Here is a 68539-nt window from a genome sequence, read left to right as displayed (position 1 = left end):
GTTATGGTATTTTTCAATCCGCAAACTCGAATGGCCTATGCTTTTAAAATTTCGCTCACTGTTAATATATGATTCAAAAAGCCAATCAAAACAATGAATTCATAATGTGAAAATCCACGTTTATTTCAGGTCTTAAAACGTGATACTATCTAGCAATGAATACATTAGGATGTATATGTGGCAATTTTATCAATTGTTTTCATAGCTTGTACATCTTTTTATATCTAAATAATTAATATGCTGTTTTAGGATGTTATACATTTGTACGAACTTCACTTCCAAAAATCACTTTATCCACACGTTTGTTGTGTCCAATTATTTTCAATTAGTCGAGTAAGCAAATTTTCTGTCTTGTGGATGCGTTATGGTTTTGACTGTTGCCATTATGAGGATATATTAAACATAAAAAACAGATAAAACAAATCATCATCGTCATCATCATCATCATCATCATCATCATCATCATCATCATCATCATCATCATCATCATCATCATCAACAACAACAAAATCATCATCATCTTCTTCTTCATCATTCTCATCATCGTCATCTTCATCGCCATCATCAGCATCATCATCATCATCATCATCATCATCATCATCATCATCATCATCATCATCATCATCATCATCATCATCATCATCATCACCACCATCATCATCATCATCATCATCATCATCATCATCATCATCATCATCATCATCATCATCATCATTATCATCATCATATTCTTCTTCATTTTATTCATCATCATCATCATCATCATTGTTAGTTTTACCAATTTGTTAATGTAAATATTCAATGAAATCTTAATTCGGAATAGTGTTTGTATTTTATAGAGTGTTCTACGCTTCCGTGCAAAGGAAACTACTTTGCCGATCTTTTGCGTACGTATATGTTTTGACATCCTCCATTAGTAATGGAACCTGATCAGGTTAAGGTCTCATTCCACATTAAACTGTCTTTGAACTGAAACAAACAAACTTGAAACTTTATTGAAAATAAATTAATAAGTTAACGTGTATGATAAGTTAATCAAACGAAATCTGGTGTGTAATGCTCCAAGACAGGAAGGGGCATATATCCGACGCCTTTTCCGTCCGTCCGAACACTAATTTTGATGGAATTGAGTTTGCATGGGTGTGAAACAAAGTTAACCGCCCTCGTTTTTTTATTCCTAAAAAATATAAAATCTGAAGCTTTCAAATGTATAAACTAGAGTTGAAATAAGGAGACACATGATGTATATGTTCATCAAACTGAACGTTTATCAAACTGAACATGCCTCATCACATTTCGCAAAACGCTGTACGCCATACGATGGCATAACATGGAACCAATGTGTGCGTTATTTGTTTTCAAGAAAGCTTTGCACTTATTCCAAATGAGACATATCAAAGATTTATAAAACACAATGTTCAAATCATATTCTTTTCTCATTATTATTTCAAGCACCGCAAATGACATAAGGCTTTATTATATAATTCCTGTAATCGATACTTTCATTTCAAATTTGCATCTTAAACACAAGAGACGAAATAGTTTATATTCTCTGACTTGAACAAGAAGTAGAACACTAATTACACAAAGGTCACATTTAGATTCATGGACGACCTTTCTTGGCTTCGACATTATAAATATGCCGTTCGACGAAAAGAAAGCCGAGACTGAGACTTAAACGGGATTTCTACGTAAGACCCTTGTTGCGGCCTAAATAATCTTAAAACTGCAACTAAAAATCTCTTTTACTTGTTCATGGGGCAAAGTCATTAGCCAACTGTTCGAAATTATCAAATGGCTTTGGAAAAAGTAAGAAGGTAGGGTTTTACCGTGTAAATAGTGCAAAATAAATTATATGTCAATCGTCATTCCATATTGCGGTTTTAAACAGTTTATGTGTTAATTTAAACAGTATGCAATTTGCATATTCTACATTTTCTCTATTTCTGAGAAAACACTCTCTGTTGTAAGATCTTTCTCACGGAAACTGCAATTTTATTCAAAAACGTCAATTTAGAATTTAAAAACCTACATCAAATATACAGTTTATACATTCGTTATAATCGTTTCCTCATAAAAAAAAACCAAGTGAAAAGACGAAAAAATGCACACAAAAAAACGAAGACTACGCGCATTCACAAATTCGTTTGGAAATCAAATAAGTGTTCACTCAAATTTCAAAATTTTTAAAAAGCAAACCATTTTTATCATTTAAAAGGAAATGTTTTATAAAAAATATTCGATCATTGACAAGAGCATGCATGTATATAAAATATTAATATCATTATCGAAATGAATGAATCACAAATCTACTTTATATTATGATACTGTAAGAAAGCACTTGGTTTGTTGTGAACTCTCGTATTTGTTTTAAGGCATCACTAGCATGTGTAGAAATTTAACAATCTTTAATTGGTACCGCGTTTGTTTCGGCCGATTGAACGGAATTGATTTTTTGTCGGATTTTCGTAAGGCGTCACTTCTTTGCGCTTTCAGCAAAATACCCCATACTACGGTGTGGACTGATTCCAACAGAATACCCTATACCACGTCGTTGACTGATTTCATCAGAATACCTTATAAAATGTTGTGGACTGATTTCAGCACAGAGTGCCTTATAAAACGTTGTGGATTGATTTTATCAGAATAACCAATAACACGTTGTGAACTGATTTTATCAGAATAACCAAAAAAACGTTGTGGACTAATTTCATCAGAATATATAATAGAACGTTGTGAACTGATTTCAGAAGAATACCTTATAAAACGATGTGGACTGATTATAGCAGAACACCATATAAAACGATGTGGACTGATTAAGGCAGAATACCTTATGAAACGCTGTGGACTGATTTCAGCAGAATAACTTATAAAACGTTGTGGACTGATTAAAGCAGAATACCTTATAAAACATGTTGGACAGATTTCAGCTGAATACCATATTAAACGTTGTGTGCGGATTTTATCAGAAATACCAATAAAAAATTGTGTACTGATTTCAGAAGAATACCCTATAACACGTCGTTGACTGATTTCATCAGAATACCTTATCAAACGTTGTAGACTGATTTCAGTAGAATACCCTATAAAACATTGTGGACTGATTTCAGTAGAATACCCTTTAATACTGTGTGGATTGATTTCAGCAGGATACATTATAATACGTTGTGGACTGATTTCAGTAGAATACCTTATAAAACGTGTTGGATTTATTTCAGCAGAATACCTGATAAACCGTTTTGTACTGATTTCAGCAGAATATCCTATAAAAGATTGTGGACTGATTTTAGCAGAATACCCTATAAAACGTTGCAGGGCTGATTTCAAAAGAATACTCTATAAAACATTGTGAATTAATTTCAGCAGAATACCCTTTAAAACGTTCTGGACTGATTCCAGAAAAATACCCTTTAATACGGTGTGGATTGATTTCAGAAGAATATCCCTTTTATACGTTGTGGACTGATTTCAGCAGAATAAACAATACAACAATGTTGATTGATTCTAGCAGAATACCCTTTAATACGATGTTGACTGATATCATTAGTATACCCTATAATACATCCTGGACTGATTTCAGCAGAATTACCAGTAAAACATTGTGGACTGATTTCTGCAAATTACCCTATCAAACGTTGATGTCTGATTTCAACAGAATACCATATAAAACGTTTTGGACTGATTTCAGCAGAATACCCTGTAACACGCTGTGGACTGATTTCAGCAGAATACCCTGTAACACGCTGTGGACTGATTTCAGCAGAATACCCTGTAACACGCTGTGGACTGATTTCAGCAGAATACCCTGTAACACGCTGTGGACTGATTTCAGCAGAATACCCTGTAACACGCGGTGGACTGATTTCAGCAGAATACCCTGTAACACGCTGTGGACTGATTTCAGCAGAATACCATGTAACACGCTGTGGACTTATTTCAGCAGAATACCCTGTAACACGCTGTGGACTGATTTCAGCAGAATACCCTCTAACACGCTGTGGACTGATTTCAGCAGAATACCTTGTAACACGCTGTGGATTGATTTCAGCAGAATACCCTGTAACACGCTGTGGACTGATTTTAGCAGAATACCCTGTAACACGCGGTGGACTGATTTCAGCAGAATACCCTGTAACACGCGGTGAACTGATTTTAGCAGAATACCCTGTAACACGCTATGGACTGATTTTAGCAGAATACCCTGTAACACGCGGTGGACTGATTTTATCAGAATACCCTGTAACACGCTATGGACTGATTTCAGCAGAATACCCTGTAACACGGTGTGGACTTATTTCAGCAGAATACCCAATAAATAGATAATAATTAGATTAAAACGTTGTTTTTGAATCATGTTGTAGAAATATCGCGGTAAATTTAATTGAATAATAAAAAAGAAGTTCTTTCATATGGTCATTTACGTCTATGAGATTCAACTAGAGTTTTATTTGTTATAACATGTGTAGAACCAAAATAAAGAGAAGATGCAAAGGTAAATTAAATGCTGATTGGAATATAAACAAAAAGAAATGTATAATTTATACTGATCGTATAGCTTAAAAGTTAATAAAAAGTAAATATTTCTTTCTTTAGTGATACCATTTGCATGAGTTTGTTCTTTAGACAGGTAAACGTTGATTAGTTTTTACAGTATCAGTGTTCTTTAGCCTTTATAGTGGGGATAAATTTTGCACATTTGGACAATAGACGGCGCAATGCAACTCTCAGCAACCCTTTGGGTTATAAGGCTGGGAGTTGAACTATTGCAACTACGTGCGGCTTTGTTCTTTGAGGTAAGAAAACAGGTGTTTCACGAAGTACCTCGTCTTATAGTGGCAAACATTAAGCCAAAATATTTAATGATAATCAACATCTAGCAATGTATGCCTAAAATAAGACCATTTTTAGGCCAAGTGTTACATTTGACTTCAAAACATTACCTTAACTTTGAGGTAGGGATACTGAAATTGTGTGCAAAGTTATTTATAAATCGATCAATGAATGAAAAAGCAATGGCATAGACAAGAATTCTCAAGCTGTTCTTTGCCAAACATGAATGAACAGCTTGTTCTCTTGGTGTGGCATTGACCTTTGGGGAAAGGGATGTGTTGTACACCCGTCACCCGTCTTATTATTGAGGTGCAGATCTCTGCAAAGTTGTTTAAAAAACATCAATATATCCCAAAGCTACGGCTGATACATGAGATTCGGAGACTCGTACAAACGGACAGTGCGACTGCAACATGCCTTCTTCGATGACTGCTTAATACAAATTTCAATCGTACAAATATTTCTGTCATGTCTGTCAATCGAATTTAATCACCATCAGATTGTCTTGTTCGAATTACCAATGTTGTATTTTGACTCTAGGTAAAAATAAAAAGATATCGTTTATGGTGATTGAAATTAGATCGAGCATAAGTAACATGAACGCCGAACGTATTTATTGTATTGACTCGTGCCAATAAAGATCAGCAATGTGGGAAGAAAAAATGAAAATTCAATATGGAAATAATGAAACTCTAGGAACATAATGAGTATGAACATTATTTTTATCATGATCGAGTCCTTTCTTATGGCTAGTGACACATTTCCAATATAGGAAAATTATTGTTAGCATGAACAAGTTCTTTATTGAAAGCAAGTGTCACATTGCCAAAACAGAGCGGGGCGAGGAAAACAGACACAATAAACACTTTAACATACATAGCAATCATTCAAGCCTGGCTCATCGCATAGAACCGGAAATTGCAACCGGACTTAAATCAGTTCACGGCGCGCCGAACCTTTTAATAAACCAAGATTTAATCTCTTAGAACACGCGCTTGAACAAAATAAACCCTAATAGCACTGCAATAGCTTAACAGCTTGAGATGCGAGCAGCTTTCGCTTTAAAATTGCATTTTTATCAAAGGCTTGAAAGATATGGCATCTTATAATTAGTCATATAATCGGCCTGCAAGATCAAGAAGCAATCGCATTAATTGTTTTAAAGCCAACTTTTGCGTAGTTTAGGTCTGAATGTTTTTTTTAGTTCCAAATTTACGTTTACGATTGGCTTACATAACCGCTAATAAAAAAGCAAATCGATTCTATTCTACGATAATAACAACAAATGCAAAATTCCAAAATAAAGACAAAAGAACACGACATTCTTACTGTATAATACACACGTCTTACCCATTTGTTAATACAGGTTTGCTGTTGACGCATATGACGCTTCAGTAAGTGTTTTCTTGCAGCCTGTATAAGTACCGATGACAGCCGAAAAGAATATTGCATCGCACCCATTTGTTACACTAAAGACACAAGGACACGAAATTGAGTTCAAAACTCCAACTCAAGTAAATAAGCGATCGTTTCCGGCACACAATCCACAAAAACTTCGCCTTTTAGAAACGTGTCAGAGTTTCCCACCGCTGTTACATCATTAACAGCCATTATAAACAAAATGCGTTAAGGTAGACTTTACAATTTATTTTACAAAGATTACGAAATATATGTTCAAGCTAAAAGACATTCTTCTTCTAAACTATTTTATGTTCTTTAAGTGTTTTAGTTACGTATGAAACTGTCGACGATATAAGGCGTTGTATATCTTGACTTATCAGTGTTAAACGAAATTTGGAAATGTCCCTACCATTTTTATTTCAAGGACAAACTGCATTCACTGAGGCGTGTGAGCATCGAGGAGAAACTTAAAGTATTCAAGCTTCAAGAGTAGAAAGATAAATTTATTTCAACATAAAATGCATAGATTTACATGGCAGCATGTTATATACACACAATAAGTAATAAAAACAACCTGCATGTATAAACAAAGCCATGTCAATCAACATTATACGTTAAGGATTGCACAATAAAGGGTTTGCAATTAAACCCTTATTTCCATTGTGGTCCTTTAGTTATAATATTGTATGACATAGGAGACAACGTTTTATATCACAGTATATAGTAATATCACAGTAAATAATAATGAAAGACATAAATAATAATGAAAGACATATGACATATTTAAGTTACACTAACCTAAATGCATAGAATATATTATGATAAGTTCTAGACTAGACATTATTAAGAAGTTATCACAATTTAAGTGTTTAAAAATTAACATAAAATTATTTGCCATGCTAAAGCATAATCATACAGCAACTAGATAAGACACAATAAATCTATCAATATTAACATTCAAATTAAATCAACAGTAATAAATCTTAAAGAGATGCATATTAAAAATCTATCTGGCTTAAAAAAATGCTCCCTAACACTGGGTTTAAAAGATGAAATACTTTTGGCATCTCTGATATGCTGAGGAAGAGAGTGCCAGAGAGTACACCCATTGAAAGCAAATGACTTTTTGCCAGAACCCTTGACCCTTGAAATACCTATTGCAATCATGCATGTTAAGATCGTAATTAGGTAAGTCTGACTGTGTTCTAACTCTGAACCTAGCATTCTAATTGTGAATATTACTGACTGGAGTAAAAGTATCTCCCATATATAGCGGAGCCAACTTAGAGCTAATTTTAAAAACATGACAAAGTGTGATCTGGTTTACTCGACTTTCAATAGGCAACCAGTTAAGTCTAGTAAAGTGTTCTTTACCTATGTGAGATCTAGGATGTAAATTTAATATGAACCTGATAAGTTTATTTTGGGTGACCTGTAACTTGTATTTTAACATTTGAGTTAAACCAGTGTACCAAACAGAGCAACTGAAGTCAAAGTGGCACTGAATTAAAGACATGACTAGAAGCCTTCTAGTATCTGTGGATTCGCAATACGAAGGTCCGTTAATAATAACGGTTGAATGGGGTGTGCAATATCGTTCGTCTCTTCTTTATTTTAAAAGGTACAGATTTCAAACATATTCCACAAAACCACTTCAATTTCAATAAATATATTTAACTATTCATTGAAATAACATTGAGCTGTTTTTAAGACATGGCTGTCAGTTTTTATTGATAGCCCGTACATGGCTCTTATGGCTACGTTTGCAATCGTTCGTTTAGACATGTCTAGCAGTTATTAGAAATACGTTTGTTCTTTGGGTACTTTATTATTCAAAATCATGATTCATGTATGGGAAATTACAATCACATGTGACTATAACATCAACTTTTGCAAATGTCTGTGTATCATTGTATCAGCAACTGATTCCTGAATTAAATGTTTATCTAAATTGTATCCCCCCTCCCCCTCCCCCCCCCCCCCACCCCGCAACACACACACAACCTTCCGGATATACATATACGAGCATATAATCGCGGAAAACGAACAATAATCTTACTTTTGTATACATGTTACTGACGTCACATAAACCAGTCACGAGGCTTGCGGGATCTGTGGGGGGAAAGGGGAGGTGCAGAGAAGCGCATTTGTCGCCAGCTGTAAACATGGATTAATATGCTTACTTTTTTCATTATAATTTATTTGAAATACACAATAATCAAAGACCTCGTTACAATTTTAACCAAACTGCAAATACGGCAGTATCCTATACCAAATATCACCTTTAAAATATGCCTTTCTCTAGACTTCAGAAAAAACGTTTATGATAGCATATTTGAATAAAACCTAATACTTCGTTGTCTCTTCGCGACACTCTGAGACCATTAAGAGTCTGCTGTTTAACCATGTTTAAACCTTAAACCTTCGGTGTTTGATCGGAACTGAACAAAGTTCGGCGTAAATTTGTGTTTTCAAATTTAAACCAAGAGAGTTAGATGGGTTGTCGGGAAAATCGGAAACCGTTCGGAATATTCTAAAACCCGTCGGTTATGTCTCGTTAACTTCTGAAAGCCTTTTTCAATGTACCTTAATGGTTTATCCAACCTAGGCAGATCCTGCAAAATTCTCAATGACAGCTGAAAGCTCCACGAAGTCGACCAGTAGAATAGTGGGTGAAACATAAAGACGATACCGAGACATTTGCACAAACAAGAAAGAAAATATTTGTCAAGTGTCATTGAAAAATATCAAACTTAATGTCATCATACTTAAAAGTAAAAAGTTAATTAATATGAGAAGTCTAAAGCGACACAAAAATCATGTCTGGATAATGTTTTTTTTTAAACTTGCACGGGTTTTTATCCTCCATGGCTCAACACTCATATCGAATCTCTGTATTTACTATATTCGTGTTTTATTAATAATATGTCGAGAACATGTTTTTCAAACAACATAACACGAAAAAGAAATAATACACCTTAAAGACCAGTATAGCTGTTAGTTTTAAGTGTTTTCCAACGAGTGTCTATAAAACAAACCACACTTCCACGGGACCTCGCAGTATCTACGCCCTATAGTAAACTCTGCCAATACCGGACACTCCGAATACCGGAAATCTCCCGATTACGAACGGTCGGGCCAGTACCGTATTTTGTCCTTCTATTTCTTTGTTAAAAATAACGAGTAATACTTTGAGTTTACATGAAATTTACGCTAAACATAACACGGTTAATAAAATGCACATTTTACACCACTTTTTGGGAAATTAAAGAATCTTTTTCACAGGCGTTTTCGCCCTTCGGTTTTTAAAGAACACCATCCGATGGCTCAGCTTATATATTTACAGAAAATAAACCATTAGATGAAGAATAGCCAGAACACGATATCAAATACAGAAAGAAGTTGACCCACCGTGTCGTCTGTATTTATAAGCTTACTCCACAATCACTCACGATAGGCTAGATACTTAGTTATTAATATGTAAGTTCACTACTCTCTAACTGCAATTAACAGACGAGAAATATTGACACACTCACAATTATTATATCGTTTCCAATTATAACAGCTTCTTTTTAAATTTAACTGATAATTATTCATTTAAAAACGGTAATTTAATAATTTTTCCCATGTCCTATTAAGTTAAGGGCAAGAATCTTTCGGCACTATTCCTTTTTGGCAATATGTTACTAAATATCAGAAATTAAAATAAGAATTTTGCAAAATTAATATTGTCCGTTTTGGATCAATAATGGAGTGAATATCTCCTTCCCGCAGCCACGTACTATACACATAAACTAATTCAGTGTATCTAAGCATCTATTCAGTGACTAATAATATGTATCACTTCATACGAATACAAAAGGATAAAGAAATGCATTTAGATATGAAATTTAATATATTGCAATTCTTATTGTTTTATAGTGTGACTTCACAATTATATTATTATCAGTTATCGTGTTTTACTATCAATATTGTTTTTTTTTTCGCTGTGCAGGAAATTAAAATGCGTGATAAGACAACTAAAGATTTTGAAATTCACTTATTGAACGTGCTGAACATATTCTTAAGCTATACTCGCTGTAAGCTTATCCGGGTATTTTAAAGATACTTTGGGTAATGAAACTTTCACTGATCTGGTATTCATATTCGTAAAACGATATGTCATACTGTCAAAGCAGATTTAGTATACACACATTTCTTTTATGCAGCTTTCATTGAAGATCTGAAGAAAGCCTAGTATACATGCGGGTCGGGTAAGTTTATTGAAATAGAATGAATATTATAATAAAAAAGACAATACATGTCAAAAGTTATGTCCTACAAAAAATCTTTTAGTAAATTACGTTCTTTTTATAACTAAATTAAAACAGTGTGTGTACACATGATCTGATGCAAATGCCAAATCGTACATTTAATACAAAAGTCCGAACATGTTCAATAAACAGTGATTAAATATTTGCAATATACAGTAAATCTTTAAAAATTATTCCATCAATAAAATTGTATTTTACAATCCTTTTTTAGTTTTTCGAGGAAATGCTTAAAGGGGCCTTTTCACAGATTTTGCCTATTTTGAAGTTTGTCATTAAATGCTTTATATTGATAAATATAAACATTGGATCTGAAAAGCTCCAGTAAAAAATCAAGAATAAAATTAAAAAAGGAAAAAAGTAGCCGGCTCGAACCAGTGACCCCCGGAGTCCTGGAAATAGTCTGAAGTAAAATCGCACTAGCCCTCTCGGCTATTCCGTCAGGTATATACGCGTCTAGTATTTTATACCTTATATAAGCAATCTTCGTAGTTTCGTAAATTTAAACGATAACAACAGAACTCTCCAAATTATTCAATCGTTTCGCGTTGCAACGCGTTATAATTTTTACGTTTTCAAATCGTCAAAAGATGCATCTAATGGCTATATAGGACTATGGTTAATGTTCAGTAATACTGTTCCATCACAAATATCATAAGTACTAAAACGAAAATTTGCGAATCTGAAACAACTTTTTTCAATTTTGTCAATTTACCAAACCGTGAAAAGATCACTTTAATATGTCAACTGATTACATCGTTTCTGAAATATATTTATTACAGTCAATTTATGTTTATTTGAAATTTCTTTGACTACTATGCTAAGCAGATTGGTGGCCTCTTCGAACATTTCAAGACAGAAACTTGAAAACGTTGGTAAGGAAATAGAAAGGGTGAGACGTTCTGTGAAAAGTGAATAGAATTTTCTACATTTAAATTAAAGATACAGTTAAAGCACGATTTGTCCCATTTATTTAAATAAGTCAACTAAGTATGGTACATTTTATCCGCTTTTTATTACTCTGCTCGTTCTAACAAAGTTGGGTCCTTTTCAAGTCGAAATCGTTTTTATCTGGGGCCGTTTGTACCTTCCGACGTGAAATAATCTCTAACCCGAAAATGAAAGTTGGGTAACGTTTCACTAATGATTGTGTATTTATTTTGCGCGTTTTCTGTTTTGTGTGCTTTAGTTTTATCTTTTATTTATAACAACGCTGGTTATATTCTAATTTGTGTCGGTTTTATTATAATCTATGTGTGTACAGATAAGGTCACAAGAACCGAACAGTGTGAAAGTGACAAGTTTTCGCGACGTCATTTAAATCGCAATATTTTGAAGCACAAAAATAACGCGAAAGCGTCAAGTGAAGAATCGCTAAGAAAGTCAGATCAAAGGAAAAGTCAGAAAAGCTATGAGCGTTATTTAGACTTTAAAGCTGGGTTACTGTCATTCTCTGAAAAAATGTGGAGCAGCCCAAATTCCAAACCCCGACCAAAGCCACGATTTTCGGGTAATAATCCACTGAACTCTTCCATGCCAATGCATTTGTCATCACCTTTAACGACAAGACAAAGAATTTTAGAAAATGGGAGCCTTGACAGATCTGTGTTAAATTCATCTGTGGTCAATGGACTTGGCACACAAAATGGGCATTCTGGAGCATCCAGCCCTTTGTTTTCTTCTCCCTTTATGCCTCAGATAAAGAGGGCACTCGGATTGGAGCCAACAGGACAAAATAAATATAGGTTAGTTATGTGTCTGATAATTTTTTTAATAGATTTGTATGCCAGAAAATAGGTAATGTTGCTCATTTTACTTGGATTCCAGGTGTCAGTAGTTTCCTTGAAAGATCTTGTTAGTTTAAACCTATTTATTTTAGCTCGATTGCATCAAAAGCCTTAGGCTTATTGAAATGCTTTCGAGTCCGTTTCCTGGGCCTAGAACCAATACTTGGTATCTTTGGGAGAGATCTGAAGAAGGCTCTCACAGATGGGATCGAACCCTTGTCTTACCGGTCACTAGGCAGACACCATATCCATTACACCATGGCGACCATTGATCTTGTTACATGTACCAGTTGCTACTCCTAGCGACATGAAGGGTCAATAGCTGGGATATGGATTATTGCAAGTTGTAAAACAAGCAACATTTACTATTTTCTGGCATTTATAAACAAACACATTATACATTTCTCCTAACTGCTCAAATTAAAACAACTAACTTGATGCGATGTGCTACATGTAGATAAATAATGATATTAATCCAAATTTCAAACATGTCAGCGCCCTCACACTACTTTGGGGGAAGGGGTCCGCAGCCCTTAGGAGGGGGAATTTTCGCAGCGTTTCCCTTTTTGGGGGATTTTTTACTTACTCTCTCATTATTACATTTGTACATGTTTGCACTAAATTCATTGCATTTTTCATAATTAGTATGTTTGAAAAGATTAAATTGAAATAGAATTGAGATATAATAATCATGAGATGAGACACATCTTTCTATTAAAAAAAAAATGTTTAGGGGGAATTTTCCCCCACCCCAAAAGGGGGAAAAAGTATACTTTTCAGGTGGGGGACTGCCGCCGAAACTCGGCGGCAGATTTGATAGATTGAGCGCCCTGCATGTCAACTGTTTATGAAAATGTTGAGGTTTTTGCAATGGAAAATTTCAAGTGTTCTGAATTTGGAAAAATGCTTATTTATACTTGTACGCCGGAATCTTGGAGTCACGTCAGGGTTTTTTTTTACTAAGAAAGTGACGCCGATATTCGGCGTCTTCCCCTACCAGAATTTTTCCCCTAAAAATACCATTTCCCCTCCAAAAATATAATTTTTCACCAAGATATAATATTTTACCCTCAAAGAAATGTTTTTTTTTCTTTTGGGAAGTTGACACTTATCCAATTTGTACCATGTACAACGATCTCGCTCTCTCTCTCTCTCTCTCTCCCGACGAACACTCAAATCTGGGAATACCAGTGATTCTATATATATAGCTCTTAAATTACGTCATGGAAACCGGGCAACTAATCGTATTAATCATGTGACTATTTTACTGGATTCCGGTCTTGCGCGAGAAGGGTGTTTCGTCAATTAATTACCGGAAACCAGTCGAATTTTCATCCGGGTAATGTGAAAGCCAAGATATAAACGTTAAAACAGAAAAAAGTCTCACAATTGGCGTTCATACACGAACAAAATAAAACGTTCAGACTCGGAAAATATTAATTGCGTTGTCGCATTTTTTAAGAATGAATCATCAAAAACCGTTGAAACCCAGCAGGATTCGGAGGTACATGTAATCAACATCGATTAATACTGTCGGATTATTGTGAAAGTGTAAGTAGACAATCGGCAGCTGTCTCACCTTTCCCTTCCAATACTGTAGCAGATTTAAATCGTCAACTCATTCATCATGAAATTGAAATCACAATATTGACATCGTTCCCCGGCCCCAGTTGAAAACATTTCCCATTATTTGATCTACCCCTGCAACTTTATTTTAGGACTTTGACTTTAATATCATACTTGTTCATGTGTTTAAGAACAAAAAGGTCAGAGACATGCCTCTTTTTAAAAAAAAAAAACCTGAAGTCTGTAGGTGAGTTATAGACATTGAAATGAACAGTTTTTATTTTTTCCCCAAATATGTCTCTTTTGCGCTCATTTTTCCCCTTTTACCCAGCGTCCAGCGTCTTCCCCTTTTTCTAAAAAAAACCCTGACTTGTACGCCGGAATCTTGGTGTCACGTGTTTGACCTTAGTGTGTTTTATTACCATTTTGGAAATGGGACAAGGTCCCTTTTGATTACGACATATTGTTGTGTTTTTACAAAAAATTGGAAAATGAGTGTTGTTGCTGTTATGGTAAAAAAAGCTTCAAAATTGAGGATTAAAGTGTTTTCAGTATTTGATTTGTAAAGGTTGAACTTAATAACTGGATTGGATGTGAACAAAATGTTAAGATCTAACACATTTTTTTTAAAACTTTCAATTGTGCAGTTTTAGGTCCCATTTGGGAAAAAGCATATACTTTTTTATGCACCCGGATTGAAAGATCGGGGGATATTGTTTTTGGCCTGTCTGTCATTGTATGTGTGTGTCCCAAAACTTTAAGTTTGGTCATACTTTTTGCAATATTCAAGATACAACTGTAGCAACTTGATATTTGGCATGCATGTGTATCTATCTCATTGAGCTCTACATTTTGAGCGGTGAAAGGTCAAGGTCATCCTTCAAGGTCAAAGGTCAAAAAAACAAATTCAAAAACTTTAACTAAAACTTTAACCTTCTTCATAACTTTTGCAATTTTGAAGATAGCAACTTGATATTTGGCATGCATGTGTATCTCATGGAGCTGCAAATTTTGAGTGGTGAAAGGTCAAGGTCATCCTTCAAGTTCAAAGGTCAAATTGTGTTTCTGACAAACACATCTCTTGTTGTTTCCATTGGTAATGGGGCAGAATACCTCACCCAATTTTGAACGAGATGAACAATGCTGTACACATGTATGTGCAATGAAACAAAATATTATACAGTCGGACTACTTTTTAAACCAATAGTTAAGTCTGAGTAACAACTCGAGAAGCTCCGTTAACATTTTCCGAATGTATGTATGCTGAATTGTGCTACTGACCGTTGTTACAAAAATTTGACGAAGAATGATCTTTTTATTTCCGAAAATATCATAAACCAGTGTTTTTTTTCACCTATAGGGGAATGGCGGCGGGGCCCGTCCAAAGGGGCAAAACGCGTTGTTTTTTAGGAAAAGGAGAAATTAAAAAATTCACTCTTTTATATGTAATGATATTTATTATATGAATACACATGTATGTATGAATGTAATATTCACAGCTGAATGTCTCTGTCCTTTTTCATATATATATATCAATGATTTTTTCAACATTAGTTTCAGACTGTTCAGCCTTTATGCACACTGAGTCTCAGTTTTCCTAGCCATTTTGAGTCTAATTGGGATTTTTTAAATCAATACATTGGAAAAATTCAGCATTTTTTATCAATAAAATGGATCAAATTGGAATGTTTTTTATCAACAAATATTTACACAATATAGATTCATCAGACCTTTTCCTGATCATTTTGGGAAAACAATGCAATTCATGTGAAAAGTCCACTGATTTGGGAAAAACGAATTTAATATAACTCTTTATAATAATTCAAAATCATTTTTATTTTAGTTATATACTTTGTTAGTTGTTAATGATATAAATTTGAGATATATTTATCATTAGAAAGTTCTTTCTAAAAAAAAAATAATATTTTTTTTTTAATTCTGGAGGGGATTTTTTCTACAAAATTGGGGAAAAATATATACTCTTTTTTTAGGGGAATGGGGCCAAATATTGGCCCCGAAATTGCCATAAAAAACACTGTAAACAGACAACCACAAAATAATGTTGTTGTGAAAACTGCAAGTGTGTAGCATAATTTTGACTAAAAAATTATTTGACAGTAAGTCCAATTATCACGCATTTTACTGTCAGCAATCACCATGCCTGTCGCTGATGTTAAATAAGACAGTGTGTTTAACCAATCAGGTACCTGTCTTGTTGCTTTAATATCGGGCAAAAAAACATGGAAGCATGTAATAATGTCATAATAAATTGATCCAAATCCTGTATAAATTAATAGATCATCATCAACTTCGAGTTTTAAAGACATGGTTTTCAACCCTTGGTTAGATACTGATGAGCTGCAAACAGCATAAAACCTGAACCAGGTTTTTTTTCTGATTTTGGGGAAAGGGCCCGGCCTTTTTTGAGGGGAAAAAAATCGCGCGAAATGCCGGATTTTGGGGGGGAAAATCATGCGAAACGCTGGATTTTGGGGAAAATAAGGAAAGTCTTAAATAATCAATTCAACATATTTTGCTGTTTTTAAAACAAATTTAAGGCAACAGATAATTTAATTATGCAACATGTTATATTTTCTACACTGGATCAGGTTAACTTATGTATTTAAAGTTTAAAAAAAAAGAAAAAAAATTTAGGGAAAAAATGAAGTATGGGGTATTTACCTGCTGAGGGAGAAAAAAAATCCGAAGGGGGAAGGGCCGATTTTCGGTGGGTCCCAAAGAAGGAAAAAAGCCCTGTGAACGGAATACAAGTCACTCGCAGGCTGTTCTGGTTTTATGCTGTTTGCACATATATAGCCATTTTCACTTTGCTTTGTATGGGGGAAAGGGTTAAAAAAAAACACAACCCAACATCTTTAGTGATTTTGATCGTTGCTTTCAGAGAACCAAGACGCCATAGTTATGGAATCAGTGCAGGGGGGACAACACTTGACTCTTCAAAAGTGACTGGTATTCTTCCCCATGTGAAACTCACACCGACCCGCAGACTCTCCCTGACTGAACGCAATTCTACAATGCTCAACAGAGGCAGTACAGTGAAAATAGCGCCTCCTGTGGCTGGAAAACCTCTGAACTCCAGGTAAAAGACACATTCCCAATGTGTTTTTTTTTGCTTTTGCTCCTGGCTACTATAGAATCTGGAATTTAACATTTTATGAAAATACTTGTTTTCAAACGTTAGCAGACAATAGATGAAAGAGATAAACACCTTAAATCAATTTTGTTATATGCAATTCATATTTAACCTCATATTTAACCTCATATTCCAAATTGTTTGTTTTTGTTTTTTTTTTTAATAGAAAGATGTGTCTCATGATTATTATATCTCAACTCTATTTCAATTTAATCTTTGCAAACATACTAAATTATGAAAAATGCAATGAATATAGTGCAATCATGTACAAATGTAATAATGAGAGAGTAAGCAAAAAAATCTCCCAAAAAGGGTAACGCCGCGAAAATTCCCCCTCCTAAGGGCTGCGGACCCCTACCCCCAAAGTAGTGTGAGGGCGCTGTATTCGGCAAACAGTTTTGGAATTCGCCACATATTGTACAGGATCTTTCTACTTAACTTCAGAACAAGAGCAGTCAGAGCTCCAGATAAAAATTTGGTCAAATTCTTATTTACTCCCTTTTTTAAAAATTATTTCTTATTTAACCCCCTATTTATAAAATTAATTCTTAACAATATATTACCAAATAATTTGTAATTCATTGTTTCTGACACATCAACAATTCAACATTTTGATTTATAGTCTTGGAAATGTTTTTTTTTGCCTTCTACGCTTCGATACACCGCTTCGGTCGGCCATTTTGATTTTTTATGTAAAATAGTCACTGATACTTCGGCTTAGGTCATAATGGCCTTTTGGTGGCCGTTAAAGTCATATCAAAAACTATATTGAACATTTAATTTTAATGACATTTTGAATAGGTATACAGTATATAACTTGTGAATAAAAATTACGATCAGTGTAATTAAAAAGGTACAATAAACAGTAATGACTTGCCTGCAATACTAGGAGAACAGAATCGAGACCCTTTGGCCTTTCGACCGTTCTTAGGTGTGGCTCTTCTTCACAGCAAACGCTTGAGTGATTGACTTAAAGTTGTAGTTTTAATTGAGCGCCTAGACGAGTCAGAACCGGAATGAAATGTTTACCGTATTTAATTTGCTACTGGAAGTTTTACGCACGTTCGAAAAATTTCGAATAAGTGTTTTATTTTTTCAATGCGTAACTTTACGCAAAGATTTTAAATCTAAATTGTTATTTAAGAAATTTTATTCGTTTTTACGCCTTTACGCATGTTATCTGGAGCACTGACAGCAGTAATGGCGTGATTTGGATGGGAATTATGGACAACATTTTTGGGGTTAATATGTACTTTTGCTGTTGTAAATAAAGACACCTATTTAAATATTAATTAAAAAACGAATTAAATGTCATTGATGATCTGCGGAAGTTAAAATTTAAAATATAATTGCTCCAGACATTAAAAAAGTAAAAAAAAAATCCTGAAGGCATTATGTCATAAGTTTCCCATTTTAAGCAGCCTGTCGCCTTTCTTTTAAAGGTAAACAAACACTGCCACCACTATTCTATTGAAGTTTACAAAAAAGCACTGATGCTCAAACATGCATAATGCTTTGAATTTTTGCAGTTTATGCCAGTTGCGGACAGAACCATTCGCTGCTGACGAAAGACCCACCCCGGATACTCATGCTGTGGTAACGGCTCTGAAGGAAAGAAGGTTTGGGCTCATTTTACACCACTCTGGTGTTTATAAATGTTTGCATAGTCTGAGCAGATGCTTTTTTTGTAGTAAATATATTTTATTTCAATAAATTTATTGATGCTTTCAATATCGCTGACAGTTTTATAAGGTCAAGAAAATATATTACTTCATTAAAGTTGCTTTTTATGTGCAAACTGCCCGATCATCCATTCAGTAAGAACCTCTTTTTGTTCTTCTTATTCTGTTTTGTTTTGAATTTCATTATTAAGTCTGTGACCATGGTTTCCTTGTATGAATGGATATGTAGACATCATTGATGAAAAAGTAAAAAATGTAAAGAAATATATTTAAAATGTGACAAAGTTAATCATAATATACTTAAAAATGGTGATTGTTTAACCAAATTTTAAGCAAACAGTCTTGATAAGTTCCGCATGCCGATTTATCAATAATGGAAAGTTGTTTCTTACATTATTTTTGCCAATATTCACAGGAAAAGATCGATGAATGTTCATGAAGAGAACAGTGATATACCCGCACAACAGGCAAAGAGAAGGTGGGTGTTTTGATATGAAATCTTTTTATCCCTTGCTAAAGGCAACTGGATATAGAATTAGGCTTGTCCATCAGTCTGGTTTAGGGCTAACAATATATCTCAGAAACTTTGTAAGATATCAACATGCAGGCTTTTTCCGCCCTATGCCACGGGTCCGAAATTCGTCCCCATTCCCAATGCAAATCTGGTTGTTTTTTTCCCAATTGAAAAAAAAATTCCCAATTCCAAAAAAAAAAATTTTTTTGTTTTTTTTGTTTACCATAAAAAATATAAGTTAACCTGATCCGGTGTAGAAAATAGAAAGTCTTGCATAATTAAATTATCTGTTGCCTTGAATTTGTTTTAAACACTGTAAAATATGTTAATGATTATTTAAGACTTTCCTTACTTTCCTCAAAATCCGGCGCTTCGCACGATTTTTTTCACCTCAAAAAAAAGGCCAGGCCTTTTCCCCATATTCAGATTAAAAAACCTGCACTTATCTCACATGTTCATAATACTTTGTAAAATTTTAATAATAAGTTATCAAAATAGTCGTTATTTACCAGTTAACGGCTTCTTTGAAATATAAGAAACACTATTTACATGCAATAATTTTTCCCAATTGAGCCAATTTTGCGAATATTTTTTTCCCCAAATACGGTGTTTTCACGACGCGAAATTCCCAAAATTCCAGTGTGGCGTATTCCCAAAATGGAGCGGAAAAAGCCTGACATGAAACTTGAATGGTGTATGTATGAATGAGAAGAAGTGCCATGCACAAGAACCATAACCTTACACTTTCTTTAATAAGAGTTATTGCCCTTAGTTTTTTTTGTATGATGCATTTTGTCAGGCCTATGTCTCGGATATCATGCAAGATTTCAACATGAAACTTCTTGGATGCATTGATATTAATGAGGAGAAGTGCCATGCTTAAGAACCATAACCCTGCACTTTCTTACCTAAGAGTTATTACCCTTTGTCATTTTTGTATGATGTACTTTTTCAAGGCTATTTCTCATATACATGTACACTACAAGATTTCAACAAGAAACTTCATGGGTGTGTTAGATATCAATGAGGAGAGTTACATGTACATTTCATAAAAACAATTACCTTACACTTAGTTATTACCTATTAATTATTGCCATACATTTAATGATTGTACTGTATATCAAGGGGTTTTCACCAATCCAGAAACAAAGTTTATTTGGCAGGTAGTATCAATTCAACAAGTGTGCATGTTTCTTATTGAAAGCCTTTGGTTGTGCACATAGCTCAAAAGATTAGAAATCGCCATTTTATTTAATCTTGGATTAAAAATAAGGGCTCATCTTTCAGTTTATTTGCTTTTCAAGTATTCATATAGCTTTGATACCATTGGATTCCCAGTGGTGTGATTTTCTTCCCATCAGCTGATTTTCACAAGTCCAATGTGAATATTTCTCTACAAATAATCTTAAGTCAAAACAGGGCTTTCCTTTGACCCGAGCTCCCGGGTTTTGACGCTTGAAAATTACAGAAGACCCCTTTTTGACTCTTGAGAAAATTACGTCATGCGTCACATTTGACCCGGGGGAATATACCGACTTGCGTCAACGAGATCAAAAGTTGTTAAGACTGAGCGATAATTGGCTCGGGGCGGAGTATCTCATTTAGTACACGCTAATCGTTAACGCCCGTTTCCAATCATCGAAGCACAAGTCCACCCAGTAGGCGGAGTTTGGTTAATTAAGAAATCTAGTATTGACCAATTAAAACACTGCTGGTTCGATGATGCGTGTATTAACTTTCCATTATTTATCATAGCATTTGTTATCAGCTGTTTGCGGAAAAGACGTGTATTAAACCCACCTAGTTGCAATAATCCAACTCCCAGCTATTGACCCTCTGAGCTGTACGCATGTACTCATAAAAGCTCAGAGCATTTAAGAAGAACTATAAACCCACCAAAACAGAATGGACTCATCCCCGTCAGTTTTAATAATATTCAATATAAAATAATAACATCCATATCCACAGAACCCCGTAAAGCATATTTTGAGATATTTCCAGAGTATGTCAGAATGTATTTCCAAAGCTGAATGCACCCATCACTCTTTTACTTCATGATTGCTCAGTTCAAAGACGCGCGAAAGTTATGCTGGCATATATTTACTGTCTACAACGTCAAATTACACGCTTTGCGTCAAAGTTGCTAAAAATAACTATAGAACCGATATAACTGACCTTGTGGCAAAGTGACAATTTTTGCATGAGCTAATTGATTACAAAATACATGTAGGAGTAATAATTGACCGTTTGAGAAGGCATAGAAAACGGCGTGTTTGTCGCACGTCTTCAGTGAAGATGGCACATGAAATAATTAAAGGGCGTAGGAATTTTTTATGGGATTAAATACGGAGGCACCTTTATCCGCGAGTAGAAATAATTTCCTTTTATAATTTACCGATTTATTTAGGCTATTGTGTTTAGGTACCACCCGTATGTTTTTTTTTGTGATAGCCAGCGGAAATGTTTTTTTCCACATTTTTGTATTTCATTCTTAATTTTATAGCCACGCGAAACGGTCAAACAAAGTTATTGGATAAAGTGTAATTGTGCAAAGTGTAATTGTGCTTGTGCATTCGGAAAATGTCGCAGAGAAACCTTTTCGAATTTGGAATCGGTAGTAACTCTGAAAGTGTGTGTAAGACGCCAACGACAAAGCGTACTTTAGATCTAAATGACAGTGCTCCTAACAGGACATATGACATATTGCTCTCTGAGATGTTGTGTAAGACATGATATGACATATTACTCTTTGAGATGTTGTTTAGAACATATGACATATTACTCTGCTGTATACATGAAGTTAATGTTGTATGAGAATACATGTTTTGTATTTATTAATCATTGAAATATTGTGTTTTAATGTGTTGTAGTGACAGTAAAATGTAAGAAATAAATGTTAACATACATGTATCTTTTAATTTGTTGCTTTTTATGTATTATATTTCAGTAATTTGCTTAAATTGCAAAAAATCATTGACTCTCCTGCGTTATTATTAGGACTCTTAAAAGTTTGATTTTGACTCTTGAAAATTTGGTCCCAAGAGTCCTTGACTCTTGAGATTTGAGGTCTAAGGAAAGCCCTGTCAAAAAGTTATTATATTAACTTGTCTGATTCTATATAAAATCAAGTAAGTTTTGTGAAATCACCAACAGTGAAGCAGTGTTTAAAGTATTTTCCTCTTGGTTCCAAAATCCATTGCGTGGTTTATTGCAGGCGGCAGGAAAGCCAACACTCGAATGCCTCGACATCTTCCATGCCTGCCATGCCTGACAATCTTCCTGATCTCTCTGGGACGGAATTCAACATGCGACTTGAAACACCCTCTATCAAACGACCGTCAAGGTGAGTATGGATGAAGTGCAAGTTGTGTTGACAGTCATTAAGTTTTGAGTGGAAAAGGATCAAAATCGTGCAATATAAAGTTTTTATCAGTTTTGATACAATACACAATTGCCAGTTTTTATGCCCCCGGTAGGGTGGCATTTAGCAGTTGAACTGTCCGTCAGTCAGTATGTCAGTCTGTCCGTCCGTCCGAACACTTTCATGGTCATAACTTTTTAGCTCTCAGCAACTAATGACTGGAATTCAATGAAACTTTATGGGAAGCTTCACTACCAAGAGGAGATGTGCATATTATCAGCGGGTTCTGGTCTGATGATTTTTCACAGAGTTATCCATTAACTGTACATTTAGTGCAATTCTTGTCCGGGCTATTTCTCAGCAACAGTGACCAGAATTCAATGAAACTTTATGGGAAGCTTCACTACCAAGAGGACATTTGCATATTATCAGCCGGTTTTGGTCAGATGATTTTTCACAGAGTTATGGCCCTTTGAAATTTTAAAAGGTGAAGGTCAAGGTCATCCTTCGAGGTCAAATGTCAACTATTCCGTCCGAAAACTTTAACATTGGCCATAACTTTTTCACTATTGAAGATAGCAACTTGATATTTGGCATGCATGTGTATCTCCTGGAGCTGAACATTTTGAGTGGTAAAAGGTGAAGGTCAAGGTCATTTTTCAAGGTCAAATGTCAAATATTCCGTCCGTTCGAAAACTTTAACATTGGCCACAACTTTTTAAATATTGAAGATAGCAACTTGATATTTGGCATGCATGTGTATCTCCTGGAGCTGAACATATTGAGTGGTGAAAGGTCAAGGTCATCCTTCAAGGTCAAAGGTCAAAAATTAAAAAAAGAATTCATTTCTCCATTCAATCTCTTACTTACTTCTCATGGAGCTGCACTTTTTAAGTGGTGAAATGTCATGGTCATCCTTCAAGGTCAAAGGTCAAATATATGGCTTCAAAGCGGCGCAATAGGGGGCATTGTGTTTCTGTTTCATCTCTTGTTTATTTCAGAGCTTAATTATATAACATCATTGTATAGTTCAATCTAGGTTCTCCAATTCTGCTTTCAAATAAAAATGGCCTGGATCTATAGAGTTGGATATTGATATTCATATTAATTCGTTGAATTATGAATATTCATCTGACATGTGTAAATATTCATAACTTTAAAAAGTTTATTGTATCCATAGAATAGTTAAATCTTGCAGTGATTTTTTTTTGCTTTATATTTCATAGCGTGTGACTTTAAGATTAAAGGAAAATAGAGTGATAACTTTATATTATGCAGTGCTATAGATTTAAATCACTGTATAGTGAACTCAATAAACCAATTATTGAGTTTATAGAAACAGTTTGCATCTTTTTCTTTTCATTTTGGTAAGATTTTATGTGCCAATGTTACTTTTTGCCATTGGGAAACAGTCTGTAAGAGGCTGTAATTTTTGGCAAAAAATTATCACTGTCTTGAACCCTTTTCCACTCAGAAGCAAAGTGAAAATGTCAAAATGGCTATGTGCAAACAGCATAAAACCAGAACAGCCTGTAAGTAACTGTCCAGGTGTTTTGCTGTTTGCTGCTCATCAGTAGCTTTGGGTTTGAAATGAAACCTTTAAAACTTGAATTAAGTAAGAAAGGTCTTCAACTGAATGTAACTTTCTAAGGCACGACAAATTCGTTAAACAGGGCTTTTCATTAGGAAATTGGGAAGCAGCCCTAGCCTTCCAAATTGGAAATTTCATGCGAGATATCTTCTCATTTTGGAAAGACCGTGTTTTTAAAAGTTTCTGAAACAGGATATTTCTCATTTTGCAGATTAAGTATTAAAAGACACATTGTGGTGCATTCTTAATCATATTAGAGCTCATTGCTTTCAATCTGGTAGATGCCCAATATGTCTAACAAAAAAACAACATTTTTTTTACAATTTGGGAAATTCCTCTATCAATTTTGGGGAAAAAATACCTTATTTTCAATTGGGAAGTAGCAGAATTTTTGTCTCTGCTATATAAGGGCTAAAAGCCCTGGTTAAAATACGCATCTAAGCGGTAAAGGGTTAATAATGTCAGCAGGGATTGTAATTTCCAGGCCCAGCCAGGGTGAGATGGACGACTTACTCTCAAGTCCCAGTGTGAAGCGAGTCTGTGGTGAGGGTAGAAACAATTCCATTCTGAGCAGCCTGAGCTCAAGCCAGAGGTTCCTTGCAGCACAGGTAATAAAGAGAGGGTATATGTTTGTTGTTCCAGAGTTTGAAAGCAGGGCATGAAAACTCTGCTTGTCTGCATGTCCTGAGTGAGTTTTGTTGCTGGTTGAGAAGATTATATTTGCAGGTAGTCGGATGGGATGAGAACATTTTTTTAACAAAATTATTATCTAAAGTTAATCAACAGTGTGTGTATAAATAGAGGCCAGTTTTGCAAAATCATATGTTTGATTTGTCTGTGAGGTATATTTTCAGGCCTTATAAACGGCTTTTATTCAATCAAGATTTCTGTGATAAACTTTTTAAAAATAAAAACAATACTGCCCCAAAAATAATGTATTAAAAGACATATTCCAATTCACAAAACCCTGTGTTGACATGATTTAACAATTTATTCAATTTTTCTTTTTCACAACCGCAAAGGCTCTGTACAGTTTGGGCATTTTTAAGGTGTATGTATTGACACATTTTTCAACAGGCAGGTGATAATAATTTGATGCATATACAGCTATAAACTGCCTCCAATTCTATATTCACTTCTAAAACTTGTTTGTTCTCACCATCATCATTGCTGAAGCATGCAGATTTTAGATGCAAGGGCTGATCTATCTGTACATTGTAATATATCCTGGGTTCATTCATCGCAGAACATAGTCAATTCTTGTCAATAATGTTTGTTTTTTAAACAGATTATATTGTTTCTTTAAATTTGACATTTTGAATATAAGGTAATAAGAATGCTTTGCCAACCAACAACAACAACAGTAAAATTGCTGAAAATGAATATTATCTTGTATAATTCAACACTGCAAAATTTTATTATATACAGTTATTCTGTGTTAAATAAAGGTTTATCGTCACTAAACTAAAAAACTTATTCATTAATTGAATAAATAATTTGTATGCTAGGAAAGATGATTCAATGTTTTCTTAATGTTTATCATTTATTTACAAAATAAAGAGTATTTTTGTATGCAAATTAAACTTTCAACAATACAAATGTTAAAGTTTTCGTACTACCCCATTTATTTTCATTGTCCCTTGACATATTGCTTTCATATTAAAAATATTTTGCATACTTGTTTACCAACATCACCTCAACCTATAAACAAGAGCAGACAACTCTATCAAGCATTTTGACATAATTATTGCCCCTTTTATACTTAGAATATGCATATTATTGATAAATATATGTTAAAGTTTGCGTACTACCCCAAATATTTCCTACATCCTTTGACATATTGCTTTTATATGTTGCATACTTGTTTACCAACATGACCCCAACCTATAAACAAGAGCAGACCACTGTATCAAGCATTTTGACATAATTATGGCCCCTTTTACACTTAGATAATTGAATTTTTTGCTTAAATTGCCATAACTTCTTTATTTATGATTACATTTTATTATTACTTTGACAAAACAACACTTACCTGAATACCACAATGGATTCCACCCAAACAGTACCCACGCCCCTACCCAGAATCCCTTCCCCCCCCCCCAACCCCCCATTTTTTTTTAAACATCATCTAATAAATTACCCCACCCCACATTATACCCCCCTCTCACCCCCCCCCCGCCCCCCGCCCCACCCCCCCCCCCAAAGTTTTTTTTTTCTAAAACATCATCTGGTAAATTACCACACCCCACATTATACCCCCCTCTCACCCCCCCCCCCCTACCCCCCAATTTTATTTTTCCTTTTTTATTTTTGAAAGATCGTCTAACAAATGACCACACCCCACATTATACCCCCTCTCAACCCCCCCCCCCAACTCCCCCCTCCCCCCATTTTTTTTTAAATATCATCTTATAAATTACCCTACCCCACATTATACCCCCCTCTCACCCCGCCCCCCCCCCCCCCCCCCCGTCCCCCCCCCCAATTTTTTTTTTAAAAACATCATCTGATAAATTACCACACCCCACATTATACCCCCCACCCCCTCTTAACCCTCCCCCCCCCAAAAAAAATTTTTTTTTTGTTCCTTTTTTTATTTTTGAAAGATCGTCTAATAAATTATTGAATATGAACAATTTCCCCATGATGGCTTACATTATAATGTCAAGCACTCGAATAGTCGAGTGTGCTGTCCTCTGACAGCTCTTGTTTTAGTACAAAATAGATTAATGATGTTATCTTGCCCCCTTGGTGCAAAAAGGTACAATGTGACATTGAAATAAGAAGGCACATGGTTACTTTTTGCACCAACGTGGTGATATTTGATTTATTATTTTCAGAGCTCAAAGCGTAAGGCTGAGACGAGTTTCACAGAGGCCCAGGATGGGACCTCCATCAAGCAACAGAGAAATGAGTCTTCCAGTCAGAGAGGGGAGCCCCCCAAGTTGACCCACATCGACTACACTCCACAGTAGGTTGCACATTGACTATACTCCACAGTAGGTCGCCAGGGCCCAGAGTTGTACTGTATCTGTACAGAAAGCCTGTCCCCAAGAATCTTATACCGTAATTGAAATGATAATTTTTTTTAATAAAATTGGCAAGAGTTCAAGGTAACACCACATACTTCCTATTGAAAACAAATAAAAGTTGCATTCCAAATAAATGCTTAATTTTTCCTCATTTTCAATGCAAATAAATGTCAAACACAAATATTTGAGAGAAATAATAAGGTACAGAGTCGAAATTAGCATGTTTTTCTAATAGTCATATATATAAAATAACACCATTATTCTTAACCTTTTATAAAACCCACAAGGACAATTTTTGTCATCTGGGGCATTTATTTGGGAATGGACACTACATTTTGCAACATAAATTTTCAATTGGTCTCCTTATATCGAATTTTTCCTCGTATAGCGCGCCCCCATGTATAGCGCGCAGGCTGTTTTATAAATTCAAAAATGGAGAAAAAATATTTAAAGACAATAAAACCACCAAATCGGACAGAAAATGGCCACCATTTTACTATTGCGCAATCCAATAATCAGGGGAATTGGAAAGCCTAATTAAGCATTCAAAATAGGAAGTGTCATTACGATTAGGAGCATGGGTTGCATAGCATTATACTTTTCTGGCAATTTTGTATTTTTTTAGCAACAGATTAAAAGTCCACGTGCATTTCGTGTAAAAAGTGAGAAAATAAGGATTCATGTACATCATGTCAATCTGCCCCGGGGAAAGCATGGGCTGTCAACTTGAATGCTGAATAAAAACTTCGTAGCGAATGGGAGACAGGGATACAGTTCTTCAGATATGTCAGTATTGACTTAAAACTGTTAACTATTGTGTTGGACAAGTTGGGTTGTTGATTGTCACACTACACAGGCTCTAATGTGATGAACAATTAAGGCGCAAAAAACCCGGACCAAACTGGGAAACACTTAAGAAGTCCCTGTTCACAACTACGGTTACCTGCAAAAAAGACCAAATATCTTTACCAGTCCAACGTAAGCTGCCAATGTAGAAGTGCACAAACACAGACAAATAAATGTTTACAAACTTTATTCAAACATTTTATTTTATTCTAAATAATAATGCTACCCGGTTCATAGATGTATCTGCCGTTACCGACTTTTTGTTGTTTTGAAAACGGCCCATTCAGTCTGTAAGATTATATGGTGTAGTTTTCTGGAATAAAAGATGGAGGCTATTATAAATATTTACTATTATGAAATGAATTTTTAGCCGGATTTTTTTCGAAAAAATCTCGGCTTATAGATTGATGTTGTCGGGCGGGCGGGGGGGCGGGCGGGCGGGCGGGGTGGCGGCGTGCTCGAAAATGTTAAAGTTCTTATTTCATGGTATAACTTTGGTATGCTTGGACCTAGAGTCTTCAAACTTGACATGAAGGTTGGCCAGGATTAACAGATGACCACTGGTCATTTCAAGGTCATTCATTTGAAGGTCAAGGCCACTGTGACCTTTAATATAAAAAATGTTAAAGTTCTTATAACTTTGGTATGCTTGGACCTAGAGTCTTGAAACTTGACATGAAGGTTGGCCATAACTAGTTAGTAACCACTGGTCATTTCAAGGTCATTCATTTGAAGGTCAAGGTCACTGTGACCTTGAATGTAAAAATGTTAAAGTTCTTATTTCATGGTATAACTTTGGTATGCTTGGACCTAGAGTCTTCAAACTTGACATGAAGGTTGGCCAGGATTAACAGATGACCACTGGTCATTTCAAGGTCATTCATTTGAAGGTGAAGGTCACTGTGACCTTCAATATAAAAATGTTAAAGTTGTTATAACTTTGGTATGCTTGGACCTAGAGTCTTGAAACTTGACATGAAGGTTGGCCAGAACTAGTAAGTAACCACTGGACATTTCAAGGTCATTCATTTGAAGGTAAAGGTCACTGTGACCTTGATATAAAAATTTTAAAGTTCTTATTTCATGTTATAACTTTGGTATGCTTGTACCTAGAGTCTTCAAACTTGAAATAAAGATTGGCCAGTACTAGAAGATGACCACTGGTCATTTCAATGTCATTCATTTGAAGGTCAAGGTCACTGTGACCTTAAATGTTAAAATGTTAAAATTGTTATAACTTTGGTATGCTTGGACATAGAGTCTTCAAACTTGACATGAAGGTTTGCAAGCACACTTAGATGACCACTGGTCATTTCAAGGTCATTCATTCTAAGGTCAAGGAGTGATCATAAGGCTGTCTGGATTTCTGTGTAGGTATGTGAAAGCAAAACAATAAATAGTATTATTTCATCTAAGTTTATTTTCTTACATTTGATAATGAAATTGATGGAAACTTCAAACAATATCTTACTAATTTGCTAATAAAAATATTGAGATCAAACTTTCCTAATTGTCAATTCAAGTTCATATTTGTGACCTTAAATGTTATTGTTGTTCATGTATATGCATGCATTCAAAACATAACACAAGGTTTGCTCATGCCTTGAAAAGTACTTACATTTCATTTTGACCTTTGAACAATATTTCAGTAATTTAAGTATTGCATTGACAAAAACACGAAAGGTACTTTCCTGTCATTTAAATCAAAAATCCGGCTTCAATGCGGTCATCTCCGACCGCGGAACTCTTGTTTCAACTTAGCAGCCAGGAGAGCGTTGTATCAATGTATAACGCACACAAACTTTTGTATTTGAAGTTTGAAGGTAAAAAACTGCACGCTATACATGACAAAATACGGTAGTTGTTCAATTGGTCAGCTTTTGCGTCAGAGTGTTATAAAATTTGTGTATATTAACACCTAGAATGACAGCTTCTTTGGAGTTCTGAAATAAATGTTCCCAATCATTGTCAATTTTTACAATTAACTGCGAAAAGTGGGGAAAAAAGATCATTTTTATTTTCGATCCTTTATTGTATGTGCAAAATCAAGACCTTTTCTGTTGATCCTGTTAGAGATAATCAAATAAACATAACATTTACAGGAACATATGCCTTTTAGAAAAACAATATTATACAAATGCGACTCATTTAACAATAACACATTTCGTTTCAGGAAATTGGAGAAAGTAAAAAAGATGCTTATTGAAGATAATTCTGAAGATGTTACTTTTAAGCAAGAAGACCATGCCAATAATTCAAAAGAGGTATGTTTTATGTTTATGTTTCATACTAAATTACTATAATATAACATTAGATTCACAATAGATTTCAGTCATTTTCCTGCAAAATTCCTATGCACAAACTCATGTGAGAAAGTATTCCCACAATTTTATGATACTCTTACAAATAAAACATGGCATGAAAATACATCACAAGCTATATTTGTCAATTTGCAGAACAAAGAATTGGAAGAAATCACGACAAAGCCAACTCTTCGGAATGTCCCTTCTATGAAGAAGACAGCCAGTGTATATGCAGGGTTGAGCTCCAGAGGCAGTTTCAGAAAGGTAGGATTACCTTATAGGCAATTTAGCTTAGTTCTTAAAGCGCTTTTCTACTTATTTGAGGATTGAAGGTTCAGTCGCAAGCCAGGCCACATATCTTGGTCATGAAATCCTTTTTGCTGCCATTCTTTCCCGTACCTTCTTTTCAAGTTGGGCAATTGTCAGTAAGTGGCATAAATATGTGTACTAGTGAACTCTGGACAAGTGTCAGTTGGTTTACTGACTGTTAACCCAGGAAAAGTGGCAGTTAGTTTACTGACTGTTAATCCAGGAAAAGTGTTATTTGGTTTACTGACTGCGCAGCTGTCTTTATTAGTCCACTACCTGTTTCACTCCGTCTGTCCGTCCATCCGTCACACTTTTCTGAATCCTGCGATAACTTTAAAAGTTCTTAATATTTTTTCATGATACTTGAAACATGGATAGATGGCAATATGGACATTATGGATGCCATTTCATTTCGTTCCTACGTCAAATATTCTGGTTGCTATGGCAACAAATAAAAAATATTCCGACTATGGTGGAATTTCTGACAATGGTGGAGCCGGTAGGGGACTTTTATTGCTTGGCAATAGTCTTGTTTAAATTAATTTTTCTTAGGGACTACAAATGCTTTAAAATACTTATCCACAGTGGTAAAGGGTTAAATAAAAACATTATCTAGAGCTCCGAATGCCCTTTCCCGAAATCAAGAAAAACGGTTACAGAGGGGTTAATCACGTGACAAACAAGATGGCGACGTCCATGCCGAGGCAGGTATTTTTCATTGTTTTATACCCTTTATGACTTGTATTATTATTTTTTATTCGCTAACTTTCCAGTCATTATGAAGAAAGTTACTGGCTTTTATTTCAAAGTAATATTTGCTAGATATCTCGACTTTACTCGGTGCGCAATTTCTTAGCGGGATGACCTAATTAGGGCTCCACTAAGAACATTTGCGGGGATAAAAGCCGAGATATAAAGCAAACTTTAATACGAAATAAACGCTAATCACCTTTTTACTGATATGGCTGGAAAGTGAGCGTCATTTAAAAAATAAACAGAGGTAATTAAAGGTATAAAATGGCGAAAAATAACTGTTTTGGTATGGACGTCGCCATCTTGACTATCACATGATTACCCGTCTCGGTTATGAATCCCGGACAATCGCTCCTACGCTAAATTTGACAGGGCGGACAGTTGCTCCTACGATGTTTTGACAGGGCAGACAGTCGCGCCTACATTATTTTGCCAACCCGCACAATCGCTCTTACATTCTTTTGTAAACCCGGACAGTCGCTTCTACATAATTTGACTCCACTGCAAAATGTAGTATAGGCCAATCAAAGGCTAACACCTATAATTAACCGACAATTAAATTTTCCAACTTGTTTACAATAAGCCGATTCAACATGGGACATTTGTTCCTACATTGCATTTATTGGAATAAGTGTCATTTTGCGAATGGAATAAACATAAAAACCACATAGATGAAATGTATTTCATTTGTATTTTTAAAATGACATTTATATGACATTTATAAACATATATACACACAAAATACGCAAACGAAAGCACATACAAACGAATGAAAACACATGAACATGTATACACACAGCTCGATTTATATCACATATTTACATTTATAAACATATAAACACACAAAATACGTAAAGAAAAGCACATACAAACGAAAAGAAACATATGTACATTTATATACACAGCTCGATTTTTACAAGTCAGTTATCTTTATTCGTAATACTGCAGAAACTCCGCCATCGACATGGTTCCAGCCACATACTGTTCCCTCAAGGTCTTCAGCGTCTGTCGGTGGCTCACCGTCTTCTATCTTATGCGTTTCTCCACCTATTCGCCCTTGCTGAGTCGTAAGACATCCGTTTCTACCATCGGGTTGTCTTTCTGAAGACAACCAATCAAAACACACAGCGACGGGTTGTCGTGGCCGACCAGATGCCGAAAACCATTGTTCCAACTTTCGCATACATTGTTGGTGCAGTCGCTTGAGGCGATGGTCACTGCATGGACATTCCACAATTCTGGCTGGAACCTAGGAGGAGTCCGCCTAAAGCATATCCGCCCATTGGAATTAACCGTCCATAATGCACCAGACACGTAGGTAGCCTCAAAGTAGTCCACTACCCATGTGAGGACGTCTGGTGCGGACTGCTTCAAATATGCCATCCCGCTGGCGACGTCGTCCACGGGAAGGAACGCAAGGCCGTCTAACATGCCACAGGAGTAAGGAATTTCCTCATCCTCCCTGTAAATACTTGCCAATCCCTCCGCCCTGGATGTGTCGCCAAGTCGTCTGAGTCAGGTGGTAAAAAACAGCCTCGGATGTGGATAGAGGGAATAACCGACCTCACTGCGTTGTGTGTCCTGAGTTCAAAGTCGGCGACAACCTTCTCCAGATTCGGGCACACATCTCAAATAAGACACGCGTCCAGAATGGCTGTCAAACACTCTTCCTAGTGGTTCTGCTGCTTTCCAGACAGGAGAGCATAGAAAGCGGTACCGTATGATTCACCCACTGGCACTAGAATACAAAACAACTGTGCCAACTGAGCTGGAGATGTGGAATGCGTTCCATCCATGAACCATACCTCAGCACTCCGGAGGAGATTGAGGCCAGTCTCGCTGGCAAATACTAGAAGCTGTGCGGTCTCCGAACCATTGTCTTACACCAGGAACGGCTCACTGCCTCCTGTTGTGGTGGTGGTGTATTCCTCTGGGAGTGGGTTAGGGATGGTTTGCATGGAAAGAGGCTCGCTAGGAACAGTACCACGCTTCGCACGTCTGATGGCACGCTTCAAAGTGTCTGTCTTGCGTAACGCAGCAGGGACCTATTATTTATCAATTGTGTTTTATTAGTTTGCATCTTCATCAATATAAAATATACAAATAATTAAAACAAAGTTCAACTGATATGACTCAAATAAATAACCTTTTCCCATAGATTTCTATAAATCAATTGACAATGACTTAGATAAAAAAAGGTATTATATTACAGGATATATAAAAGATATTATATTAAAGATATTATAAAATATTTATAGTATAATATTTTTTATTATATCTAACACTTAAATGATAGTTTTTATAATTTAAAATGCATAGACATACTAATATATCATATGCTAATATATACTAATATATTATTATACTAATAACTATGACATTATTACCTGAACTGGAAATTGGACCAGCTTGTCGGCCAGTATCTGTCCTGGCTGACCCCTGTTCGCGTGTGCAGCGTTCATGATTTCAAATTGTAATTTGTTTATCTCAATCATGTGATGATCTGCTTCGTGCGAATGAGGATTCGTACCGTTCACTTGTGTTACCTGAAATCAGAAGTTATATTTATATAATAGCAAAGAACTAGTATGTATATAACAATAAAATTTAATTTAAAACATGTGGTTCTGGAAAATTAGGTAGCAACAATCAAGTCTTAATAAAATGCAAACTTCCTTTTCAAGTACAATCTTTCAATAAATACCATTTAATCAATTATTGCTACATGTTGTATATCAACAATGGTAGTATCAATCGATAATGACCACTTAAATACCTTTGATGTGCGAACCGTGCATAAAGATTACAGACTGGCATCACATTTAAGTTAATTAAGGTAAGTAAACAATTGGTTAGGTTATTGTTATCACATTTAACCCATTAATTATGATATATGACACTGATCGATTTCTTAATCGGCATTCAATTATTATTAGAATAGTGTGTTCAAGTGATACTGCACGATTTGTATGTGTTAAATTGTAATATATTGATAAAGTGTATATGTTACAATAACACAAAATAGACAAGAAAAATTATACATTAAAGACGAAATTCCTAACATGCAACATGCTGGCGAATTCGACTGTACAGACATTTTTTATTTCAGAATTAAATATTTGTTTAGCATTTTTCGACACATGTTCTTCGTACACATGTTTTTCTTAACTTTTATTTTTATTTATATTGAAATATATGTATTATAAGTGTTTTTTTTTACACATTTTTTATAAATTCATAAATATTTGACAAATATTGCAGTCTCACTTTAATCGTGAATTTTTTAGTATATTATTTACACAATGAATGTTTTGTGGGCAAGAATGGGTATAATAACAATAAAATTATTTTTATATGTGGACTTACACTTAGATCTGATATGAGCGATCCCTTGCAAGAATGGGAACGACTTTTACTGCGTACCCATCGTATTGTAGACTGTGACGTGTGCTTCTTTGAATACGAATGACCGTCTAAGCATAGCACAGACTGACCGCGTTTGTTGGTTAGAAGTTCCATGGTGGAAGTGAATTTGAAGGTGTAGGGCATTACAATATATACATATTGTTTTCACAGTTTGCTAAATTACATTCAAAGAAACAACAAACTGTAACATACTAGTAGTTTCTTAATAAGTAAATTAATTAATTAAAATCACATTAATCGGCTCATGTTGAATCGGCTTACTTTTAACAAGTCGGTAATTTTAATTGTCGGTTAATTATAGGTGGTAGCCTTTGATCGGCGTAAACTACATTTTGCCATGAAGTTAAAATAATGTAGAAGCGATTGTCCGGGTTGGCAAAATAATATAGGAGTGACTGTCCGCCCTGTCAAAACATCGTAGGAGCGACTGTCCGCCCTGTCAAAACATCGTAGGAGCGACTGTCCGCCCTGTCAAAACATCGTAGGAGCGATTGTCCGTAGGAGGGATTGTCCAGATACCCTGTGTTATGGCATGACATTTTTATGTCCCCACTATAGCAGTGGGGGACATATTGTTTTTGCCCTGTCTGTCTGTTGGTCTGTCTGTTGGTCTGTCTGTTGGTCTCTTTGCGCCAACTTTAACATTTTGCAATAACTTTTGCTATATTGAAGATAGCAACTTCATATTTGGCATGCATGTGTATCTCATGAAGCTGCACATTTTGAGTGGTGAAAGGTCAAGGTCAAGGTCATCCTTCAAGGTCAGAGGTCAAATATATATGGCCAAAATCGCTCATTTTATGAATACTTTTGCAATATTGAAGATAGCAACTTGATATTTGGCATGCATGTGTATCTCATGGAGCTGCACATTTTGAGTGGTGAAAGGTCAAGGTCATCCTTCAAGGTCAGAGGTCAAATATATCTGGCCCAAATCGCTTATTTATAAATACTTTTGCAATATTGAAGATAGCAACTTGATATTTGGCATGCATGTGCATCTCATGGAGCTGCACATTTTGAGTGGTGAAAGGTCAAGGTCATCCTTTACAAGGTCAAGGTCATCCTTTAAAGTCAAACGTCATATAGGGGGACATTGTGTTTCACAAACGCATCTTGTTTTCCATTTTGAAGGCCCAGTACGCGAATGTTGTGGCGACGCTGGATGACTATGATACTGATAGAGAGGCCGAACATGAGAGGGTACAGCAGATGTTGAAACATGTGGATGAATCATTCACCAAGAAACTAGGTCTGCATAAGTTACATCACCTCATTTATCATTGATGTGATCAATGCCAATTGTTTCCCAACAATTTAATTTGTGTCAGAAAATAAAAATTTGGATTTTTGTTGGATCTCTGTTGTTTTTCGAACTGTTACATATTGATGTTTCACCACACTTTTGAATTTTTTTCGTTAAGCAATCCAAATTTATGATTGTTTAAACATTGAAATTTGGAATTTTCACCTCATTCATTATTATTGCTCAGAAACATTAAATTATTTACCACATTTATTTGCGTTAAAATGGTGAATAGAGCAAACATCTTTGTTTTCTGTTTTATTTGTTGACATTTTCATGTCTGGATCATGGGTTCTTGGATTGCTATAATTAGTATAAAAAAATTCTTTATTTCAAACAGAGGAAAAGACTACACCTGTGACAACCACCGTATCCGTGGTCGTATCCACCAGCCTGGTCCCCGCTGTAACCACTACAGTTACCATAGCAACTGCTGGTGTGGCGACAACAACAAGCTCCACAGCATCCATTCTGTCACACCTAGAAAAGTTGTCAAAGTCTCCGATTCAGGAGACAGGTTGTAAGTGGCAAACATCCAGGATGTAAGAAAAATAAGCACCAATTCACAAACATTTTTAGCTCAACTATTATATATAAAATATATATAGTGGAGCTAACCTACTCACCCCGGCGTTAGCGTCTGCGTTAGCGTGCAAATGTAAAAGTTTTCGTACTTCCCCAAATATTTTCTTTGTCCCTTGACCTATTGCTTTCATATTTTTCATACTTGTTTACCAACATGACCCCAACCTATAAACAAGAGCAGACCACTGTATCAAGCATTTTTACATAATTGTTGCCCCTTTTACACTTAGATAATTGAACATTTTGCTTAAATTGCCATAACTTCTTTATTTATGATCACATTTTATTAATACTTTGAAAAAACTACACTTACCTAAATACCACAATGGATTCCACCCAAACAATACCCCACGCCCCTACCCAGAATCCCTTCTCTCCCCCCCCCCCCAACATCCCCCTCCTGAAAGATCCTCTAATAAATGACCACACCCCACATTATACCCTCTCTCAACCCCCCCCCCCCCCCCAATTTTTTTATTTTTTTTTAATTTTTTTATTTTATCTATCGAATAGTCGAGCGCCCTGTCCTCTGACAGCTCTTGCTTATTAAACTTATTTATTATGCAGATGTTCTAAAGTATTTTCTTAACAGGTTGGTGAGAACCCATTAATACGGTACTTTCTGGTATAATTATTTTAAGATGCTTGAATATTTTTTTCTTGGTTGACTTAAACATAAAACTATCATTTTAAGCTCTACTGCGTGTGCGTGTGTGTGTATCGAAATAGTAAAATGGTTACCAGATGTTAACTCTAAAATGCTTAGGCCTAGGATCATGAAACTTCATAGTGAAATGGTCACTTTTTTTGTTTATCCGATAAAGTCCACAGTTTTCATCCGATTCTTTTCAAACTTGTTCAGTGTCTTTATATTAATGAGGACTCGAACCCTATTGATTTTTAATTCACTTGGTCAAAGGTCAAGGTCACAGTGACTCGAAATAATAAAATGGTTTACAGATGTTAACTCAAGAATGCTTAAGCCTAGGATCATGAAACTTCATAGGTACATTGATTATGACTGGCTGATGACCCTATTGATTTTCAGGTCACTATGTCAAAGGTCAAGGTCACAGTGACTCGAAATATTAAAATTTTCCTTTTTCTTGTTTATCCGATAAAGTCCACAGTTTTCATCCGATTCTTTTCAAACTTGTTCAATGTTTTTATATAAATGAGGACTTGAACCCTATTGATTTTCAGGTCACTGGGTCAAAGTCAAGGTCACAGTGACTCGAAATAGTAAGATGGTTTCCAGATGTTAACTCGAGAATGCTTAGGCCTAGGATAATGAAACTTCATAGGTACATTGATCATGACTGGCAGATGACCCCTATTGATTTTCAGGTCACTAGGTCAAAGGTAAAGGTCACAGTGACTGGAAACAGTAAAATGGTTTCCGGATGAAAACTCAAGAATGGGGGGGGGGGGACTTATGATTTGCGCTCCGTCTGTCAGTCAGTCTGTGAGTTAGTCTGTCAGTCAGTCACATTTTTCTGGATCCTGCGTTAACTTTTAAAGTTCTGAATATTTTTTCGTGAAACTTGAAACATGGATGATGGCAATAAGGACATTATGCATGTTATTTCATTTTGTTCCTACATCAAACATTCTGGTTGCTTTGGCAACAACAACAATTCTGACAATGGTGGAAATTCTGACAATGGTGGAGCCGGTAGGGGACTATATTGCTTGGCAATAGTCTTGTTCTACCTACTTTAATACTGTAACATATGTGGTGCTTTTATAAAGATTTGAAGGCTGTGTTTACATCAGATGGTGAACCAACAAAGGCCAGCCTGCCCCCAGTGTCCTTCAAATCTCTGTTTCCAGCTACCACTACTAGCACAGGTAATATGGAATGTAACATTTCTATTTTCGTTTGATCTTAATTTTAATAATAGCTCTATTCAGATGCAAAGTTAGTGATCATGTGACCAATGCATGCTAATGTTTAGCGAGGCTGTTTTCGGAGAAAACCTGAGCTATTGTCATAGCCAGCTCGCCGTCCGCCGTAGGCGTCGTGCTAACACCTTAACATTGGCCATAACTTTTTAAATATTGAAGATAGCACCTTGATATTTGGCATGCATGTGTATCTCATGGAGCTGCACATTGTGAGTGGTAAAATTTCAAGGTGAACATCATCCTTCAAGGTCTAGGGTCGAAAAAAGAAAGTCAAGGGAAGTAATAAGCTTTAAATGGACATAGTTATCTGATCTGCCCACGAATATATTTTTGTTAAATAAATCAAAGCGGGGCAGTAGGCGGCATTGTGTTTCTGACAAACACATTGTGGTAAAAGGTCAAGGTCATCCTTTACGTTCTACGTGATATATTTGGCATGCATGTGTATCTCATGAAGCTGCACATTTCGAGTGGTCAATCACAGTCACGGTAGTGGTTTTTAATTATTTGCTACTAAAAATAGAGATTTGTTAGAGACAATTATTTTCAAGGGATGTAATTTATATAATTATAAATCCCATATTATATATTTCCTAACCAAGAATTGAAATTCTTTTCACAGTTACTGTACATATTTATTATTTTTATTATTCATAACTCAAATGATTGATTTGTAAAAGTTTTTTTTAATGATATAATTATACTTTCTTTGATGTTCATTACTTACCTGTGGACTTATGTCCATAGATACATGATCAACTCTGGCTATGATGTCTTTTAAACCACCGGCCTTGGTTGTCAGTGATGTCTGACATGGACATAATTGACTGTGAGACCCTGCGCCCCCCCCCCTACCCTCCTTCAGTTGGATTGGACAAAATTCAAAGGAAGTTATAAGCTTTAAAGGGAGATGATTTCTTTACCTGCCAAATGATAAATAGCAATTTTATTTCAAAGCGGCGCAATAGGGGGCATTGTGTTTCTGACAAACACATCTCTTGATATAGTTATCATTTCTTGCCTGTTCTAATTTGTGAATGCTAGTTTTCATTAAATACCAGTGGACTTATGTCCATAGATACATGATGATCTCTGGCTACGATCTCTTTGATAAACCACAGGCCTTGGTTGTCAGTGATGTCTGACTTGGTCATTTGTGACTGTCTACAGACCTCCCCCCCCCCCCCCCCCCCCCCCCCCCCCCCCCCCCCCCCCCCGGTTTGATTGGACAAAATCCAAGGGAAGTAATAAAGCTTTAAAGGGATTTAAAGGGAGATGATGTCTATACCTGCCAAATGATAAATAGAAATTTTATTTCAGAGTGGTACTGTAGGGGGCATTGTGTTTCTGACAAACACATCTCTTGTTGGGTCACTAGGTCAAGGTCACTGTGACCTCTAAAAAAAAAAATCTGACAAGCTTTGGCAGCCGAGCGTGGCACCCGTTATGCGGAGCTCTTGTTACTATCCTTATTTTAAAAAAAAGATGGTGTATGTCTTATTTCAAAATTATGCTTGTTATGACTTGCTTAAAATAAAAATATATAATATGTTTAAACTAGTGGCATGGAAAAAAATACAAAATTTGAAATACTTTATTAAACTGTTATTGGGGTTAAGGTAGTAAAATGTTTGTTTTATTCATGTATAAAATTATGTCAAATTCATGTCATACCTCTTCAGATAAAACCTTTTGTGCGAATATGCCATCCCATTGTTCACTCCTGTTCATAGTGAGTTTATACATATTTAGGTACATTGGGAACCAGCCTGACTACAATTTCTGGGACACAGTCTACATTCACAGGATTTAGCGGCATCCAAACAACTAAGTAAGTCAGAAAAAATTGGCATATTTCCATGTGTTGTTTTTATAGACCTCTACCACACCCTTTCTCTAAGCATCGCATCCACTGGTGTAGTATATTTTGTCCCAGGACAGCTGAATATTTTGGCCCGTTCCTTAGACAAATTTATTTTTATATCTCACCTCCTACAAAAATGACTTAATCTGATTGGCTTAGAGTGGTCGCGTGCCCATGGTGTACTTTCCATACACCCAGAGTAATTTCCATACACCCTGAGTATTTGAGTAGTCAGTTGAGCTATAATCATTACACAGTTAGTTACGGATGGTGTATAGGATATACACTCATTACTTTTATACCATACTTGAGCTTGCTCTCGTATGGTATACTAACAGTGTAACTAATAATGCCCCCCCCTCCCCCAGCATATACTGATAGCTATTGACCTTTAAGTTATTCTATCAGTCTGTTCATATAAGGATAACCGTAGATGACATGTTTCATCTTACTTCAATACTGCTTGCTACCAAGCATTGATACTTGCACAGATGCTTTATATGAGCACTTTAAAGACATGTTGTTTTTACTTTCACTATTTATACCCCCACAAACGAACTTTTCGGTCGGTCAGTTTGTCTGTCGGTCCGTATTAAGTGTCCGCTCTCTAATTCAAGTCGTTTTCATCCGATCGTCACCAAACTTGGTCAGAAGTTGTATCTACATGAAGTCTAGGCCAAGTTCAAACATGGGCCTTACCGGGTCAAAACCTAAGTCACGGGGTCACTAAGTGCGTTTTAAACATTCAGCATGTAGTCCGCTCTCTAATTCAAGTAGTTTTCATCTGATCTTAACCAAACTTGGTCAGAAATTTTATCTAGATGATCTTAAGGCCAGGTTCAAACATGGGCCTTGCCGGGTCTTTAAACTAGGTCACAGGGTCACTAAGTGCGTTTTTAACATCACAATGTTGTCCGCTCTCTAATTCAAGTAGTTTTCATCCGATCTTCACCAAACTTGGTCAGAAGTTGTATCTAGATGATCTTAATGCCAATTACGAAAATGGGTCTTGCCGGGTCAAAAACTGGGTTACGGGGTCACTTAGTGCGTTTTAAACATTCAGCATGTTTTCCGCTCTGTAATTCAAGTAGTTTTCATCCGCTCTTCACCAAACTTGGTCAGAAGTTGTATCTAGATGATCTTAAGGCCAAGTCCGAACATGGGCCTTGCCGGGTCAAAAACTAGGTCACGGGGTATCTTAGTGCGTTTTAAACCTCACCATGTTGTCTGCTCTGTAATTCAAGTAGTTTTCATCCAATCCTCACCAAACTTGGTTACAAGTTTTATCTAAATGACCTCTAGAACAGGTTTGAACATGTGCCATTCTGGGCCGCAAACTAGGTCACGGGGTCACTTAGTTAGCTTTTTAACATTCAGCATGGTGTCCGCTCTCTAATTCAAGTAGTTTACATCCGATCTTCATCAAACTTGGTCAGAAGTTTTATGGAGATGATCTTAATGCCAAGTTAGAACATGGGCCTTTCTGGGTCAAAAACTAGGTCAAGGGGTCACTTAGTGCGTTTTAAAAATTGAGCATGGTGTTCGCTGTTTTTTGTGAAGACGACATGCAAAATATTATGTGTCAATGCGGCATGTGGGAGTATTCGTCACGTCTGTGACAAAGCTCTAGTTTGGACTTGGACTTACAAACTCTATCAGAATGTTCAAATTTTTGTTTAACCCAAAATGACATGTTTTGTCAATTATTAAGACTGCGTGCTTCAAAGCTTTGATACCTGATGATAGTTATATGAAAGCAATCAAAAAACCCACATCACTCATACCTCATTTTGACCTTTACATTTATCTACCTTTGGATTTATTCAGAAGGTCCAAATTCTTAGTTTACCTCAAATGATGTATTGTGTCTATCATCAACAATGTTCTTATCAAACTTCTATAGATACGAAGATGATTCTTGTAAACAAGTTAAACTTTTAATATACCCACATTATCTGACATTATTTTGACCTCTGCATTGATATGCTTTTGGGCTTGAACTCTTATAATTTTTGAAAATTTTAGTAAACCTGAAAGCCTAGTAAAAGGACACATTTTGTCTAAAATCAATAATGCTTGCTTTAAAGCTTGCATGGATGCTTTCTATGATTACTCTGAACTTACTCACATCACCTGACCTGATTTTGACATTTGCAACAACCCACACATTTCTTGGTTACTAACACCAGAAGGTCAACATTTTTTTTATTTTCCCAATTTAACTGTTCTAAAAACTACTGCCTTAAAACATTTAATACTTCCATCCAAAACAAAGAACTCTGTCATGAACATATCTCACTCAGTCTTAAAATTGACCAAATTCTGGCTTAAGTTCAATGCATGTGGGCCAATTAATCCATACTGACAAGGTATCCATATCACAGGAGCATAACGGTTGATTGACTGATTCAGCTTGTTGAACCTATTGAACCCTTTACCACTTAAATACATATTTAAATGCATTGTAGTCCCTTATAAAACTAAATTAAATGATTAAACCTTTCTAACTAGATTCAAGTTGTTAAAGCTTCATTTCCAACCCTTAGATACTGATGAGCAGCAAACAACATAAAACCTGAACAGACTGCATGTTACATGCAGGATGTTCAGGTTTGATGCTGTTTGCACATAGACATTTTTAATTTGCTTTTAAGTGGGAAAGGGTTAAACCAACACTACCTAAACTTTCATAAATGATAATATATGTTTATGCTATGGTGTTATTGCTGAGTAGCCCTCTAGTGTTTTCTTTTAATAATACTTTTCTGCTTGGAAGTGATGTTTTTTTGTGGGTTTTTTTCGTTGTTTTTAATAACAATGATCCATATCAGTTCTTGTTTCTTGCTGAGATCTTCATTTTAATTTTTAAACGATTCTGTATAGGTATGCTGTGTTGACATGCTTTTTGTATGTCTCCTTACTCCACAGTATGTCAGCGGTGACGACAGCCAGTGTCCCCTTGTCTCTGGGTCAGGCCACCACATCTGGTATGTAAAATGATTTTCAGTTTTGAGCTATTTTTGTGTTGTAAGATGAATTATATGCAGTCTTCCTCTAAGTATGCCCCCAAATGAAGGCATTTACTAATTGCATTGTGATTGTGTTTAATATATAGATATAAAACAAGCTCTATTTCTTTTAATTTATGTTCTGATCAACTTATGGAAATGCTTAAAAAAAGTCATTTTACTCAATACCCAGTAGGTACATGTAGCAGCATTGGTAACATGGCTGTTATAGCATACAAAATATGTCCTCAGTTTCTAATAAGTTCATGGTGAATGTTAACAATTACAAGAACATTATTAGTTATATGAATCAACACAAATAAACTAGCATTTATTCTTGAAAGCTTGATAATATTTTGGAGTGGTTCCAGTTGCATTCAGATCACAAATGTTTGTATCGTTTATGTATTAAAATCCTGAAAATTTGACTGGTAAAATCACTATGTTACTCTGTCACAGTATACCAGGGTTATAAACTGACATTTTCACCATGTTTTCCCACCCTTGTGGGCCACTGCTAATTTCCATCTCTGGTACACTGGTATTTGTTACGACACTTTATATCACAGTTGCCTCCCCTGGGTTCAAGGCCCTGTTCCCAACTGGCTCGGTTCAGCCGATACCTCTGGCCACCTCCTCTACGCCTGCTTCAGGGTTCATGTTTGGGGCTTCAGCCTCTAGCGGTAAGCACTCACTGTGGTGTACGCTTCATATGAGGACATATTTGACAATCAAGTGCATCTACACTTGATTTCTTAATTTGCAACTTGCTTTTTAATGGGGTCATTATTTAACAGGAAAATCTTTTGTTTTTGGCGTTTTTTGTGACTATAACTATCTTAAAATAGATGTGTTTGAGTATTTTATAAAACTTTCCTCCTAATTATCAATATGTCTTAAGCTATCATACATAACAATTTGAGTGAATGTACAAACTTACAAATTGTTTTTGTTTTGCTTTTGTCAACAGTGTGAATGCAAACGTCTCTTTATTGTTACCGTTTATATAACACCAATTACATATTGTGAAGCTCTTCAATACACAAGTTAATGTTGAAACATAATTAATATGGTGCACAATATAGCTGATTTTTTTTAATTTAAAACAGTTACTCAAGAGTTGTATCACCTGATATGTTGCAGGTTTGTCCAGCGGTGCTGCTTCAAGTCAATCCACACCAGTGTCAATAGCACCTTTCCTGTTCACATCCTCATTAGCCACAGCCACCACGACGTCTGCCCCGACCCTGGGGAAAGGTAGTGCCAACCCAGGTTTGACTTTCGGTGCCCAGCCTGCTAGCTCAGCCCCAGGAAGTACTCCTGGTGCTGGATTCTCTTTCAGCCTTGCCAAGACTTCAGCTCCGGCCTCTACAGTGGCTCCAGTTTTGGCCATGGCCACTGGCTTCTCATTTGGCACAACGCCAAGTTCTTCAACCACGCCCGCTACTTCAGCATCATCACAAAGCGTTCTTGGGGCTGGATTTTCATTTGGTTCTTCAACAAACACAGCTGCTACTACCGCAGCAAATGCTCCCAAAATAGCACTCTCGTTTGGAACGTCAGCTAGTGTTGCCCCATCGTCAGTTACAACTGGTTTGCCATTTGGAATGCCTTTGGTCAGTTCTTCCGGGAGTGCAACTGGTCTTGGTTCATCTCAATCCATTGCAAACACAACTGGAGGCCTTTCTGCAGGGTTAAGCTTTGGTTCCACTTCAAAGACCAGTTCCACAGCTGCCCCGTCCCTATTCCAGTTTGGTGCGACTTCAACTGCAGGTATGTTCAGTCTTTACAGTAACCAATTTGCTTAAATACTTTGAGATGCAAAAATGTATTTTTGGAGCTAAACTATGATTAAGCAAAGGTGCAAAAAGTATGAAAAAGTAATCAATTAATAGGTTATTCAATAATAAAATAATGTATTTTTTGTCTTGCCCTTATTGAATTTTGACCATGTGACTAACTACATATATGTTAATTTGCACTCTAGGTTTATACACTTATAAGGCAAGATTATGATTGAATGGAACAATGTGGAATTTTTATGCTCCCCGAAAAAATTTCGGGGAGCATATAGTTGCCAGTTTGTCCTTCCTTACTTCCATACTTCCATACTTCTTTACATCCGTCACACTTTTGTTACAGTTTCTCATAGCACCTTCAATACTTTACCGATCTCTTTTATATTTGGCATGTAGGTGCCTTGCATGGACCTCTACCTTTTGAGGTTTGAGGTCACTGGGGTCAAGGTCAATGTCACAGAGGCTAATATAGATTTTTCCGTCACACTTTTGTTACACTTTCTCATAGCACCTTTAATACTTTACCGATCTCTTTCATATTTGGCAATTAGGTACCTTGCATGGACCTCTACCTTTTGATGAGGTTTGAGGTCACTGGGGTAAAGGTCACTGAGGCTAATAATAGATTTTTCCGTCACACTTTTGTTACAGTTTCTCATAGCACCTTCAATACTTTACCGATCTCTTTCATATTTGGCATGTGGGTATCTTGCATGGACCTCTACCTTTTTATGCGGTTTGAGGGCACTGTGGTCAAGGTCACTGAGGCTTATAATAGATTTTTCCGTCAAACTTTTGTTACACTTTCTCATAGCACCTACAATACTATATCAATCTCTTTCATATTTGGCATGTAGGTACCTTGCATGGACCTCTACCTTTTGATGAGGTTTGAGGTCACTGGGGTCAAGGTCACTGAGGCTAATACTAGATTTTTTCGTAATGCTTTTGTTACAGTTTCTCATAGCGTCTTTAATACTTTACCGATCTCTTTCATATTTGGCATGTAGGTACCTTGCAAGGACCTCTACCTTTTGATGAGGTTTGAGGTCACTGGGGTCAAGGTCAAGGTCACCGAGGCTAATAAAAGATTTTTTTAGTTGGTTATAAACACATATATTGACAAATGGCATCATTGAGGAGCATCCATCAGTTTCACTAATATTCTTGTATTTCTTGTTGTCCCCTACCGGTTTCACCGAAGGGGACTTATGGTTTGCGCTTTGTGCGTCTGTGAGTCTGTCTGTGAGTCTGTTTGTCTGTCACACTTTTCTGGATCCTGCGATTACTTTAAAAGTTCTTAATATTTGTTCATGAAATTTGCAACATGGATAGTTGGCAATATGGACATTATGCACGTTATTTCATTTTGTTCCCACGTCAAAAATTGTGGTTGCTATGGCAACCAAAAAAAAAATATTCTGAAAATGGTGGAATTTCAGACAATGGTGGAGCCGGTAGGGGACCATATTGCTTGACAACAGCCTTGTTTATTTAATGTTACAAGACTGAGTTGTTAATTCTTGATGTGTTTGACCATTTGCTCAAGCATCCTCTAGTACCTCTACTCCTGCTGCTGGGTTTACCTTTGGGGCCCCATCTGGAATATCTGCTGGCTCCTCTGCCCCATTTGGGGCCTCAACCACATCATCTGCAGCCCAAAGTCCCTTTGGGGCACCTGTAGCTTCATCCAATACTGTGGCTTCTATTTTTGGAACGTCCTCTAACTCCCAGATGCCATTTGGAACTCAAACCAGGTGCTGTATTTTAAATAGAGGTCTTAATAGAACTATGTATAAATACTTTCAATTATTTAAGTTAATTTCAATTTAGAACTTTATTTTGTCTTTAAATTTGGAGTGAACAATACACTTTTATCTGATTTCCTTATATGTCTTTAATTAAAAGTACAATTTACTGCTTACATGTATTTGATATAAATGAAATGTACAGCATGCATGAGGTTTATTATGCAATAGGCCTTTCCGAAAACTAGTCGACCTCCTTTATCAAGTTACCTGTTACAAATGTTTGATTTTCCATAGTTATGTTCATTTATTTACATAGCCATGCTAAGTATGTGAACATTGATAGTGGAAAACCCTTTGTATTTAACCTATAATAACAAACATTTGATTAAAATGTTTTATGTTTGTTATCAAATGATATCAAATAAAATAAACTAATATAATCAATTTTAGACCATTTTTTAGTTGTATTTGTGATAGTCAACTGTGTTTAAAAAAACTCAGCAGTTAAGCTAGTATTGTTTTAATAGATATTTAACCAGTATTCTCATAACAGATTATATATTATCTGTCTGAAGTTAATTGTTATAAATATCCTGTATCACAAACTGCAGGGTCTTATCAACTTACATTTAGATCAACATCACTTATCCAATGTAGTTGCTTAATGCAGATGCCAATATGGACCAACAGTGCTGATAACAAAGACTCCATGAATTTTCCACAATATTACTGTCACAAATTATAGAACATATGTACATCAAACAAACTGTTATTGTTTCCTCTTTTGCTGCTTGTTATTTAACAATATAAATCATCTAATATATCATCATCATCTAACATAATGTAACATGTCTCATGATCAACTAGTCACATATTTGTTTGTATTTGTTATATGTAGAATATGGGCATATTGCCCTTTTTCCTGAATAAAGCATTCCTTTCTATTTCTTAACCCATTTATGCCTAGTGGACTCTCCCATCCTTCTAAATTGGATCAATTCATTTTCAAAATTAGAGATGTCTAGTATATTTATTTCTATATTTATGCCCCCCTTCAAAGAAGAGGGGGTATATTGCTTTGCTCATGTCGGTCTGTCGGTCCGTCTGTCGGTCCGTCCACCAGGTGGTTGTCAGACGATAACTCAAGAACGCTTGGGCCTAGGATCATGAAACTTCATAGGTACATTGATCATGACTCGCAGATGACCCCTATTGATTTTGAGGTCACTAGGTCAAAGGTCAAGGTCACGGTGACCAGAAATAGTAAAATGGTTTTTGAATGATAACTCAAGAACGCATATGCCTAGGATCATGAAACTTAATGGGTAGATTGATCATGACTTGCAGATGACCCCAATTGATTTTGAGGTCACTAGGTCAAAGGTCAAGGTCACGGTGACCCGAAATAGTAAAATAGTTTCCGGATGATAACTCAAGAACGCATACGCCTAGGATCATGAAACTTCATGGGTAGATTGATCATGACTCGCAGATGACCCCTTTTGATTTTGAGGTCAAAGGTCAAGGTCACGGTGACCCAAAATAGTAAAATGGTTTTCGGATGATAACTCAAGAACGCATACATCTAGGATCATGAAACTTCATAGGTAGATTGATCATGACTTGCAGATGACCCCTATTGATTTTGAGGTCACAAGGTCAAAGGTCAAGGTCACAGTGACCCGAAATAGTAAAATGATTTTCGGATGATAACTCAAGAACGCTCTTGCCTAGGATCATGACACTTCATAGGTACATTGATCGTGACCCGCAGATGACCCCTATTGATTTTCAGGTCACTAGGTCAAAGGTCAAGGTCACAGTGACAAAAATCGTATTCACACAATGGCTGCCACTACAACAGACAGCCCATATGGGGGGCATGCATGTTTTACAAACAGCCCTTGTTAGAATATTTCTTACAGAAATTCCTTTCAGCAAACAGCGCAGACCCTGATGAGATGCCGCATCATATGGCGTCTCATCTGGGTCTACACTGTTTGCCAAGGCCTTTTTTCTAGACGCTAGGCATAAATGGGTTTAAAAGATATGATTTGATTGGTGAATACGGTACAATAATGAAAAATAGTTTTATTTGAAAGCAAATCTTAAATAAATTAACATTTCAAACAAATTTAAGGTAATGTGTATTTGTTGCTGCTACATAAATGTAACTTGTATTTTTGGAATATTTTTACTTAAATTTTCACAACATGAGAAACTTGGAAATATGCAGTTTAAACTTTTTATTTTAAATTATGCATATGGTATGGTTCATCAAGTATTTATTTGTAGATATTTAGTAGATCTATGGTAGAGCCTAGAAATACCACATAACAACCAATAAAAGTGGAAGTTAGTGAAAATGGGACTTGTCTCATGATTTCGCAAGGGAAGTAACTAAGTTTTTGGGAAGGCCTACATCAGAGAAGAGTGATATGCATGGTAGCACATTGTTGTTAAAGCATCCTTTGCAACCATGACATTGCTTTCAAACTCCACATTCAATATCACAGTGTAATGTGTATGACGTTTTAAGATGTTTGTTTTCAACCCCAGCAATGCAGCCACTGTGTTCAGTTTTGGAGCCAATCAGAAAACGACGACTGCTGCATCAATATTCACCTTAAGTGCGGGGCCCACAAGTTCAACTGCAGGGGCCAGCTTGTTTGGCTCCCAGCCTTCCTCTAGTTCTACAGCTGGGTTTTCTTTTGGAGTTGGAGGCAATCAGACTGCAACTGGCTTTCAATTTGGTACTGTTTATGCTTCGCATTAAGCTTACATAAATGAGGTGTTTACGCATTTTTATGCCCCCGGATGGAATGATCGGGGGTATATTGTTTTTGGCCTGTCTGTCTGTCATTCTGTCTGTCTGTCATTCTGTCCCAAAACTTTAACATAAAACTTTAACCTTGGTTAAAGTTTTGCAATATTGAATAACTTTTGCAATATTGAAGATAGCAACTTGATATTTGGCATGCATGTGTACATGTATCTCATGGAGCTGCACATTTTGAGTGGTGAAAGGTCAAGGTCATCCATCAAGGTCAAAGGTTAAAAAAAGAGGCACATTAGGGGGCATTGTGTTTCTGACAAACACATCTCTTGTCAAAATCCAAATCTGGTTTGAATTCTTTGTAAGAAATTACAAAGTTTGTTTCATAGATTATTAATTAATGGTCTCGAGATCTTACATGTGAATTTTGGGACAGGAAGCCCTCATTATTCTCCCCAGCAAAAAGTTTTCAAATTGTCTTCTCAAATTTAAATAAAAATAAAATTTCTTCTTCTCAAAGATGAAAAAAAAAGATAAGGAAACCATTTCCTGAAACATTTGATGTAATATAATTTCAGTTCGAGTATTTAAATGCCATAACTAGTGACTATTTTTCATTTAGATATCTGATAGATGCGGCCATCCCAATAATTGGAAATTATTACATATTATTATAAAATTGAGTTATTATCCTGTGCCTTAGGCGGAGGGATATTGGTTTGGCGTTTTCCGTCCGTCCGGCACTTTTGTGTCCGGAGCCATATCTTGGAAGTGCTTTGGTGGATTGCTTTATATGTGTATATATATGGATAAGAGAATGATGCACGCCAAATGGCATTGTACACCATCTGTTAATAACAGAGTTATGACCCTTTGTATCTTGAAAAAATGCTTTTAATATAAGCTTAGAACTTTATCTCCATTAACACATTAGCCAGAGCCATGAAACTTGCCATAGTTGTTCTCAATCACCCATAATCTTAGGGGCTAAGGTCAAGGTCACACATTGAGGTAAAAGGTCACAAATTTGATGAATTATTCATTATTTAGTCATTCCTTTACTATGTATCAAGAACATTATGTAGCTGAGTGTCAAATATTTAAGATCTATGTTGCTAGGGTCATGGTCAACAGGGGTGGCGAAATCTCAAAAAACTATATTTGTCCATGGGCAGCCATTTAGGAAATTTAACTTGTCCGTTGCTGAACTACACTTGTCCGTTAATGTTTATATAAATTATAAACGCATTTATTGATTAATGTAAAACAATGTGGAATATACCAAAATGAGTATGATTTGCTAGTTTTGTTTATAGTTGTATTTCAATAGTACATTCATTATAGCAGTATATTATAAACAATATAAAGACTTTCTAAAAATTTTAATCTTGCAAAGCTAGTGTAATTAAAACATGTATTGAACATAAGTACATCGTAATCTTAACAAATTAAACTAGTTCAATATGTCGACCTCATCAGACCGAGGCTCTGCGCCGCTACGGGTAGCAATTTGATTATCATCAACTGGTAACCATTAAAAATCTGTGAGCCAAGTTTCTCAAAAAGTCCTGGTGCGTTTAATAGATCATATTTTTTATCATAGTCTTTCTTAGTTTTTTTGGGAGGTGGACTGCTCAAAGCTTCGGGTTTCTGCTCCGTTGTTGAAGATTTAAAAAAACTAAATGTTCCATTTTTACCATTAAAGTAGTCTTAAATAACAAGGTAGACCGTGTTTTGATTATCTTACTTTGATACTTTTTATTTCCGTCTGATTGTAAAAATAAAGAAACCAGTCTGTACACTGTCTAACAGTCGGGCCGAATGCTTAAAATGCGGCATGCTCCTGGTCTCTTATAGAATAATGGAGATCACTGCGCAGGAGAGTGCCCGTATTTTAGCTTGATTGCTTCGCAAATAGCACTGACAATGTAATCGCATGTCAACATCCGGTTTTGTAAAACTTAATTACGGCTTTATTACAATGTATTTTTTTGTATACCTGGACCCGACTTTTAAAAAACTTGTTGTCCACGGACAACTTAATTGAAAAAAATCAGTTGCCCAGACAAGCAAATGTACGACTAGGGCAACTCGGACATTTGATTTCGCCACCCCTGGTCAAAGTCACACACAAAGGTCAAAAACACATTTTGATTAAATATGCCTTATTTGGTAAGGATTCTACAATACTAAAATGGGTTCTCAAAATGTCCTGATGTAATGGTTCTCAATTATCATGCAGTGCAAGACCCATGTGTTTTTGACCAAAGTCAAGGTCACACATATGTAGAAATATTTATTATTTAGACATTATTTTACTATGCATCAGTGTATTCTGTAAAAACCTTCCATAATTCTTCTCCATCTTCTTCCTTGCTGTGGGTCATATGTAAGACTCATGTCAAGGTTCATGTCTAGGGTTAAGGTCAACGTCACACAATATACTTCATGTAAGGTCATACGATTCACATCAAGGGTTAAGGTTACACAAATGCTTCATGTAAGGTCGTACGTTAAACCCCTAAACAGACCAGCATTTTTTCCAGAATTATGTATACATCTTTGTACTTAGAAATTACAGGTTAGAGTTTTTGTGCTCCAACAAGGGAGAGCATAAAAAATAGTCACTGACTAACCTGTCCATCCTTCTCTCATAATATTATCTGCGGGAGGATATTGTTTTGTCGTTGTCTATTCGTCCTTTTATCTGGATGAGATTGTTTTGGTGTTGTCCATTCAGAGCTACAGATAAGGTGCGTATTTGCGTAAATACCCAATGTAAAATTGCCGATTATGCAAAGAAAAATAAAAACATGCGCACCGAAACCCAATCGCAATTGCTGCTTACGCATATCGTATTTTTCCTCTGCGTAACAAGTAAATCTGTCACGGACATACCCAGGTCCGACATAGCCGGATTCTTTCCGCTCCTTCCAAGCTCTTTCAGTATAACCTTCAGCACAATAATATGTACGGAAATAAGTGTCTATGTAATACGTGTTATTGTTTTGAAAATGTCGAAACCGCGAGGCCGTTAAAAGATAAACATCGTATCCCAGGCACAAAAAACTAAATTTTAAGTTATTTAACCGCGAGCAACAAAAAATCAGTAGCAAAAAATATAGTGAAACTAATTCTTGATGATATTGTGTTGGAGGCAAGCGCTGACAGTGCTTACATTGTAAGAAAACTGGTGGAAAAAATCATCGATTTTTATTTTAATCAATACTGTTCATTATGGATACATCTACATAATTACACAAGATCTCTGAAACTTATCAATTAAGAGTGGAACTTCAACCAGCTCATTCAGATAAGCATTTGAGAATTTAAGACAATGAAAATACCCAATTTTAATACAAAAATACCCAATAGTCAATTAAAGTAGTGGGTACCGACTTTTTTTGTACTCAATTGAAAATGAAAATACCCATTTGAACTCAAAAGAAGTTGGTTTTTACCAAATTACTCAGAAAAGTTATCAGGAGCTCTGCATCCATCAAGTAATTTTTTTGTGTCCAGGTGCATATTGTGGAACTGCTAATTGACAAAAGGCACAACCCTTCACTTATACCTTTTCTTTCAGTTCTACATCCATCCATAAACATTTTTTTATTCACTGCCTGTTCTTGGGTCCGGGCTAGTAAACTTTTTTAAAGAACTAGCCCGACCAGGCACATAAAAATAAAATCTAGACATCATTTTTCTTAACTTTCGCTTTAAAATTATTGGAAGTCTTGTCTAATGTGGGTAATCTGCTTTCAAAAAAGTGTGCAAAATTTGGGTCAGGGCACAACAAAATTAGGTCCAGGCTAGAAGGTTTTCCAAGTTAATGTTGAACCCTGTGGCGGGGGATATCAATTCAACGATTTTGCTTTTTTATTTAAATTTTGAAAATTCTGTCACAATGATGGTTATGGTTCAGATGGCATTAATTTTAATTTTTGTTAAAAGCAATGTGGTAAATATTATCTAATATATAAATATGTTTACCTTTTTTTTTTGATGCAAAGACATTCAAATTGTATTCAAATGTCTTCTTGAATTGAGGTTGTTTTCATTCATAATGAATGCTTATCAAGCAAAGTCACTCAGCCGCATAAAAAGTCACTTTCTGTATTCAGGTAACAAACCGCAAACTTCATCTGTGTTTGGTGCTATAAATGCAGCCTCACCATTTGGTACCACATCCAGTGCTGCCCCAGCATTCGGTTCAACCAATCAGACCCAAGCATTCGGATTGTCCAATCAGACTCCAGCATTTGGATCAACAAATCAGACCCCAGCATTTGGTTCAACCAATCAGACATCAGCATTTGGTCTTACCAATCAGACCCTATCATTCGGTTCGTCCAATCAAACCCCAGCATTTGGTTCATCAAATCAGACTGCAGCGTTTGGTTCAACCAATCAGACCCCAGCATTTGGATCGACAAATCAGACCCCTGCGTTTGGGTCAACTAGTCAGGCACCAGCCTTTGGTCAATCCAATTCAATCTCAGGATTTGGAGCTAGCTCCAATCCTGCTTCAGTGTTTGGTTCAGGATTTGCCGCCAGTACACAGAAGTCGAACACTCCAGTGTTTGGGGCCTCCACTAACACTGCCTCAAATTCGGTGTTTGGCAACACTGGAACACCAGGATTTGGAAAGTCACAGTCGATGCCAGCATTTGGAACTTCTGATAGTACTTTATCAGGTTTGCATTCTCCCTACATTTATAGGCTAAATGTAATCAACTAAATGTTAATCTAACATATACTGTTTGTCATTTGTTGTTTAGAGGGCTGACCAATGATAAAGTTTGTTCAAAAGATTTCAGGAGTAATCCAACAATGCAAAGTTTCCAAAAATAAATGTTACACACGGTTATAAATAAATGTCTAATTTGTCATTACAACATAAGAAATACATGTTGTATGGCAATATAAAAATATTGACCTTTTTGTTATCTTTTTTTAGGACACACACTTAGCCAGCAAAGTGAAGCAAAATATGTTGACATTCTATTGAGATTGTTTATAAAACTGTCAAAATACAACGGTCTAGTTTTATTGAAAAATGTATCTTCATTTGTAAGGTTTCAACTTTGGTGGGCCAGCACCCAATGTAAATCCCTTTGGTCAAGGTCAAACAACCCCATTAAAGCAGACGGGCAGTGCATTTGGGATGCCTTCTGTTGATACCACACCCAAGAATCAGACGGGAGCCATGTTCCAGTTTGGCCAATCCCAAAACAACAACAGCTCAGCCTCTAAAGGTTTCGACTTTGGTGCTGGAGCTAGTGGTTCTAACACTGGAGGATTCAATTTCAGTAAGGAGATGATTATTAATTGTTGATGTGTCACAACAACAGCCCTTTCCCACTCAGAGGCAAAGTGAAAATGGCTTTGCAAGCAGCATAAAACCAGAACAACCTGTGAGTTACTCGCAGTCTGTAAAGGTTTTATGCTGTTTGCTGCTCATTAGTATCTAAGAGTTGGAAATGAAGCAGTTAAAACTTATCTAGTAAGAAAGGTCTTTAATTAAATTTTACTTTCTAAGAGACTACAAACACGTCAATATACGTATCTAAGTGGTAAAGGGTTAAGTGATAATCTATATCTGAATTTGCGTTGTACCTGTATTGATGTTGCTTATAGCTGAAACACTTTTAGGATAAAAATACATTAACATAATACAATACAATAAAATACATTGCCTTATATGTTGTGACAGTAGGTTTATTGTTGACAATAAAGAGCCATGTGCCGTTTTTTAAGTTGGAAAAAATGGTTGAATTATTTTAAATTCAATGTTTTAATGTTATCATTAATATATTTATAGTTTTATATCTATTGACAAAAAGCTAGTAATTTCTGGTTGAATTCTTTTCAGCCTTCTCAAGTAGTTCGATGCCTGGGTTCAATTTTATGGGCACAGGTAATGCATGTCTCTGGGTGCCGCACATATACCTGTCTACACTCTCTGAAACAGTATACTCATGTGTTCATAAGCTTTATTTATTATCATATCTAACCCAGTAGAACTAGTGATTTTCTTTTCAAATGTACAGTTACTATATGGCATTATATTTACCACAGTACTGATAATTAAAGGGTCCAGTTTTTAACCAGGTTTTCCGAAGGAAAAAACTGGTTATTAGATTGGCGAATGCGGGCGGGCTGGCTGGCGGGCTGGCGGAATAAGCTTGTCCGGGCCATAACTATGTCGTTCATTGTCAGATTTTAAAATTATTTGGCACATTTGTTCACCATCATTGGACGGTGTGTCGCGCGAAATAATTACGTCGATATCTCCAAGGTCAAGGTCACACTTTGAGTTCAAAGGTCAAAAATGGCCATAAATGAGCTTGTCCGAGCCATAATTATGTCGTTCATCGTCAGATTTTAAAATCATTTGGCACATTTGTTCACCATCATTGGACGGTGTGTCGTGCGAAATAATTACGTCGATATCTCCAAGGTCAAGGTCACACTTTGAGTTCAAAGGTCAAAAATGGCCATAAATGAGCTTGTCCTGGCCATAACTATGTCATTCATTGTGAGATTTTAAAATCATTTGGCACATTTGTTCACCATCATGGGACGGTGTGTCCCACGAAAGAATCACGTCAATATCTCCAATGTCAAGGTTGCCACGACTAAAAATAGATTAAAAAAAAAAAAAAAACTTACAAAGGGGGTTAATTTTTTTTGGTCATTTCAAAAGTTCAGTTTGAGTTTTCTCCCTTTATCAGATTTTTGTTTCACAATGAAAACCTGGTTTTGTGACAATTTTGTCCCTTGTTCTGTATGTCTTGGGAAAATTTACCCAGGACTTTAAACAACCTTGTAAGGAAAGATAACCCCATGATTTGTCACTTAAATCTTTAATCGACAAGTCAACATTGGTCAAATATGATGAGAGAGTTGTATTTGATACTGAAAATTAGAATATTTTTATTGTCCCCTACCAATGAAATCGGAGGGGACTTTTGGTTTGTGCTCTGTGTGTCAGTCTGTCAGTCCATCACACTTTTCTGGATCCTGAAATAACTTTAAAATTTCTTCGTATTTTTTCATGAAACTTGAAACATGGATAGATGGCAATATGGACATTATGCACGTCATTACATTTTGTTCCTATGTCAAGAATTCTGGTTGTTATGGCAACAAATTTACATATAAAAATCTGAAAATGGTGGAGTTTCATCGTTAGGAAACTTATATTGCTTGGCAATATATATAGTCTTGTTTGATTTAGTCCTTAAGAAAATTGTAAAGAAAGATTTGATGTGATTGTCTAAATTATTATTCAAGTCATGTGAAATCAACTGCTTTATTTAAAAACATAGAATGCGTTTTTTGTGCATAAATGTATACATTTATATAGTTTTTCAAAATGTTAAGGATCATCATTGTTGTCAAAATAATACCAAAAGTAAAAAGTCAATTGTATTGTGAAATAGTTGTAAACATAACATTTTACCCAAGTAAAAAGCTAAATTTGGTGTTGGTACATTTATATATTACTGGGTAATCATCTTTTTATGTGATGTAGTAGGAGTCAAAAAGCATAGCATGTGTCAAACCTTACATTCTGATGCTTGCGTTTCCAACATAGAAGCAACGTGAAAATGGCTATATGCAAACAGCATAAAACCAGAACAGCCTGTGAGTAACTTGCAGTATGTTCAGGTTTGATGCTGTTTGCTGCTCATAAGTATCTAAGGTTTGGAGATGAAGCCTTTAAAGCTTGATTCTAGTATGAAAGGTATTTAATTTAATTTAACTTTCTATGGGACTACAAATGCGTGAAAATACGTATCTAAGTGGTAAAAGGTTAAGTCCTTGATGGATCTTGATTTACCTTTCAAAGTCCTTTGACCTAAATGTGCAAAAAATTGTTAATAAAGACATTGTGGCTCCCATGACTTTGGGCAGAAATACGGTCTGTTTTTTCACTCTATAATATATCGTCCAAAAACTACTGCCTGGATCTTGCTTAAACTTTCACCGTTGAATGACCTTAATCAGAGGGAGGTAATCATGTGATAGTCAAGATGGCGACGTTCATGTCAAGACAGGTATTTTTTATGGTTGTATACCCTTTATTAATTGTATTAACTTTTTAAATGCTGCTCACCTACAAGCCATACCAGTAAGAAAGTTACTAGCTTTATTTTGTATTAATATCTTGACTTAAAGCCACACACCTTGAAATGAAGTACATGTTAATCAATACATATACATGTAGATGCAATTTGAAAGTGTGCACAATTGTCATTAAATCTATATCCTAGTTAGCTAGTAATTTATTATTAGTTTGCAATTTTAAAACCGAAAAAAGGATTTCTATACGAAAACGTACATTTCGACAAACACAATTATTTTTAAGTTTAAGCGCAAAAAAGACGGATTTCTACCTTGTAACCACCATATATATTGTATTGAGATAGATCAAATTAAATGTATAGCCTAGTTAGCAAGTAATTTATCATTTTTCAAGCAGCTAGTACCGCTTTTAAAACCGAAAGTAGGATTTCCAGTCGTATACGTCCATTTTGACAAACACGATTATTTATAAGTTTTAAAGCGCAAAAGAGACAGATTTCTACCTTGTAACCACCAGATATATTCTAATTCATGGCATAGATAAAATATGTTTCTTATTTATGCTTAAATTTACTATGCCATGTATTGCATTTCAAGGTGTGTGGCTTTAACTCGCTGCAAAATTTCTCAGCTGGATAACCTAATTACAGTTTTACTTAGAACATTTCCAGCGTCTGAAGTTAAGATAAAAAAGTGGATTTTAATACGAAATGAACGCTAGTCCATTTCTTACTGATATGGCTGGGAAGTAAGTGGCATTTAAAAATTAAACAAAAGTAATAAATGGTTTACAACTGCAAAAAAATACCTGTCTCAGTATGGTTGTCGCCATCTTAACTGTCACATGATTACCCCTTCTGTTAATGTGAAGATTGATTTAAAGAAAAGACTTCAGTAAGAATTACTGTCCATGGTCTGTTTTCCCAACATGCACCGATAATCTTTTGTCCTAAATGTTTTCAACCCTTCAACTGCTTCACAGATTTCTCTCAGACTTTCACATCTGAATTATCTTAATGTGGAGATGATTGTTAAGAAAGGAATTTTGGCTGTGATCAGTTTTCACTGAATTAGGACTTTTTTTTTTAATCAGGTTTTCCGAAGGAGAAAACTGGTTATCAGATTGGCGAATCTCGGCGGGCTGGCTGTTGGGCTGGCGGGCGGGCGGAGAAAGCTTGTCCGGGCCATAACTTTGTCGTTCATTGTGTGATTTTTAAATCATTTGGCACATTTGTTCACCATCATTAGACGGTGTGTCGCGCGAAAGAATCACATCAATATCTCCAATGTCAAGGTCGCCACAACTAAAAATAGATTTATTTTGAAACATACTTAAAAAGGGGATTAATTTTGTTTGTTCATTTCAAAAGTTCAGTTTGAGTTGTCTCCCTTTATCAGATTTTTTTTCAGTTGTTCACCATCATTGGACGGTGTGTCGTGCGAAAGAATTACGTCGATATCTTCAAGGTCAAGGTCACACTTTGAGTTTAAAGGTCAAAAATGGCCATAAATGAGCTTGTCCTGGCCATAACTATGTCATTCATGGTGAGATTTTAAAATCATTTGGCACATTTGTTCACCATCATGGGACGGTGTGTCGCACGAAAGAATCACGTCAATATCTCCAATGTCAAGGTCACCACGACTAAAAATAGATTTATTTTGAAACAAACTTACAAAGGGGGTTAATTTTGTTTGTTCATTTCAAAAGTTCAGTTTGAGTTGTCTCCCTTTATCAGATTTTTTTACACAATGAAAACCTGCTTTTGTGACAATTTTGTCCCTTGTTTCTTTATACAGTAGAACATAGTCCCCCAAATTGTGCATTTTTCACTCCTTTTATACTGCTTGGGGGATATCGTTCAAACTTTAAGTGTTCAATAATCGGTTGTTAAATGTATAAAGGGTTGAATGCATAGTAGATTGTCTGTGTTCAAACATGTGTTGTGGGCGCATCAGTTTCTGTGACACATTTCTAGTTTAAATTGGCTTTGGGTAGTAGTTCTTTTTTTTTTATCATATCTGTACCATCTATCCCCAAATACCTGACAGTATGCATACTTTATTGGAATAACTCTCTCCCAAAACTTCTTAATTGTAACTTTCTGATGCATTCATGGGTTTTATAATCACTAAGCACACATGTTCACTTATATCAGACTGTATGTTGAGCGCAAAAATCATGCACTTACAAGATAATCTTGATGCATTTGAGACCGCATGTTAAAGTTGAAGAAATGTAAAATTGCAGCAACAATTTTCAAGGTTCTAATTTTGTGTGAAAGCCGTAATTAGGGAAATCAGAAATGGTTGTTGGCTGGAGTTTGCTTGCAATGGCTTTGTTTGAATTATATGTGGTTTCCATTACTACTCGTTATTTTTTTGTATGCCCAGGTAGGGTGGCATATAGCAGTTGTAAAGTCTATCCGTCAATCCGTCGAGCATTCTGTTTTCTGGAGGTTTTTTACCCAATGCATAAAGATATTGAGCTGATTTGAGGTATGTGAGTCTAACTACATGAACTACAGATGAAGCGTAAAATTTGATCTGGTCCGTTTATTTATTACAAAAATACAGGCCTTTAAAGCGGGTATATACCATTTTCCAATATTTATGAATTTATATAAAATTTGTAAAAAACTAATTATATATATATTTCAATATAAATTAAAATAAAAGTTAAGAAGAACATGTGTCGAAAAATGCGAAATAAGCCAGATATTTAATTCTCAAATTGAAAACAGCTGTACAGCCGAATTCGCCAGCATGTATATCATACATGTACAATGTGAATCTAAACTAAGTTTAACGGTTTATTTGAATTTCTGCAACGATATCTATTCATACGACACACGAACACTAACTCCAATCCTAATACAAAGACGAATGCTTCGGTTATTGTAGGAAAATATGTTCTTCACAATCGGCTCGGGCTGCTAATTTGTCTTTGCTGCATTTTATGCAATTCGGCTTTAATGTATAATTTTTCTTGTCTATTTTGTGTAATTGTAACATATTTTATCAATATATTACAAATAAACACATATAAAAAATCGTATATACCCGCTTTAACTGATTAAAATTTTTGCTCAGGGAAGTAATAAGTGGTAAAGGGAGATCACTTTTATTTATCATTTGGCAAGTACATGGTCATTTTTGACAGGCATAGAGATTTGAGGAAAAAGTGGATATAGGCATTTGCTTTATAATAATTTTTTTCCAGATTTTTTTTTACGCAATTCTATCAGATTTTTGGTATGTATGTGTACATACTTGCCATACAGATGAAGTGTGAAATTCGTTCGTGTCCATTGATTTGTGGAAAAGTTCTGGGCCTTGGACTTATACAATTTTTAGAAACAATTTTCTATAATAACCGTTGTTCGGAGTTTTTGTATGCAATGCTTTCAGATAATAAACTGATTTTTGGCATGTGAGTCTATCTACATGACCAACAGAAGAAGCGAGAAATTTGTTTTGGGCCATTGATTTTGGCAAAGTTATGGACCTTGTACTTTCCGAATGTGTTGATGTCCCCCAAGGCTCGAAATTAACACTCGCACACTTGCAAAGTGCGAGTGAAAAATACCGATTGCGAGTTAAGTTTTTAGCCACTAGAATTTTTTTTGCGAGTGAAGAAATAGTGAAAAAAAGAGTTATATTGCTAAATGCGCTCGACGTTGTGAATGCTAAACCGCAGATCAATTAATAAAACGTCCAAATACCCATATGCTTTTATTTATGTTTCCAGCAAAATTTGCGAGAATGTTTTTGATTTTGCGAGCTGGTATTTAAGCTGCTTGCAATGTTTTGCTAGTAGAAAGAAAAGTAAAATTCGAACCCTGTCCCCCAGTCTATACTGGGGGACATATTGTTTTTGCCCTGTCTCTTGGTTTGTTGTTTGGTTTGTTGGTTTGTTTGCGTCAAACTTTAACATTGGCCATAACTTTTGCAATATTTAAGATAGCAACTTAATATGTTGCATGCATGTGTGTCTCATGAAGCTGCACATTTTGAGTGGTAAAAGGTCAAGGTCATCCTTCAAGGTCAAGGTTAAAGGTCAAATTTTGCAATATTGAAGATAACTTGATATTTGGCATGCATGTTTATCTCATGGAGCTGCACATTTTGAGTGGTGAAATGTCAAGGTCATCCTTCAAGGTCAAAGTGAAAGGTCAAATATACGGGGAGGACATAGTGTTTCACAAACACATCTTGTTTACGCAAGGCTTTCAGATATTGAGCTGATATTTTGTATGGGAGTCTACCTACATTGATGAAGTGTGAAATGTGTTCCTGTTCATTGATTGTTGGTAAAGTTATGGGCCTTGGACTTAGAAATGCTCTATATTATAACCTTTTTCGGAAGGATTTTTATGAAAAGCTTTCAGATATTTAGCTTATTTTTGGTATTATAAATTTTTAGTCTACCAACATGACTTAAGATGAAGTCTGAGTTTCGTTTTGGTCCATTGATTTTTTGCTAATTTATGGGTGTTGTTTTCTCTAAAATAGCTGCTGTGGAACTTCAAAGTGCAGTAGGGGGCAATGTGTTTCACAAATGCAGATCTTGTTTTAGGTTTTTTGTTGCCGATTATTTGCTTGATTTAATTTTGTTTCATCATCAGGGTATGGCTTGTATGAAGAATATTTGAATTCAATTTTGAAATGCATCACTTAAATGATGTATTCTGTGTTCATGTGTTCTAGTGATGAAAATGAAGTGATGGAGCTTGGGAAATAAATATTTTTTGAGTGTATCAAAGATTTTCCTAGCAATTTGGGGAAATGAATAATTCAATGTTTGGCTAATGACCCATGGAGTAGAATATACAATGGCCAGCATATTTGGTGAAATGTATATTCTTACATCTTTTGGAACTCTTACTCTACTGTCAATTTCAGTTTTTAGAACCAGTACTTTTGAACATTTCTTATTTAAATCCTACCAATATTTCATATAAACAATTGTTTCCCATAGTAACACAATAATAAATATGAAGATTAATGTATACATGTTAGAATGATTCACATGCATCAGGTTGAAAAAACGACACTCAAAAGTAAAAATTATTCAAACATTGTGCACAAAAGACATGAACTTAAAATCCTTTTTATCAGCTGTCTGCCACCACACTATATCATTTGTAACATATGGCTCTCATCATTCAAAAATATGTCTTATGCGGCCAGCATAGCTCTAGACAAGCCTGCGCATCCACACAGTTTGATATGGAGCTGCCCTGCCCACTTTTAAGTTGTATGTTCGGTCGTCTCATTAGAGGACAGGGTAGCTGATGCGCAGGCTGGTCTGGAGCTACTCTGGTAGCACATTGCAAAAAAACAATTTTCCCATGATGCGGCTGATATTTACCTTGTGTTTAATAAATGTTATTCATTATACTGGTAAATTCTTTAGAATTGTATAAATTTCTGTAATAATTCAATTATTTATTTTTACAAAAAAATCAGCATTCTAATGTGTGAGCTGTATTATAAATATAAGCAGACAAATTGTGTTACACCTGTAAAACAGTCTGACGGCTTTTGATAAATCTGTTTAGTAAAAAATGTAGTTTAAAAAGGGGATTGCGCTGTAATAAATAAACTTATACATTGAAATCATTCTGTTGCCATGGTTTCAGGCGCCACCGCAACACCAGGATTGGGGACCCCAGGGTCATTTGCAGTGGGTACAGGTGACTCAGCCCCCCGTCCCCCCAGGGCAGCGGCTAGCAGGGCCAACAGGAGACGCCCAGCAGTCAGGAAGTAGTGGAGAATGAATGACAGCAAGGGCACATGAGAGATAATGAATGAGGAGATGTATGGTAGAGAGTGTGGCTTGAATTTCCTTTTGCTAACTACTTACAAAGAGGCAATTTATGATTATTGTTACTTCATCACATTACAGCTCATTTCCTGCCTTTAAGTCATATAAACCCGTTTTTAGCTCACCTGTCACAAAGTGACATGGTGAGCTTATGTGACCGTGTGATGTCTGGCGTCCGTATGTGCGTGCATGTGTGTGTGCGTGCATGTGTCCGTCAACATTTTGTTTGTGTAGACAGTTGAGGTCACAGTTTTCATCCAATCTTTATGAAATTTTATCAGAATGTTTATCTTGATGAAATCTGGGTTGGGATTGTATTTGGGTCATCTGGGGTCAAAAACTAGGTCGCTAGGTAAAAAACTAGGTCACATAATAGGTCAAATAATAGAAAAACCTTGTGTAGACAATAGAGGTCGCAGTTTTCATCCAATCTTTATGAAATTTGGTCAGAATGTTTATCTTGATGAAATCTGGGTGGGGATTGTATTTGGGTCATCTGGGGTCAAACACTAGGTCAAAAACTAGGTCAAATAGAAAAACCTTGTGTAGACAGCAGAGGACGCAGTTTTCATTCAATTTTTATGAAATTTGGTCAGAATGTTTATCTTGATGAAATCTAAGTTGGGATTGTTTTTGGGTCATCTGAGGTCAAAAACTAGGTCACTAGGTCAAATAATAGAAAAAAAGTCAACAATTTGTTTTTGTAGACAGTAGAGGTCACAGTTTTCATCCAATCTTAATGAAATTTGGTCAGAATGTTAATCTTGATGAAATCTGGGTTGGAATTGTATTTGGGTCATCTGGGGTCAAATACTAGGTCACTAGGTCAAAAACTAGGTAACTAGGTAAAAAACTAGGTCAAATAATAGAAAAAACTTGTATAGACAATAGAGGTCACAGTTTTCATCCAATCTTTATGAAATTTGGTCAGAATGTTTATCTTGATGAAATCTGGGTTGGGATCGTATTTGGTTAGTCAGGTGAGCGTCATCATGGCCCTCTTGTTAAATATTTACTGATGGGCTGCTGCCGGGTTAAAAAGCCTTAAAGAATGTAGAAAATGTGTAATTTTGCTTGGCTAGGGCTGTCAGATGATTCGCACAAGATAAGTTGAATGGCTGTTGGAGTTGTCTGACAATATCTACACAGCATGATATAAAACAAGGCGTGTACAATTATTATGTAGTAGATAGAAATCATGAGCTAGGCCCCTTGAATGTTTAAGATCATCAATTGGTGTATTTCCACAATCACAAAGGATGTCTCTGTCAACTACAAACATCTAAAGATTTTTTTATCTAAGGTATAAATATCATGTGTGGTTTCTTTGCATTTCTGTTTTAATGATATTATGTTCGTGATTACACACTTGTTAATTGAGCCTTTGAATGGATAAACTTCAAAGAAACTGCTTATTGAGTCACTAATTATGATTGATTTTTATGCCCCTGGTAGGTATGCATATAGCAGTCGCACTGTTGGTCCCTCTGTCTGTCTGTCAGTCCGTCTGTCTGTTCATCACACTTTTGTGTTTAGGTTTCGAAAAATGCTCATAACTTTTATGTCCCTTCAGATGTTACCTTCATATTTGGTATGAATGTGTATATGGACAAGGCCTTTCCAAACGCACACACATTTTGACCCCTTTGACCTTGACCTTCAACTAAGGGTCCGTGTTTAGGTTTCAAAATCTGCGTTTAGGTTTCCAAAAAGCATTTTTTGGGGGCATATGTCTTCCGATGGAGACAGCTCTTGTTTATCATCTTTTTTAATTGTAAATGTATATACCAGTAGGTCTGATGTTATATATGGAAATATTATTATAATGTAAATATGTACAGAAACCTTTGTATTAAACATGAAAGGAAAATTGTTGTTTGTAAAGAACAGAAAAAGTGACGTATGTTGCTTACTATATAATGTGATTGTTCATGTAAATATGCTCCTTGCAGGAACAGTCCAAGGTATAACATACCTTGAAGTGAAATTTGAAGGCAATAATTATGATCATAGAGAGACAATATTTCATGTAATTTTGAAACCTTTGTTATTAAGCATTTTGAAAGTCATATACATTTTTTTCCACAGATAACTAATGGATTGTGTGTGATGTGTCAAGTAATGTTTATAAATTGTAAATATGACATTATCCATACTAATACGAAACATAAATTGTAATATAATATTTATAGTTGATGTTAATATCTCAATGATATTACATGTGAAGTCATGTTTGCCATTTCATACAACAGTAAGCTCAACCAGCACTTTAAAGGTTGCAAAATGAAATTTATATTTTCATAAAATGATGCAGAGCTTTTATCCATAACAATTTGCTAAATGGATGTGTTTTCTACTCCTAAGTTTTGTTTACAAATGATTGTTATATCTTTTGAAAAAGTAGTAACTGGTAAGATTGTTAATGTAGCTTGCATTCTTTCTTAAGTAATGCAACTTAAAATAATACTTACTTATTTCTCAGATGGTGCTTGCTTTTAATTTTGAAATGTTTGTAACTAATATACTGTGAATTAATAATGGGCATTATTTGCCAATATATATGCATTGTTTCATTCTTTAAAAAGTTGTTATCTAGACATAAATAAAACATCGCCACTTCTAGGGTAACAGTGGAGCCTGTTAGAGAAATGTTGCACCTGTAGCCCAACTTCAGTATCAATACTTGATGTATGCATGTGTGGACATGAGATGTTATTTTAATATTTTGTGTGTGCTCATAACACAGTCATGTTCATTGGTATGTATTTTGTATTGTTGTACCAGTTTACCAATATTTTATTCCAATTTTTATTTGAACGGTTAAACTAGTTGTGTACTGTGCTATTTCTGCAATTTAATTCATTTTCCAGATTTTTTTTCTGGTTACAAACACGGTGTTGTTGCATCAAGTGATTAAACTTTGCTGCATGTACAAATAAATCATAAAACATTGTATATGCATTGTATTGCATGGTTTACATAGTGGGTTTTGTTGGGAGTTAAAACTTTTAAGTAGTGTTCGAATTTACCTGTATATATGAAGATTAGTAAATAAAAAAGCATACCTATGTTTATTATCGATCGCAAACAGTTTGTTTAGAGTTATTGAGTTTAAGTTCTTTTATGGGTGTTCCCATGTATTGTTATCAAACTACATTGGACGGTATTGGACTACACATTTGCTAATTGATGTCGATCTAAATTGCCTTCACGACTTAGACAATTAAACAGATAGATAAGTCAAAACATGTTACAAATTCGCAGACTTATTTATGTGGTAAACATTTAAAAAGAGCATTAGTTGGTATTTACATTTTGAATAGCTATCATGTCAATTAAGCTACTTAGGAGGGGCCTTAAGGAAATAAGTTGGTTTCTTTGAACATGTGAAGAATGTTCCTTCATTTGCCAAGGAGATCCGATTTTTACAAACGTCAAGGAACTATGTTTCGAAAGGTCTTTCCTAAAAACCATTTGGGTTAAAAAGGCGTACTTTTGAATTAACGTAATGCTATACATCGATAAATTTGGACAAACTCGTTCATTTTCTGTATGAAGGGTAACTCTTGTTGTTGTAACGATACAAGATGTGATTAAGCCGTATTGTACATGTGTGTGAATGAATATACATGTATAAATGAATTATGCAAGTCTTTGTTTTGCTCATTTTAAAATTCAAGTTTTCTTTCCCATCGAATAAATGGACCATTATTAATGTATAGCCAGTCTGGAAATATGGTCAAATATCACCCTATGTCTTCTATCACCCGACTCCGCCTCACGCCCTCTATGGTTTACACACATATCTCTCGGTTACAGATGCATGGTTCATGCCTGTTATACATACTCATTTTAAACAACATTAACAGTATCTTTTCCAACAATGTGTAGATCATTTATAAATGCTAAACCAATCTGCGTGGGTGGCCCAATACCAGCATCGGTCTTGCTTCACCTCAAACGGCTCTTAATCGCACTAGCTTTCAGGTCAACTCACGGTTATCATCACAACTCGCAGTATGGAAAGAAACATAAAACAATTATATTAACAAAGGTGCGAACTTTCTTGACACACGAAACGAGTCACTGCGATAATCAAATGTAAAAATGTCGCAAAGCGTTGTTTATGATGGAGTGCCGATATATATTGTCGAGTAGAGTACCGTGCGTCGATTTGATGGTCGTATGTCGACCTTAAAGGGCGAGATGTGGGTTACATTCTGTATGAAACAACCAATTGACGAAGAGCACGATTTGCTATGAGATAAAGGGTACACAGCACCTTTCAAATCTTTAATGTTTTTACATATATTTGTGTCCTCACCACTATAGTGGGGGCATATTGTTTTGCCCTGTCTGTTGGTGTGTGTGTTTGTTTGCGTCAAACTTTTGCCATAACTTTTGCAATATTGAAGATAGCAACTTGATATTTGGCATGCATGTGTATCTCATGGACTTGCACATTTTGAGTGGTGAAAGGTCAAGGTCATTCTTCAAGGTTAAATATATAGCTTCAAAGCGGCGCAGAAGGGAACATAGTGTTTCTGACAAACACATATCTTGTTGTAACATACATTTCACCTCTTATTTTCTCGACTATTACAGAATACATGACGTGTTTGAATGTGAAACATTTCCGTATCGATGATTTTAACTAGGGAATGGATTTGAAAATATTTGAATGTTCTAATTCCGTTATGTCAAAACTTATTTCCGTTGCTCTGACCTTCAATTTTAGAAGAATGAATTCCCC

General features: G+C 35.7%; 1 protein-coding gene across 5 annotated transcripts; it reads left to right on the top strand.

The window, feature by feature from the left end:
- The first annotated feature begins 11635 nt into the window (after nt 1-11635).
- Nucleotides 11636-67437, top strand: LOC127881234 (nuclear pore complex protein DDB_G0274915-like). 5 transcript variants are annotated; one of them, XM_052428972.1, is made up of 23 exons: nt 11636-12286; nt 16797-16994; nt 18578-18667; nt 19146-19208; nt 22459-22587; nt 24681-24804; nt 27037-27167; nt 30248-30338; nt 30531-30641; nt 36000-36117; nt 36512-36691; nt 38509-38607; nt 40417-40495; nt 43457-43515; nt 44106-44219; nt 45229-45309; nt 46885-47092; nt 49646-49839; nt 53987-54559; nt 54941-55174; nt 55738-55782; nt 63602-64299; nt 64604-67437. In XM_052428972.1, exons 1-22 carry the CDS (start codon nt 11685-11687, stop codon nt 63727-63729), a joined length of 3651 nt encoding a protein of 1216 aa, XP_052284932.1. In that variant the 5' UTR covers nt 11636-11684; the 3' UTR covers nt 63730-64299; nt 64604-67437. The 5 variants fall into 5 exon arrangements, with proteins under 5 accessions (XP_052284932.1, XP_052284928.1, XP_052284930.1 ...); XM_052428968.1 differs by having other exon boundaries at nt 44680-45309; XM_052428969.1 differs by having other exon boundaries at nt 11637-12286; nt 38533-38607; nt 44680-45309.
- Nucleotides 67438-68539: the final 1102 nt, after the last annotated feature.

This window comes from Dreissena polymorpha, chromosome 5, assembly GCF_020536995.1.
Source record: "Dreissena polymorpha isolate Duluth1 chromosome 5, UMN_Dpol_1.0, whole genome shotgun sequence".
Taxonomy (NCBI): domain Eukaryota; kingdom Metazoa; phylum Mollusca; class Bivalvia; order Myida; family Dreissenidae; genus Dreissena; species Dreissena polymorpha.
Note: the sequence above shows the minus strand (reverse complement) of the source record. Positions and strands in the feature narration are given on the sequence as shown.

Coding starts and splice junctions, on each gene's coding strand:
- LOC127881234 (XM_052428968.1), top strand. CDS start 11,685: ATGATTGTGTATTTATTTTGCGCGTTTTCTGTTTTGTGTGCTTTAGTT. Junction 16,995..18,577: donor GGAAAACCTCTGAACTCCAG/GTAAAAGACACA, acceptor GAATTTTTGCAG/TTTATGCCAGTTGCGGACAG. Junction 30,339..30,530: donor ATGCCAATAATTCAAAAGAG/GTATGTTTTATG, acceptor GTCAATTTGCAG/AACAAAGAATTGGAAGAAAT.